Raw genomic sequence first — 72089 nt, 5'->3', positions numbered from 1 at the left:
GGTGGTAGCTTCGTTGGATCCTTCTCCAGCAACGTTGACTACCTCGTCGGCAGTCTCTCCTCCTCACGTACCTGTTACTCAGCCCAAACGTAACAGCAAACCTAATCCTAAATACTCAGCCCAAACATAACCGCAAACCTAATTCTAAATTGTTTGTTAATACAGTTTTTGTATTGTCTTGAGCTTAACACTATGACCCAGGCGTTGAGAGATCATTTGTGGTGTAAGGCGATGGATTAGGAATATGAGGCTTTACTTCAGAATGGTACTTGGGATTTGGTACCACGACAATCCAAACCGGTGGTTGGGTGCAAATGGGTGTTCCGAGTTAAACGTAAGTCCGATGGTTCTATTTACAGGTATAAAGCATGGCTTGTCGCGAAGGGGTATTTACATCAGGCTGGCCGTGATTTTTTTGAAACATATAGCCCAGTAATGAAGCATGTTACTATACATGTAGTTATTTCTATTGCTTTGCGTAATAATTGGCCCATACGGTAGTTAGATATTAATAACGCGTTTTTGAATGGATCTTGACTGAAACTATTTTTATGGAACAACCACCGGGTTACGTTAATGTGGATTGCCCTTCTCATATTTGTCAGCTTAAAAAGGCACTGTATGGCCTTAAATAGGCACCGCGAGCCTGGTACCTTGAACTTAGTCACTTTCTGTTGCATTATGGTTTTGCCAAGTCATAAGTCGATGCGTCTTTGTTTGTTTACTCCGCTAATGGCATTCCTATGTATTTTTTGGTGTATGTTAATGATATCCTACTTACTGGAGTAGTACTGTGTGTAGAGAAGTGTGTGCGAGCGTTGTCTGATGCTTTCGCATTAAAAGATTTGGGTTCTTTACATCATTTTCTAGGTGTGGATGTAATTTCAACTGTGTCTGGTGTGTTTTTGTCTCAATCACAGTACATTTCTGATACTTTGATCGAGTTTCACATGGATGGAGCAAAGCCAGTTTCCACGCCTATGAGTTCTTCAGAAGTTCTGCCACTCCTGAACTCGTCCACGGTTGTTGATCCTACAGGTTTTTGCAAGCTTATTGGTATGCTGTAATATTTAAGCGTTACACGTCCAGATGTGTCATTTGCTGTGAATCGTTTGTATGCACGCACCATCTGCGATGCATTGATCTACTGCGAAGCATGTTCTACGCTACCTTAAGGGGACGTTGTTCCATGGGCTACTTCTCAAAAGGACAACTTCCTTTCGGCTCACTGCTTTTTCGGATTCTAATTGGGGTGGCTCCGATACTTTGGGTCGTTCCACCACTACGTATGTTTGTATCTTGGTGGTAACAATTTTTCTTGGAAGTCTACACGACAAAAGTCAGTTTCTCGTTCTTCTACTAAGGCGGAGTATCGTGCCCTTGCGAATGCTACTGCTGAGGTTCTATGGGTTCAGCATCTTCTACGAGAGCTACAAGTGCCTTTGTCTAGATCTCATGCGTTGCTATGTGATAATATTAGTGCTACATATGTCTGCAAGAATCATGTGTTCCATTCTAGAATGAAGCATTTTGCCCTTGACTATTTCTTTGTTCGTGAGTTAGTGACTTCTGGAGCGTTGGTTGTTCGTCATCTTCCCTCTAAAGAACAGCTCGCTGATATCCTCACGAAGCCGTTGGGTTGTGCATCTTTCCAGCTTTTTTAGTCCAAGATTATAATCTCTGACGAATCCTCCATCTTGCGGGGCATGTTAAACACAAAGCATGAACTAGTCTTTAGATAGTTTTGTTATTTACTTTTATTTAGCCTTTAATTATGTTTCTGTTATAACTTCCTTTGTAAAGCTCTATTTATACATCCAGTTAAAGTCAGTATCAAGCAATCTTATTCTACTCTTCACAAGAAGAGCATAATTATGGTTGGAGCTACGGGAAAAGACGATGTTCAGCATTCTTTGGGAGTTTATCCTAAAGTGTTTTTGTTGGGATGAAGATGAACATTAGTATAGCTACTTTATCCAACATATGGTGAGAGTGGATGCACATATTGTTGGAATTTTTAGCATAAAATGGCTTGTAAGTGGCTATTTTGTGGGATAAATATATGTGTGGTCCATTTCTGATTTGGGCCAGGTCAAAGTAGATTCGGGGTTTTCATAGTAAGACGAAGAAATCGATATATTGTACGTTCAAAATGGATAATGAGTGAACGAGAAATTGATTCTCAAAGTAGACTCATTTGAATTGCAAAATAGAGGTGAAAAGGCTTTGAGAAGGTACTTGTCCAGTTGTCCCACATTGATTTGAAAAGTGAATTTGCATAGCAATATATTTATGTTTATGCTGTTAAAAAAAATACAAAAACTAAAATTGTTAAGTTTTAGCCAAATAGAAAAATATTATTTTATATTTTCTAACTTGTAGCCAACAGTAAAAAAAAAAATTTTAAAATTAAAAATTATTTTTAAGAAATTATTTCTTGTGTTTCCAAACAAACCCTAAATTAAAAAGCCTTAAGTGTAATTTCACACCATGAACTATATCGGATTTTTCATGCCATATCCTGACCTTTCATAAGTATTATTTCGATCCACAAACCGCTTATAACTTTTTGCAGGTATAATATGATATGGCCATATTGATTTTAATTAAAAATGAGATATGGAGTCCATGTAAGTATTTTTAATTTAAAAAAAAAACTAAAAAAAATAAAGAAAGAATTGATCTCCTAAAAAACACCAGGATTCTGTGTCGTCCACGCCCAAAGCTAAGCGTCGCTACCTCTAGAATCGAAGCTCAGGAGTAGAGGCGCAACTGTTTTGTTGGTTTCCTGCTTGACGATGCTGATGGACAACAAGGAGCTGATGGAAATTTATCTTCATTAAAACATATTTATAGATGTGTCGCATAGATCACCTTTATTTTGAGATTTATCTTCTGGGAAAAATCCTAGCCTTGGGCCTTACAGAAAAAGTTCAAATTACTCACTCTTTAATTTAAACTTATGTAGGATGTCATTCTATACTGCGTAATATGAGAAGGAAACCATTGCATGTTAGGAACATACTGTAATAGGTTTTGATGATACCAAATGTAATGTTCAATCCCCTAAGTCTCGATAGATAGGGAATACATGTAAGTTCGACAAGTAAACTAAGAGCGAAAATACAACCGAGTAATTGAGCTCAACTCGGAAAATATTTAAGCTTAAGGTGAACTTGTTTGAACATCTTAGAAGTTTCGTGTTGTAAGCTTATAGATAGATCAGAAGAAGGCACGAGACATCACTGGAGGAATAAGGGTCTGCGAGACATCAACTAAGTCTCGAGACATAAGCAGAGTTCGAGAGATGGAATCTCTCGAAACATCAATCCAGTTCGAGACATGAGATCGAGACATCAAGTAGTCGAGACATCAATTTTTGGTCTCAATAGACTAGCACTTCTCCAATGAACTGAACGATAGTTAACACGCATAGATAAAGTAATCTAAGTTTGGAGAAAAAGAATATCATGGAGATAAAATATTAAGGAGGTGCTGACAGAGTATTATGGAAAAATAGAACAGCCAGAAGTGGATGCCACGTCAGAACTCCACAACCAACGGATAGAAGATGCACCAATCAGAGGTCGGTCTTATTCCCTAAAACGAGGATCAATGGGAATATAAAAAGAGTAACTTTTACCAAAAGAAGTAAGTGGAGTATGGACTCAAGATAGTGAAATATGGGATATTCACTACAAGACAAAAGATTCAAGTTACAAGACTACCACTCCATGAAAACATGCTAAAAATATGCAAGTCCCATGGTCGGCATGGGAGACAGATTTCAAACGGAATAATTTTCCCTCCAACAAAATTATTCCTCAACTCTCATATATAAGGACGTGAAGACACAAGTTCAAGATACAAGAGAAAAGGTTCGAAAAATTCAAGCTATCATAAGAGGTGTCTAGTTCAAACGTTCAAAAGTGCAAGTGCTTAATCTGGAATATCATACTTGATATTCATAACAGCGAGAAAACACATCTTAGTGTTTTGAGAGAGTTACAAAGCTTAAACTACTACACATCTAGAAGGTGACCGAAGCTGCACTACAAGGAAGATTATCCATCGAAAGCTTTTGGTCAGATTGGAGATTGTTACACTCAACCTGTGACAACCGGAACAACCTTGCTTTGGAGAAGGCAAGAAGAGGCGGAGTAACTTGAGAGCTGTCTTGTGAAGATCCTGAGGCTTGAGGCAGGCTTGGTGATCAAAGCTCAAGTGTTCGAGAGGTGGAGTAACAAGAAGCGGGGCGAAAAACCTGAGGCTTGAGGCGGGCTTCGTGATCAAAGCTCAAGCGCTCGATATTGTACTAAAAAGGGAAGTTTTAGTACAATCCTTCTAGGGAGTTTCTAGAAGAAGAGTGGACGTAGGCGGGTTGGCCGAACCACTTAAAAATCTCTCTCGCATTTACTTTCTGTGTTTACCTCTCGCTAACTATCTCTCGAACTGCACTGCATATAACCACACCTCTCGAACTAATTCAAACTCGTGCAAATTAAAAGGGGATAACTTTTCCGCTGCGCATAAAACTTTGTCTTCATCTTGTGAGGTATCGGACCTAAACATCCTAAGTCCAATACACATGAGAGGTCGAAAAAGATTTGCAAAAATCTTATACAAGTCTATTCACCCCCCCTCCCCTCTAGACTTGTACCCCATCCCCTTGGGACCAACACTACATGCATGCATTAATGACAAATTAAAGAAGATAATGCATAAGAGTCCCTATATCTTTGTAAAGGAATTGTTGAATCTGAACTTACCATCGCAGAATGACCCATAGGCAACCCAATGCCATATCTGTCCATTATTGGTGGTGACACTCGATAAATCCCACCTCCGAAGATGATCGATGTCATCATCTCCTAAGTAGGCCGTGCAGAGTCCGTCGTTATACCGTGGACCGTGGTGGTCCACAGTGCATTGTGGACCGTGGTCACAAAACGACGTCGTTTCGGTAAGTGGGAGGCGGAGCTTCGTAAATGATACTACAGTTCATCTCAAAAGATACTGCCTTACATTTGTTTTTATATTAACGAATGAAAGTATAGTTATATCGAAATGTAACTGCAGTGTATATGAACTGATACTGAATAACAGTTTCACTTTTGTGTTTTTATATTATCGAATGAAACTGTAGTTATATCGAAATGTAATTGTAGTTGTGTGGAAATGTAACTGCAGTGCATATGAACTGATACTAAATAACAGTTTCACATTTGTGGTTTTATATTATCGAATGAAACTGTAGTTATATTGAAATGTAACTGTAGTTGTATTGAAATGTAATTGCAGTTGTGTTGAAATGTAACTGTAGTGTATATGAACTGAAAGTGAATGGCGCGAAATCATTAATCTGTTTTCATTAATCAAAACGACGTCGTTTTGAAGCGCGGTCCACAATATAATTTGCGGTGCAAAGTAGGGCAATTTGGATATTTTAGGAAATTAGGGTTTTTGTTTATTACAGAGTCAGTAGTGCTAAAAAAATGAAATGATAAAATGGTTGTCATGTCATATTTTTAATATCTATCTAAACAGGTCACTAACGAAACGCATCCACATCAGCATATTATTATCTATAACTTGAAGGAAACCTGCAAAGAGTTCTAGGCAAAAAATTTTAATAGTTTGTGGATCGAAACAGCAGTTATGAAAAGTCAAGGTGCGGCATGAAGAATCTGTTATAGTTTAGGTGCGGAATGACACTTTAGCCAATTAACAATAATATGTTCAAAATCAATAACCTAACTTTCAAATTGTAACATTTATTAAAATATTAATATAAGAAATGAAACATTATAATTTATTAATTATACAAAAAATTAAATCATATACTATCAACATTAAAAGGACAAAATTAATATATAATTAAAATTATATACCATATAAATAAAATTTATGTGATACCACATAATTAATAAGAAATGTTTTTCTTGATTATACAAAAAATCATATATTAAAAATAATATAATTAAAATTATATATCACATAAAATTGTTCTAATTATTTATGTGTATCACTGTGCTGTGATGTGTCATATGTGTAGGGTGGTGGAGGAAAGTTCTTGTCACTTTTTTGCTAACTGCAGCGAAGTGAGGAAAATTTGGAGGGCAATGGGATTGGGCTTTAGTGGTCATGAGGTAAGTGATATACCTGCATGGTTCTTTAGCTATATAAATGGATTGCATGGCGATAATTTGGATTCCTTCATAATGACGTGCTGGGGGTTATGGATTAGTAGAAATGAATTTGTGTGGAATAACATCCCTTTTGATGCTAATATGGTTATACAGTGGTCGGCCTCTTTCATACATAATTGGAAATTGGCGCAGGACAATTCGGGTACATATGCTACTAGCAGTGAGGCGCAAGAGAATAGATGGATCCGTCCGCAGCGGGGCAGGCTCAAGCTAAACACGGATGTCACAATACATCAGGGTCATAATGTTATGGGTCTTAGGTGGGTCCTTCGGGATGATGATGGTACTTTCCTTGCGGCGAAGAATGTGCATGTGGCGGGCTCGTTTGATGTTAAGCAAGCTGAGGCCCTGAGCATGCGAGAGGCCCTAAGTTGGTTCAAGAACACCGGTACGGGGGGTGTGGATGTGGAAATTGATTCACAACTTTTGTTTAATGCTTTAAAGTGTAATTCTTTTTATTCTGCTTTTGGTTATTTAGTGGATGATATTAAAGAATTGGCATCCCTGACTAATGATGTCGAATTCGGGTTTGTTAGGCGATCTGCGAATTGTGCCGCCCACATTGTTGCTAGGGAGGCCATTTCTGAGTCAGGTTGCGGGGAGTGGTTAGATTCCCCTCCTTTTTTCCTTGTTGACTGTCTCGTTGGAGATTTAATGAATTAAGTATTACTTTTCAAAAAAAAAAAAGAACTTAAATTTTTTATAATTAGGGAAATTGCTTTTCTAACATTTCATTTCTTATATCATATTTTAATAAACATTTCAATTCAAGTTGTATGTTAACTTATTGGATTAGATTTGAAGTTGGAATAAGTTATCAATATTCCAATGCCGTTATAGGCTCAATTCTTATATATATATTAGTAACATTTTAAGTATTTTTATATTAAGATATTATTAATATGTGATTTAGCAGTCATATCTTGGGAATCTTGCTATGCCATCAAGTCACATAAATATATTTAATGGTTTAACTAATGACATTAATAAATTTACTTAATTTTTAAATTTCTAATTAATCAATTTTATAATACAAAGACTAAACTAAATGTTTTATAATAGTATATATAGCGACTAATAGAGTTCTTATACCTAGAAATGAATTTTCTTAATATACAAAAACTAAAAGTATAAGTTATACTTTTAGTTTTTGTATAATTAAGAAAATTCATTTCTAATGTCTCATTTCTTATATTCATATTTTAATGGATATATCAAGTTGTAAAGGTAGTGTCATAGATTCAATTTGAATTTTAAATAAATTATTATTTTGTCAACACCATGAGTTCAATTCATATTGATATAATACTAGATTTCACGCGCATTGCGCGAATGAGATAATGCCCAATGTTTATTATTAAATAAGTATTTCAAAGTATATCAATGCAAGATTATATAGGAGATGTTCATGCATATGTAATTGAATGTTGAATTTGTTTATTTGAATCGGTAATTCAAAATTTAGGAATGCAACATAATATATGAAAGATTGATTATAATTGTCACTAAAATAAATGTTTATAATTTTTTAAAAACGCTAATCTAAATACTAAGTTAAAAAATAATAGCATAAATAAATACTACTTTTTCGTTTGATTTTCTCTAAGCCTTTTTTAATTCTCTTGTAGCTATTTTTCAAGTTTTTTTTTTTAATAAATTTGAAAGATTGATTCCAAAAATGTTGTAGTCTTAGCATTTTTTCAATGCATCAAGTGTGTCACAATGTTCTATTGCCCTACATTGACATTTTTAATAATGAGTTTTAAATCAATTTATTGGGTTATTTGAATGTCGGTTCTTTGTCAACAAATCATCCAAAAGTGGTTAATATGATTGGTTTCAAACTGTTTTTTTTTTTAAATTTTCCATGTTATTAACATAATACTTGGTAAATAAATATATAACATTATTTTTTAGTATAACTTTGATATTTAATTACAAGATTTTGTTAAAAAAAACAATGAAGAATGTATAGTGAATATAATTAATAATAGAGCAAATTGCCATTTTGGTCCACTGACTATAGGGGTCCTCTTAATTGCAGTCCACGACTTTTAAAAGTGTTAATTGCATACCATGACTATCCAATTTTTGTCAATTTTGGTCACTCCGGCCAAATTGCCGGCCAAATCTCACCGGAATTTCCTAAACCCTAAAATAACAAGGGTATTTTGGTCATTTCACATTCTTGCCTTCTTCTCTGGCGACCTCCCACTTTTTCTTGCATTTTTCCGGCGACGCCTTTACGATGAACAGAGTAGCAGATCGATGACATCACTCCTAGGCATAATTATTTGACATTCCGCACGATGCTTTCTTCCCTTTCTCTGTAAAAATGTCACACTCCGTTAAACACTTCATTATTTTCTGTTTAGTTGTTCTCTTCGCCTTTCTATCGCCCACAAACTGGACTACGCCGGAGGCTCATACATTATACATATATATGAACCAGGAACTTGACAACATGGTGTAGCAAAACAGCATGAATTTTCAACAGAACTGATTCTCAACAAGTACTGTAATTTCAGCAATACAAAACTTTCGCAGAACTATAAAATTGCTAACACAACATATAAGTTCGATTCATCTATACAAGTATTGAATAAAAAATGCTTGACTTGCTCTATATATTATAAGGAGATTTGTTGTATCCCAAAATTGTACATATATTTATCAATAGTACTAGATTTGAGTCCTCAATTGCAGCAACAATTTCTGCATGCTCTCTAGTTTCTGAGCCAGTTGTTTAAAATTCTCGAGCTGCTCTGCTGAAGTTTCTAAACTATGTAGCCCCTCCCCAAGCGCTGCACACCTAGCCTGTGTTTCCGATAATGACTCCGGTAAACGTTACCGTCTCCGACAGATCCGAAAACCTCTAGGGATCCGTCAGGTCATCAATCGCAACCCGCAACCCGACTGTGGCGACATCAGGTCTAAATCTCAGTGCCTACAGAGTCTGAAATGCGCCATTGATTACTCCTGCTTCGCCATTGTGAAATTAGTTGCCGTATTAGATTACTTTTCAATGCTCTGGTAAAAATTTTGAGATCTATGTTTTACTGTGCGAGGCTTTGAGATTTCTATTATTTTGATTTTCAAACCCCCCAATAAAATAATGAAGTATGGATTATGGAGAGAACTTATTCCATTAAAAAAATATCATGTTGTTACGTATTGGGCGTCGCCGGAAAAAATGCCGGAAAAAGTGGGAGGTCGCCGGAGAAGAAGACAAGAATGTGAAATGACCAAAATACCCTTGTTATTTTAGGGTTTAGGAAATTCCAGTGAGATTTGGCCGGAAATTTGGCTGGAGTGACCAAAATTGACAAAAATTGAATAGTCAGGGTATGCAATTAACACTTTTGAAAGTCATGGACTGCAATTAAGAGGACCACTATAGTCAGTGGACCAAAATGGCAATTTGCTCTTAATAATATATTTGAAGGTAAGGAATCTTTGAATTGTAGAAAATATAGACAATATAACTAATGAAATTATATCTACTTTTAATTTTTTTATAGTGAATATTGTTTTTGAATGAAGACATTGTAGACATCGAATTATAAATTAAAGAAATGCATATGTATTATTTTTTTGTTGTAACTAATAATATATTTCTATCTACTATACTAATAAGAGCCAAAGAGAGTTACGCCTAAAATGGGTAGAAAAAATGGCGGTCAAATTATTTAATCAAATGGATAGTTCAGATGAATTATTTAATCAAATAGATGGTTAAGATAATTCAGATTAATATTATTAATAGAGATTACCTAATTTAACCTTACTTTTATGATTATCCGTTAAGTTTTCCGTTAAATATTCTCTTTTCCGTTAATATTCCGTTAACTTTTAAGTTACCCATTATTTCTATAAGAAAGGTCTTGGGTTCGAACATCATCTCAATCAAATTTGACATAATTAAGTTTCTCACTCTATTTTAATCTTATTAAATTAAATAAATTAGTAGCTACAACAAAAAATGATACATATGTATTTCTTTAATTTAGAATTATGTGCCTACAATACCTTCATTTGAAAAAATTATTCATTATCAAAAAATTAAATTAAATAAGAGAAATAATTTCATTAGTTATATTGTCTTTAATTTATTTTCTCTCATGCAAAGATTCTTTACATTCAAATTTATCAATTGATATTCATTACATTGTCCATTATCTTATTTTTACAATATCTTGTAATTAAATATCAAAGTTATAGTACAAAATAATGTTATATATTTATTTACCAAGTATTTTATTAATACTATGAAAAAAAATTTTAAATAATTTGAAGCTAATTATATTAACTACTTGGGGATTGGTTGACAAAGAGAGTACTCAAATAATAACTCAACAAATTGAAGTGGAATCACTCTATTTTACTCTTATTGAATTAAATAAATTAGTAGTTATACCAAAAAATGATACATATGTATTTCTTTAATACCATGAAAAAAATAAAAAAGAATAGTTTGAAACCAATCATATTAATTACTTGGGGGATTTGTTGACAATGAAAGTACTCAAATAACCCATTACCCAGCAAATTGAAACGAGAAACTATCTTTTAATATCTTTGGAATACATAATATTTTGAATTTTCAAATTTTTATTAATTTATTTATTCTTTTTTTTTCTTAAACGAGGGATTTCTTTATCCACAATAACTCATTCAACAATAATGGTTGAACCAAATAAACCCCAAGCAGAACAACTAAAGGAAAGTCCATAGCTCCTATATATCATAATCTCATTGCATGACGTTGTCATCTGCTACCAACAATATCTGAATTGCAAATAACACAAAAGGAAGAGAACAATGACAATGTTACTCAAAAGAGTATTAAAAACCACTTAGAAAAATTCAAATTAAGAGTAGTATTTATTTAGACTATCATTTTTAGACCAAATATTTAGACTATCGACTTTACAAGGTTGCAAACATTTATTTTAGTAATAATTATAATGAATTTTCTATATTATCTTGGATTCATATACTTTGAGTTAGTTATTTAAATAAAAAAATTTGGCATTCAATTACCCATGTATAAACTTCTCCTATATAATCTTGCATTGATATATTTTCAAATATTTATTTAAATATAAACATTGGGCATTAACCCATTCGCGCAATGCGCGTATAAAACTAGTAATTAAATAAGAGTAATAGAGTGAGTTACTTACTTTTGAATAATATACTATAACATATTCGTAGTATATGTTCAATAATTATGCCAACTTTGATTGGGATGGAGTTCGAACCTAAGACCTTACTTATAGAAATTAATGGGTAAGTTAAAAGTTAACGGAAAAGATAATACTTAACGGAAAATTTAACGGATAATCATATAATTAATTATAAATTAGGAAATCTCAAGGAAAAATATAAATCTAAACAATCTGAACCATCCATTTGATTTAATAATTTGACCGCCATTTTTTCTACCCATTATAGGTCTAACTTTCTTTGACTCTTATTAGTATATATATAGAGTAGATATTATTAATTAATCAGCATATTTAACATTACAATTACATTACTATATTGATGGCTAAGAATATTGGGAATAAGGAATACCAAAAAATCAATTTGGTTGGTGTAAAGTGGTCGTGTACCTCATCCTGTAAAAGAGGTCGAGAGTTCAAAAACACATCGAAAAAATAAATATGACCAACACTTTGTCCCTTAATTAGGCTAGCTCGATACGAACAATAATTAGTCTAAGTATGGTACGTGCTTAAAGGTGCATTCTATAGTTATGACCTACTAAAAAAATTTGGTAGTTTGACCCAAAAAAAAAAAAAAAGAAGAAGTAATACCATAAAAAATTCTAAAATAACTATATCCCTTGTATAAGGAAAATAGCCTATTTCATGAAACTTAATTTTGTTGAAGTTGGAGAAAATCCATAAAGGGGCGTTTAGTTAAGGTAATCTTAGTTTGGAAATATTAAATTACCTTGTTTGGTTCAAGTTATGAGATTACCTGCTAATGTTATATTACTTAGCTGATGTGGTGGTAATGTGATTATCCTCATTTTCTTAAGTAATCTTAGATTACCTTAAAGTATTCCAACTTTGCCTTTGTTAACTAACATTTATATAATACTAATAATAATAATAATAATAATAATAATAATAATATATGTTTATATAATCAAATATACACGTGTGTATATTTTTATATACATTGTTTTAATATTTAAGCATAGTAATAATAATAATAATATATGTTTATATAATCAAATATACATGTTTGTATATTTTTATATATATTGTTTTAATATTTAAGCATTGATTTACATTCATACATATAAATAAATAAATAAATAAAAATGCATATATATATATATTTGTATATTGAGGATTTATATTCCACAATTAAAACTAAACATATAAAATAATCTTAATTTCTAAAATCTTACATTGTCTTTCTAAAGGTAATCTTATTGCCTAGAATAATTCAAGATTTTGTAAACTAAACTGCCCTAAAAAGAAATGAAGTCATAGATAATTATCAGTAATTGACTGGCAGGTGGTCCAATTCTAATGCCATTTGGTTGGACTATTTTGTAATCAAAAGGAGAATAACTTATTCTTCACATGTAAATTCAAAACGTGTACTCAGTATTAAACTGACACCATTGTTTGGTTGACTATTGTTCCATTAGTTCTTGGGAGCTGAGCCAATGTGGCAAATATTTTATTTTTATTTTTGACATTAGGAACAAGATTGCTTCTACTTTGAGATTTAGTTTATTAATAACACTTTTTTTAGGAATGTTTATTAATAACACTTAAATTCCCTTTTATTTAAAAGAAATGAGCAATCAGATTTTTATCTCTCTACTTTCCTTCATAATGACGTATTAGTTTTTCATTCCTTCCTTTAAACAATTAAACATATACTCAGTATTAGTTCACATGCAATTGACTTCCTATGAACATAATAATTTTGTCAGGTTCAGTCTTAAACTTTCAAATTAATCATATGTAGTTCTTCAACTTCCAAATTTTAACCAATCGTGATTCTTCCAGCTAGTTGTTGTGTAGACCGCCTAAAATAAGGGCAAAGTCATCATTTTAGACTGGTTAGAACTAAATGTGGAGATGCCACTATACTCAGAGAACCCTTGTTGACATTAACTCTTTATATATATATATATATATATATATATATATATATATAGGGACTGGATCAGGTGCGAAGGTAACTTCCCATGCGGAAGTGCGGATAACATAAAATGACGCACCTTAAGTGTAGAATTTGCGCACCTAGCCTTAAGCATTAAAATGACCCACCTTAAGTACACAAACCACGCACTTTAAGCACACAAACAAAGCGCCTTAAGAACACAAACCACACACCTAAAGTTTTAAAATGGCACACCTTAAGTTTAAACAACTTATGTACCTTAAGCACACAAATCACACACCTTAAGAAGTAAAACCACGCACCTAAAGTTTTAGATCGGTGCACCTTAAGTTTCAACAACTGACGCACCTTAAGCATACAAACCACGCACCTTAAGAAGTAAAACAACGCACCTAAAGTTTTAGATCGATGTACCTTAAGTTTCAACAAAAACATACCTTAAGTTCTCTACTGAAGAACTGACGCACCTTAAGAATGAAAATCACGAACCTTATGTTTGACCTAAATGCAAAAAAACCAAAATGCCACCACGTTATTTTTTAATATGTTTCAATCTGGACAGTTGAAGGGTTAAGGAATTGACCAACATATGCAAAATAATTCTCAAACAAACATTGTTTTATGGGGGAAATTGTTGTACCCGATGCTAAACCGGTATTGTAGGCTAAGACGCATTAGGCATTTTTTTTTTCTCTCCCCCCTCCCCTCCCCTCTATAAGACTATAACGCATTTAATGGTCCTTTTATAGAGGAGGGAAAGGCACACGCTAGCGCATCAGCATGATTTACACGTGTCATTCGTACTCTAGGTAGTCATGCCAGTATAATAGTGTTATGTGTTCTTATAAACTTGATTATGATTGGACTATTGGTATAGCTTTTTGTTCAACTAGTATTATGATGTGAGGGCAATCAGAGGGGATCAGAAAATGTCAATCAGTCGCTTTGTTTAGCTAAGTTCTTCATAAAGCCAACTTAGTGAGTTAGGGCTCAATCGATATAGGTCAGAGTGATGAGTGGTTATGACTAGGAATGTACTAGGCTTTTAGGATAGTCCCATCAAGTTAGCTGTACAAGGGATGATTAATTGGCCTCCATTTGACTGGAAGTTTTCATAATGCATATGGTTAACCAAATTCTTTTCTCTTTGATATTCCGTGTTTGTCATCTCCATCATCTCATGTCCAAGTCATACTTTTCTGTACTAAGATATGTATACGCGTGTGCATGTATATATACACAAAGAAAGAGAAGTTTTAGTATGAAGTATCACTAAAACAAGTTCCTATTACAACATACTACTACAACTTATTCTTCCCTAAAAATGCATGTTGAAGTAACTTGAGGTCTAATTCGGGTTGTCCATTAGAGAGAGAGAGAGATAGAGAGAGGGAGGGAGGGAGGGAGAGAGAGAGAGAGAATTCGATTCATATGAGAACCACTCCCCAAGTGAGAACTTGAGGTCTAATTCGGGTTGTCCATTAGGCAATATCTAATGGCTAAGATTTAATGTTTTTAACCCTTTTTTTTAAGTGGCAAGGGTATGGGTGTAGTATGGTGAAAACTATTGCCTATGAGAGAATTAGGAACTAATCAGAGTCGTCCATCTGAAAATATATAAGAAGCAATTTTAGAAAAAAAAAAATTGTTGTGACATTTTTGTAAATAACTACTCAAACTTTAATGTACAAGTAACATGTGCAAGTATGCAAGTAACTAGTGTAAATAAAATCATTACAAAGCCCAACATTTAACACTATAGAGTGCAAGTAATTAACTTTCACATTCAGTGCAATTAAATATAACGTTAGATGCACTTAATAGTGTTGCTTATGTGTACTTTATATTCTTGCACTCTATAATATAGTTAATTTCACTCCATAGTGTTATTACTTGCACGTAGAGTTCCATTTACACAATTTTGTAGTTAGGTCATCCAGGTCTGAAAATGATGTAAGAACAATTTTTCTGATAAAAAATAATAGTACAATATTTGTATAGTAATAATGTAATATACAAATTTACCATTATTATAAAAATACAGACAAAAAATATTAATACCATCATGACCTAAATCATTCTCAATAATGCAAAAAACATAATTGAAATATTGAGTCTTGTTCTAAATAATCAAAAGAAGATTAATTAAACGAAAAACAAATGAAAAGAAAAAACTTAACCTAAATTTGTTTTTTTTTTTTAAATGCAAGAAAATAATTTTAAAGGTTCCTTATTTGTAATCTTTGATGCTCAACTTTAAATATTGTGTATTTAGTCGGACTAATTATTTGACCAAATTTAATGTTGAATTTTATATTGTACATATATTTTTTAATACACTCTAACATATTCGTAGTATATGTTCAACAATTATGACGACTCTGATTGGGATGAAATTCGAACCTAAGACCTTTCTTATAAAAATAAAATAAGTAAGTTAAGAATAATAAAGAGTTAAGGGAATATTCAGTTGCTAAAATTTCTACTAACGAAATGCGGGGGGTATTTAAGGAAAGAAAATAATATAATAGAAGGTAAAGTAGGAAAATAAAAAAATATTAAAATTAAAGTAATTTGAACCATTCATTTCATCAAATAATTTGACATATATTTTTTTAGTTTCTGTTATAGGCTTAATTTTATTGACTCTTATTAGTGTTGTGTGTGTGTGTATATAGTAGATAGAAATTACAAGTTAATTAAAAATTATTTATTTACATCTTGTATTATAATTATTATAAATATTTATTACTAATATAAATTTTAATATATAAGTTTATTTTAATATAAATAATAATTACTATCATCTTTAAGATAATTACTATTTTATAAAAATAACTTTATAACAAATTTATGTTAATTTAAAAAAATGAATCAAATAAAAAGAATACAATTTTTTAACTTTTAATAAAAAAAAAATTATTTTTTGAGTTTTAGCCGAACATCCAAAATTAACATATTTTTCAAAAAATTAATCATTTCCAAATTTTATTTTTTTTGGGTGTTTCCAAAGTCCAAACAACCTTAAGATTCCATAAATCTTTGGACAGCGTATATTAAATGAGAAGACCTACAAACTACAAATCTACAAAACCACAAACTCGATTGAGTAAACCATAAACGTCTAGGGTTTCTATGTAAATACTACAGATTGTAAAAAGCTGTTAAATATCATATGACATTTTAGTCCATTCATATTAGGTGGCTAGGTGCATTGAATTATCTGTGTTATATAATTTTTTATAAGGTACTTAACTTATTATTTAAACTAGTATTTTCGCCTGTGCGTTGCACGGAATGGATTTGTTATAATATTTTACGAATATTTGGATCGATATACAATTATATAAATATATCATCGAATATTATATAGCGCAATTGATGAAATTGGTTGAATCGATTATGTTTTCTGATGTTTTCCTTTGCTTGAATTAGAGTAAATAATTGTCCAATTACCCGTGCGATGTACAGATAAATTTTTTTATTATACATTTAGATAATAAAAATAAAGATGAAATTATAAAAAATTATAATATTTAACATGTACATTTATTTGATTATAAGATTAGCGCAAAAGTATTATTCAATTAATTGAATAATATATGACTTGTTTGTCTACAATTATCTTAAAAAGATCGATATGTAATATGACTTATGTAATTATATTATGTAATTAACTTATTATTTAAGTTTGGTAAATTTCTATTTGTTTAAGTAACAAAATTAAGTCAAAGGCCTTGTGGTCAAGTGGCATAGTTGTGGTCCTCCCAAATGAAAGGTCACAGGTTCGATCCCCGTGAGGGCGTTGGCTTGTTGTAACCTTCAGTAGGTTGAGAAAGGTATTCAATAAAAAAGATATGCTAGAATGAAATAACATTCCTAGAAAATAGATTTATTCTCAAAAGAGTTGTTTTTGCCCAAAAAAACCTCAAACTATTAAATTTTGGACGCTTGTGATCCTTCTAGTACCTTTTCCGATGAAGCTCCATTTTAGGCAATGGTAATTTGGTATAATCACTTTAATTTTTTTTTTCTATTTTTCCTCTCTTTCATCATGTTCAGCTTAAAATACCTACATTATTTTCGTAGGAGAGCAAAAGAGAAAACTTTATTATGGTTTGTTAAGGGGAGAGAGAGAGAGAGAGATTAATCTCCAAATTCCCACGCATTTAAACAAACACCAATCAATTAAGAATTAAACCCATCATAGTTACCGAAGAAAACATCAAAACGACACATGAAATCTAGCAATTTGAAGACCTACCTGGTAATTAAGAGTAGTTGGGGCCCAAAAACCACAAGCAGACTCTAAAAGCTACACTCTTTTGACTCATACTAGACTTGGACCACCTCCTAGTGGTTCGTCATGTCCATGCACGCATACTCGAACGATGGGATGTGGAGATGGCCTTGAGAATAACTGACCTCAGTATTGATAACACTGAGTACCTGTTCAAATGCCAACTCAACACCCTATAGAAACAACTCGCCTTGAATTTGCCCAATTGAGAGTTAGTGCATCATTGTCGAAAACAAACTGACCTTTGCTCTCCTACTCTCATGTGAAAATAATTTAGGGATTTGGGGCTGACCATGGCGAAAGTGTAACACCCAATTTTCACCTCTTGGATTTATTACAAAATCCCTAATAGTACAATACATTGCGGAAGCATCAAACCAGCAGAAAACTGGGTGTTACCGCCACGCTTAGGTATCTCTCCTATACCCAAACGCTAAGGCTAAACTTACAACCTCAAATAACCATATCAACATCCAAAAGTGTACATATGGAACTAATCCTTCCAGGGTGTCTATTCTAGGATAGAGTAGTCTTCAACCTCGACTCCCATCCTATTCAGAGCTCATCGGGCCACAGAGGCCCACGCTAGACTGCATCTAATAAAGGACACAATGAAGTGTAGTTAGCGTGATGGCTAAGTAAGGAAATCCATTGTCACTCAAAAGTAAACAAAGGTTTCGAAAGACATAATTCTCAGAAAACTGTAGCTTTTTCCATAAGTTGAAAACATAATTCTCAGAAAACTGTAGCTTTTTCCATAAGTTGAAAATCTAATTCTCAGAAAACTGTAGCTTTTTCCATAAGTTGAAAATCTAATTCTCAGAAAACTGTAGCTTTTTCCATAAGTTGAAAATCTATCTGTAACCAGATTATCAATAAAAGAAAAGTATAGCAGAGTATACGAGTTAAATCATGTAAAGTTTTCTCAGTTAAATACCATGGCATAACTGCCGCTCAAATCATTTTCATGTCCTTTCGGACAAGTTTGCAAAACTTTCATTTCCGAGAATTTCCACTCAATCCAAAGTGAGAATCACAACACACACATCATTGTTCGGGACACACGACATTTTAATGCTCACTAATTCTCTCAGCGAATAGACTTCGCTCTGCAGTATGAATTAATCATACAAAGACATCTCACCATTCACTCAGCGAATAGACTTCGCTCCACAGTATGAATTAATCATACAAGACACCTCACCATTCACTCAGCGAATAGACTTCGCTCTGCAGTATGAATTAATCATACAAGACACCTCATCATTCACTCAGCGAATAGACTTCGCTCTGCAGTATGAATTAATCATACAAGACACCTCACCATTCACTCAGCGAATAGACTTCGCTCTGCAGTATGAATTAATCATACAAGACACCTCACATTAGCATATTCACATGATGACTCAAAACAATTATACTTATCCAAATATGTTTCCAAAATACACACATTTGTCAATGGCTTTTCACCACAAAATTTCCAAGTGACAAGGGTCACACTTGTTTCTTAAAAACACAATTCTTCTTCCAAATTGATTGTGACATTCCAAAATTTCGTTACTATTTTTATTACAACATATTTTTGTCAAAATTGTTTCTAACCATTCCTTTTCAGAAAATTTCAGCTTGGCGCGGTCAGAAAGATTGAGCCGGTAAAAATAGTTCCCGAACTCTTTTTCACTTGAAATTCTTATGGTAGAACCCCAACTTATAGTACTTGATGTCCATAAAAAGTTGTGGTCATTTTGATCCGCGAATAAACACAGAAAATTCCATTTTTGCCCTTGGCAGTGTGCTGTCCAACATTTTTCTCTCTGGACCAATTTTGGAAAAAAATTTGAAAACCATACTTATACTACTCCGATCATTATGAAATTTTATATGCAGGTTCTACACTTATAGAAATACATGTCTAAAAAAAATAGGATCAAAATACATTACCAATTTTTCCCAATAAATCTCGGAAGTTACTGCCAGAGACTATCTTGATTTTTTTTTCCAATATTTTCACAAGTATAAGCCTATATGGACATAAACACAACATATACATGCATAAATTAACTATGAACATGCATACCAAAAATTACTAAACATTAAAGTGTAGTTCCTTTGAGCCAACTTGTAGATCCATAAACTTAACACATAATTTTCACATAAAATTCCTAGTCACATAATTTACTAGCATTTGATCACCTTCAAGTGACTAAACCAACTTAAGGGATTCCTTACCTCTCAAGAAGATTTTTAAACCGTAGAAAGATGGTGATCTTCTCCTTCAAACTTTTCACCGAAGATCCTAAACAAAATCACCATAATAACCACATTTTCATGAACCTTTAGTTTAGACTTAAGCTCTAGGAAAGATTTAACCGAACAAAACCAAAGTCTTACCTATACTAGAGCACTTGAGTTGAAGAGCATGGCTATGGAGTTCTTGGATCCAAGAGGAAGACTAAGTTTTTCTTTCTTCTTCTTTCTTTCCTTATGACTTTCGAAAATGTGGGAGATGAGAGAGATGATGATGGTGAGTTTTGCTTGATGTTTAAGAAACAAGTGCAACATTCCCATACCTCTTATGACATGCATTAATTACCTCCACCATGTGGTAATTAGGAGTGCCACTTGTCAACTTCCCATGGTAGATCTTAAGGAGTAGAAATTCACTTTGCCAGTTTGGGGTTAAATCAGATAAAAGTTCGGAGGATTATAACTTAATTCGGGAAAATTCTAACACCGAAATTATTCTAAAAATAATCTCGTCATTAACCACTAAAATCGGGAATTTTCCAGTATCTCACGAAATACAGGTACGAAGGATCGTAACAAATTTCACCCTTACAGTCCGTTTAAATTTCCACTTGAACTAAGTAGAAGTCCAGGCTTAATCGTATCATACTTAATAATCTAATCTCTAGGAAAATTCGAACTGTATATAAATCCTTAAAAATTTTACGGTTCGTGACCGGTACGTAGATTGCAGCTTATTAATAACTAGTCTCACTTATAAAAAAAAATCCTTCTCAAGTACCGAGAGATCATCTCATAAATATTATAGCCTAAAAAATATTTTTCGAACCCTAACTTTGTCGGAAAAATCGAGGGGTTACAGAAAGAGAACAACAAAAAAAAAAAGAAAAAGGAAAAGTGTAACACCCCAATTTTCACATCTTGGATTTATTACAAAATCCCTAATAATACAATACATTGCGGAAGCATCTAACCAGCAGAAAACTGGGTGTTACCGCCACGCTTAGGTATCTTTCCTATACCCAAACGCTAAGGCTACACTTATAACCTCAAATAACCATATCAACATCCAAATATGTACATATGGAAATAATTCTTCCAGGGTGTCTATTCTAGGATAGAGTAGTCCTCAACCTCGACTTCCATCCTATTCAGAGCTCATCGGGCTTTAGGAGCCCACACTAGACAACATCTGTAAACACATCGAAGTGTAGTTAGCGCGACGGCTAAGTAAGGAAAATCCATTGTCACTCAAAAGTAAACAAAGGTTTCGAAAGCAACATAATACTCAGAAAACTGTAGTTTTGCCCATAAGTTGAAAATCTACCTACAATCAGATTATCAACAAAAGAAAGTATAGTAGAGTATATGAGTGACATCAACATATAATACTTTCATTTCCGAAAATTTCCATAATTTAATTCCAAAAATAGAGAGTTCACAACACACACACTTTACTGTCCAAGACTCATGGCATCTTATTCTTCGACATAGTTACGGAGTAACTATGTTATCATAGTTAGTAAAATTCACTTAGTTTTCCCCTGGATAAGTGTATGGTAATCTTGGAATATTTTCAAGAACATTGGGCCGCGGCACTCATGCCTCCTGCAAGTCAAACATCTAAATAACTTCGGGGCCACGGCTCACAAGCCTCCCGCGAAGTCAAACATCTCAATAACTTTGGGGCCCCGGCTCACAAGCCTCCCGCAAAGTCAAACATCTCAATAACTTTGGGGCCACGGCTCACAAGCCTCCCACAAAGTCAAACATCTCAATAACTTCCGGGCCACGGCTCCCGCAGGCCTCCCGTAAAGTTAAACATCTCAATAACTTTGGGGCCATGGCTCACAAGCCTCCCACAAAGTCAAACATTTCAATAACTTCCGGGCCACGGCTGTAACACCCCAATTTTCACATCTTGGATTTATTACAAAATCCTTAAAATATAATACATTGCGGAAGCGTCTAACCAGCAGAAAACTGGGTGTTACCGCCACGCTTAGGTATCTTTCCTATACCTAAACGCTAAGGCTAAACTTACAACCTCAAATAACCATATCAATATCCAGATATGTACATATGGAAATAATCCTTCCAGAGTGTCTATTCTAGGATAGAGTAATCTTCAACCTCGACTCCCATCTTATTCAGAGCTCATCGGCTACAGGAGTCCACACTAATCTGCAACTGATAAGAACACATTGAAGTGTAGTTAGCGCGACGGCTAAGTAAGGAAATCCATTTGTCACTTAAAAGTAGACAAAGGTTTGAAAACATTTAGTGAAACAACATCCACTCGTCTCGTAAGACAAAATCATTTCTTTCTCAAAGACGTTACAAAATAACTCTTTTCTCGTCTTTAAAACTTCCTTAGTTTCATATAGTAAGAGTGAGGCCTACAACCTCGGGCCATGGCACTCCAGCCCTCCCGTAGGTTCCTCCCTTATCCCAACCCCGGGCTGTGGCACTCAAGCCTTCCCGTGGGCACCTCTCCTTATTCCAACATGACGACATAACGGCGAATAGACTTCGCTCTAACAATATAACGACCACTGGGCAAGGGCACTTAAAGCCACCCGTGGGTCAATCAAGGTCCTCCTCACTTACTTTAGAAACTACGGTTTTGAAAACGTTATCCTTCCTTCAGTTTTCTTACAACAAATCATTTCTTTTGGACATATTTCACCAATGAGTCCAATATTTGAAATCGGCTACCTCTTTAGCCCCTGAAGGATTTTCAAACATCATTTTCTCAAACAATAAGGTTTTGACAACCTTTATCAAAATAGCATACGTTTTTCAACGTAAGTTTTCATAAACATTTTTGGATACACTTCATATGTCCATCTCACACTTAAAATCAACCAACATCCTTAACTATCGTCCTCAATGTTGCGCCCGCGGAAGTGGGATAGATCAGATTGCAACGATAATTTGAGAAAGAAAAATAAATGAGGCACAGATTTTACGTGGAAAACCCCNGGGGTTTTCCACGTAAAATCTGTGCCTCATTTATTTTTCTTTCTCAAATTATCGTTGCAATCTGATCTATCCCACTTCCGCGGGCGCAACACTCAACAACTTCCACTATGATCAACACCATTAGATCATAACTTGAGGATCTCGTACATCCAAATATATATAAATTCTAATAGGTAAGGTCATTGCCTAACCATAACCCAAAAACATCCAACAACTACTTTCTCAAGATTCACCATATACAACCTTTATCTCAACATTTCCATATGACAATTTCCTCAATACACATCATAATAATATCTTTACCTAACTTTATCACCATTAACTCACTAACTACCTCACAATTATCATTAACACATCCATAATCATACTAAGCATAATTCAGAAAATTCAGCTTGGCGCAGTCCGAAAGATTGAGCCGGTAAAAATAGTTCCCGAACTCTTTTTCACTTGAAATGTTTATGGTAGAATCCCAACTTATAGTACTTGATGTCCATAAAAAGTTTTGGTCATTTTGGTCCGCGAATAAACACAGAAAATTCCATCTTTGCCCTTGGCAGTGTGCTGTCCGGAATTTTTCTCTCTCTGGACCAGTTTTGGAGAAAAATTCGAAAACCATACTTCCACTACTCTGATCTTTATGAAATTTTATATGCGGGTTCTACACTTATAGAACTACATGTCTAAAAAAATAGGATCAAAATACCTTACCAATATTTCCCAATAAATCTCGGAAGTTACTGCCAGAATCTACCCTGATTTCCTTTCACTATTCTCACAAGTATAAGCTCATATGAACATAAATATAACATATACATGCATATCCAAGCTATGAACATGTATAAAAAAAATATTTCCGAAGCTCAAAAACACCATATTTCAACCAAAAATCAATTATCCAAATTCAAGTGACTAATTCCAACTTAAGGGAATTCCTTACCTCGATGGAAGATTTTAAAACCGAAGAAGTGCTAGATCTTTCCTTGGATTCAAAGTCCCCTACAACATCACCACAATAACAATATTTTTCATGCACTAAACATTAACACTTAAGTTCAAGCTTAAGTCTTAGGAGGGGTAGAATCCGAACAAAACCGAAGTTCTTACCTAGAGTAGAGTCCTTGGAGTTGAAGAATTGCCTAGGGTGTTCTTGGATCACAATAGAAGACTAAGATAATTTCCCTTCTTCCTTCCCTAAGTGTGTATTTCGAAAATGGAGTGGAAGAGTGAGAGAGATGATCATGTGATTAGTGTAGATTTAGTTCTTGAAGATCAAGTAACAAGTGCAACTAGGCCATACCTCATAAATGTCACATTTAATGCCCAATCTTAGTCTTAGATTTGCCTTGCCACTTGTCATCACCCCATGGTGTCCTTAGAAGATTTCAAATCTAATTGGCCAGTTTATGCTTAAATCAGATGAATGTTCGGAGGATTATAACTTAATTCGGGAAAATTCTAATACCAAAATTATCCTAAAAATATTCCCGTCGCAAATCACCAAGTTTGGGAATTTTTCGGTATTCCGCTAAATATAGGTACAGAGTCCGTAACAACTTATCCCTTACAGTCCATTTGAAATTTTTCTTGAACTAACTAGAAATTCAGGCTTAATCGTATAATGCTTAAAAACCCAAATTCTAGAAAATTCGAACTGAATCTATATCCTTAAAATTTTCTCGGTTCGTGACTGGTACGTAGGTTCGCAGCTTAATAACAACTATACTCACTTATAAAAATTCTTTTGAAATATCTGAAGATCATAACTAGGAATGTCAACGCCTTAGGATAATGTTAATAAAATACGGGGTATTACAAAGGCTCCCGCATGCCTCCCGTAAAGTTAAACATCTCAATAACTTTGGGGCCACGGCTCACAAGCCTCCCACAAAGTCAAACATCTCAATAACTTCCGGGCTACGGCTCCCATAAAGTTAAACATCTCAATAACTTTGGGGCCACGGCTCACAAGCCTCCCACAAAGTCAAACATTTCAATAACTTCCGGGCCACGGCTCCCGCAGGCCTCCCGTAAAGTTAAACATCTCAATAACATTGTCCAGAAACTAAGGTTTTCAAACCATTCTTTCTTTCCTTGAGTTTAATTAGTATTTTTCATATGATGTCCCAAAACAATTATTCTCATCCAAATATGTTTCCAAAATACACATATTTGTCAAAGACTTTTCACCATGAAATTCTAAGTGACAAGGGTCACACTTGTTCTTAAAACACAAATTTTCCCCAAATTAGTGAACATAAATTACAAAATAATATTTGAGCTTTCAAAAATTGACTCGATTGCCCGTAGGCCTTCTAATCATCATAACATTCGGGAGCAAAAACATCGGGGAAGGTTCGGTCGAAAACGGCTTCGCGTCGCGCGGGCTCGCGGTTGCCTGCAGTAACGGACGCACGGCGGACGCGTGCGTCCGGGCCGCTTCCGCTCGTTCGGCATTAACGCCGAAATTCTGGGCGCCACGGACGCGCAGCGGACGCGCGTCCGTGGTTGCGTCCGGCCTTTTGGCCGTGACGCCGTAGCTTCGGACACCCACGGACGCACGTCCGTGGTTGTGTCCGGCCTTTCGGCCGCGACGCCAAAATTCTGGGCACCGATGGACGCGCGGCGGACGCGCGTCCAAGGCTACGTCCATCCGATTCTGCCAACTTCGGGCAGCAAAAACTGGGTTGTAACGCCCCATTTTTCCACTATTTTCACAAGTATAAGCCTATATGAACGTAAACACAACATATACATGCATGAGTTAACTATAAACATGCATACAAAAATTACCAAAAATCAAGAATCAAGATGCAGTCTTTTGAGCCAACTTGTAGATCCATAAACTTAACACATAATTTTCACATAAAATTCCTAGTCACATAATTTGCTAGCATTTGATCACCTTCAAGTGACTAAACCAACTTAAGGGATTCCTTACCTCCCAAGTAGATTTTTTAGAACCGTAGAAAGGTGATGATCTCCTCCTCCAAACTTTACACCGAAGATCCTAAACAAAATCACCATAATAATAACATTTTCATGAACCCTTAGTTTAAACTTAAGTTCTAGGAAGGATTATAGTCATATTAACCGAACAAAACCAAAGTATTTTCCTATTATGGAGCACTTGTGTTGAAGAGAAAGCTAGGGAGTTCTTGGATCACAATGTAGAAGAATGAGGTTTTCTTCCTCTTCTTTTTCCTTCTAAAATTTCGAAAATGGGAGAGAGAGAGAGGGAGAGAGAGTGTGTGATGGGAAGTTGGCTTGAAGATTAAGAAACAAGTATGATCATCCCATACTTCTTATGACACTCCATTAATGAATTTACCATGTGGTAATTAAGAGTGACACTTGTCAAATCCCCATGGTAGATCTTGAAGAGTATAATTTATTTTGCCAGTTTGGGATCAAATCAGATAAAGGTTCGGAGGATTATAACTTAATTCGGGAAAATTCTAACACCAAAATTATTCTAAAAATAATCCCGTCATTAACCGCTAAAATTGAGAATTTTTCGGTATCTCGCGAATTATAGGTACGAAGATCCGTAACAATTTCACCCTTACAGTCCGTTTAAATTTTCACTTGAACTAAATAGAAAGTTCAGGCTTAACCGTATCATACTTAATAATCCATCTTCTAGGAAAGATTCGAACTGTATATGCATTCTTTAAAATTTTACGGTTCGTGACCGGTACGTAGATCGCAGCTTTTTAATAATTAGTCTCACTTAAAAAAAATCATTCTGAAGTACCGAGAGATCATCTCATAAATGTCATAGCCTAAAAAAAATATTTTTCGAACCATAAACTTATCGGAATAGACGAGGGGTTACAAAAAGATTAAAAAAAATGACGAAACCAATTTACCCTTGCCTAAAATGAAGTTTCGTCAAAAAAGGTACCGAAAGAACCAAAAGTATCCAACATTTAATAGATTGAGTTTTTTTTTTTTTTTTTTTTGGCAAAAATGATAGTCTGGAACTAAACGTGAAATTAGGACAAAAAGACAATGGATTTCTGTTGGAATTAATTCTTCTCAAAAATAGTATTCTCGTGAAAGATCTATTCAATTGCAAAAGAAAAACGTAATCCAAATTAAAATTATAATGCAAATTGTTATATACTTTAGACGGCAGTTTTCACTTGGAACCGCCTTATAATGTATGTATTTAATTTATAAAATTATTATATACGACGGTTCTATCTCGGAATCGATATATATATATATATGTTTTAGACGATGGTACCAAGCAGAAATCGCCGTATAAAGTATATGTAGACAACGGTTTCAAGCGGAAATCGCCGTATAAAGTATATGTATTTCTTAATTAATACTTTATACAGCGTAAACATTTATGATTATACGACGGCTGTTTAACCGCCTTATATAGTTAACATACACGGCGGTTCCCAAAATCGCTGTAGAACGTATTTATTTACAACGTCAGTCATTTACATGGTACTTCAAAAATTGACGTGTATGTGTAAAAAAATGGTTGTAGTAAGCTATGATATGTAGTAGGGCGAATTTCAAAGTTATTTGCATCCTCAAAACATCTGTAATCTAATGCCACCTGAGATTATGAAAATATAGGGATTGAAAAATTTGACCGGTAACAATTGTTTTTAAAATTTTGAAAAAATTGATAAAATTTTAACAAATCCCTCTCTCTATCATAAAAATCCCTAATCATATACCCTGTAAGGGCATTTGATGTCATTTACCAAGAGGGCTAGGTCCGAAATTATGTCAAGAAGTAAGGGTTTTATTGTAATTTGGTAGAGGAGGTGTGATGATATATCTTGAGGCTGCTGTAGCTCTCAAATCCACCACCGTCCACCATTACCAATGTGCAGCAGAAAATAAAGAGAAAGGAAGCGAATTGAACTTCCATGAAAAACACATTGGAAAATACCAAAAACCCTTTAATATAAATATTGAAGAAGAGAGAAGTTAGTCTCTATTTTTTTTTTTGTTGATTTTTCGTTCTTGAATTTGTTCTTTCTTTCTGGCGGTGTAAATTTGGGTTGTCCAATTAATAAGCAAATTGGCTGTGGGAGAAAGAAACTGAAGAAGAAGAAGAAGTAAAAGCAGAAGAGACAAAGGAGCTGATAGCTTAATCTGACAGTAGTAGGGATTGTTTGGTTGAGCAAACATGTCTCAGACCAACTGGGAAGCTGATAAAATGTATGCTTTGTCACTAGAAATTTTTTATTTTTAAAAAAAATCTATATATAGATTATTTCTGTTTCTTTAATCAATTTTTTTAAATGCCAGTTTGTGTAATTTCAGTGGTTCTTGTTAGTCTGGGAGTCTCTGGGTATGTCTAATTGGTTTAGCTATAAGCGTACTGTTATTTTCGCTTCACTTTTAGGGTTTCAAATCAGTCCAGAATTAGTGGTGGATTACTGTGCGGGTGAATACGTATAAAAGTAAAGTTACTGGGTGGCTGAATGGTTTATAGCTTTCTGAATCTAATCTGTTCGTTTGCTTAATTTGTCTGTTCAGTAAAGTTACTGTTGGTTAATTTATCTGTTCAGCTTTTTTTCTTTGTAAAGTAACTATTTTGTTTAAAATTTTGCACTGTAGTTACCTATCCAAGGGAAAACATCATACTGTTGTATTTGGGAAAAAACATCATACTGTTGTATTTGGGACTGGTTTTTGTTGTAAGGTCTTTGGGAGTTGGTGCAGATACCGGATTTATGCTTTGTTTTTGCCAATTTTTGTTTGTTACAGGCTAGATGTTTATATTCATGATTATTTGGTGAAGAGGGATTTAAAGGCCTCTGCTCAGGCTTTTCAAGCTGAAGGGAAAGTTTCATCCGACCCTGTTGGTAAGGTTCTTCTGGAGTTTATGCAAATACATGGAGATCTAGTTTCGTTGGAAGCTTTGTTCATCTTTATTTGTTGCTGTTTCAGCTATTGATGCTCCTGGCGGTTTTCTTTTTGAATGGTGGTCGGTATTTTGGGATATATTCATTGCGCGGACCAATGACAAGCACTCTGATGTTGCTGCATCCTACATTGAGGTTTATTAATTAATAATTGTTTCCTACATTTCCTTTGATGCATGACTTCTGTCCTTCCCGCGTAGTGTAGCCTCTTCTCTCGGTGCTTTTGTAAGGATTGGTTCTATCTTTTAACTACCGGAGATTATTTCTCTTTTTGATTTTATAAAGCACACTGTTGGAAAATTAACTTTAGCTTGTACTCAATAAACTTGGGGTCGCTTGGTTCACGGAATGTCAGATTACATTAGGGAATGTTAGATTGCCAGGAATCTAAGATTCTGGGAATATTAGATTTCTGTGTTTGGTCAAAATTGAGGTATGTATTATAAACCTGTTTGGTTGAGGGGTTATTTTCTAAGTTATAATGGTTATTTTAATTAAACATCATTACCTTATTTTCATGTACTTCAATGAACTTCAAATTTAGGTTACAAACGTTAAAGATAAAACCAAAATGACATGGTTAGAAGATAAACCAATGGTTAAAATGACAAAACGAATGAAAGGGATATGGGAATCTAATATTACCTAAAAGAGGGAAGGTTATCACATTCCCTTCTAAATGGGTAAAACAATATGATGTGGAGGTGAAGTTGTATTCCCTTGGGTAAATGAGATAACTTGAACCAAACATTGAATGTTATATAACCAAGCAAACATAACCTTTGCTATCTTAAATAACTTGAACCAAACACCCTTAAAGCTCTAGTCAAAGTCAAGGGGCCTAATTGCCACAGATAGTGCATATATATGAGTGTGTGTGTGTTAAGAATTCTAGTGTTCCACTATGTTAATTTTGCTTGTTTGATTGATCTATATGATGTTTATATCTGTTTGTAGGTATGCTTGTTTGAAATTATGTGTGGGTCGCAGATGGTAGAAACGTCCAGTATAGGGCTCTAGTAGCTCCACTAGATATTAATTAATGTTGAAGTATTGGTGTAGATTCTGTAAATTTTGTTTTTTTTTTTCAAGTTTTAAGCTATACAGGGCAATTTCTATTGAAAACTGTTTAAGGGGCAATGGTATCTAATTGAATCAAATCTGCAACTGCAAAATCTTTTCATTTGCAGTTTTAACTAAGAAAATTCTGAAAGTGCAGACTCAGTTGATGAAAGTAAGGGAGCAGCAGCAGCAACAACAACAGCAACAACAGCAGTCCCAACAACCGCAGCATCCTCAGCAGCAGCAACAACAACAGCAACAGCAACAGCAGCAGCAACAGCAGCAATTACAGATGCAGCAGCTCCTGTTGCAGAGGCAAGCTCAACAACAACAGCAGCAGCAGCAACAGCACCACCAGCAACAACATACACAACAACGGAGAGATGGCAGCAACCTATTGAATGGCACAGCCAATGGGGTTGTAGGAAATGATTCTCTTATTAGGCAGAATCCTGGTGCAAATGCATTGTCTGCAAAAGCGTACGAGGAAAGATTAAAACTACCTGTTCAAAGAGATTCTTCAGATGATGCTACTATGAAGGTAAGAAGTAAAAATTTGTACAAGGGTATGGAGAGAGTTTTTTTTTCCACAACTAATCATATAGCTTATAGTTACAGCAAAGGTTTGGTGAGAATGCAAGCCAGCTGCTGGATTCAAACCATGCATCCATTCTAAAATCTGCAGCCACAACGGCTGGCCAGCCTTCAGGGTATGGTTCTCTAGTGTTCTGCTCCGTTATACCTGATTTGTGTGCCTACAGAGAATTTCCAGGGGTTGTTGATGTGGTATTCTTTTTGTATTTGTATTTGTTTTATGTTTTTTTAATTTATGATTATTAATATTTTTAGGGCTAAAGGTCATATAAGCCTTTGAACTTTTTTGAAAAATGCAATTGAACCCTTGAACTGAAAAAAAGGTTCAAATAGATACGCCTAAACTTGAGAAAATCAATTAGGCCCATTTTATCCCTTTTTACCAGTAACTTTAGGTTGATGCCTTGTCATATACTACCTCCATCCCATAATGGTTGCCATACTTTCCTTTTTAGTCCATCCCAAAACAATACAACCATTCCAATTTAAACACCACTAACATTTTATTTTTCCAAGTTATGCTTTACTGGCCACTAAGTAAGGTCGCATTAGAGCACTGCTTCAAAGCCGGTGTTTGCATTAGGGCTAGCTTCAAAGCCGGTGTTTGCATTAGGGCTATTATAGCTAGAACACTACTTTAAAAGTCTACCAATGCTCTTAAAACAAACCCAAATGAGAATAGAGAAGTCCATCTCCTAGAAACAAAACAAAAAAGAGAGAAAAGAAAATCCCAAAAACAAAGGAAAAAAGGAATATTAAATCCAAAGGACCGTCTACCAGCCCAAAAATTGCCTCAAAGCCCATCAGATCAAGCCCCATAGCCCAATGATTCAGCAAATCAGCCAAATCTCCCTACGAAATCAGAAACTGCAGCCCAAGCAGCTCCAGAACCCTTTAAACTTTTCACCTGTTGGGACCCATTTGATTGTACTCCTAAGGCCATCCCCATTAGTGATATTGGGTCTGATTTTGGAATAGTAAAAACTAAATGTTGGGTTTTTAACAAATGTGGAGGTGGTTTTTAAAGGTATTTTTCTCCTGCAAATATGGAGATTTTGGAAGGTTGTGTGGGGCCCACTGTGAGCGTGAGGCGCAGTTCTCGTGCCCACCCTGGGCGCGTAAATATATATATATATATATTCAGTTTTTTATTTTGTTTTTTTTTTTTCCTTTCTTTTTTATCCTCCACTCTCATTTTATCTTTCCTAATCACACTTGCAAAATCTCCTCAAAAACTGATCACTATTGAGGAAGCCCTGATGCAACCTCTTTTAGGTAAAATTGGAAAAAAAAAGTAACATCTCACTTATTTCTTTAAAAATCACACCAAGCACAACTAATCCAACTTTTATGGGACGAGTGGATTATATACTTTTTTGAGTTGATATTTATTTTAATGCTGATGTGGATGCCATGTCTGTTAGTATTGTTATGGTTATTATTATTATTGTTATTTATTTATTCTATAGTCTTGTATTTGTGGTTGTAACTTAGTCTACGTTACTAGTCCTGTAGAATAGGAGAGGTTAGTGTCTTTTACTCAAATAGGACTCTCACTTTGTGTAATCTGTTGTTGAATGAACGTGATTCCTACTCTAATCATGTCATATTATTTGTTTAAACTTGATGTTTATTTGTCATTTTTGTTGTTGTTATTATTATTATTATTATTATTTAATTCTTTGTTTTCTTTTTCATAATTTTTTTCTTCCTTCGTCCACGTAACTATAGCAATTATTGAAAATTTCCGGCAACAAATCCAATTTCACCAATCAAACAATGGCAGTCTTAACTTGGAAGAGGATGACTTGAATCTTTAGATTTACCATCTTCCCGATCAAAGATTAGAGTCATCATTTTCCAAACCATCTTCATCCGATATGGACGATGACAAAGATGAAACTCGTCTCTTCTTCTGATCTGGAAGAAGACAGCTCTTGGTTTGTACTAAGCTATGAACTATGATAAAAACTGAAGAAGGGATGGGCAACCAAAGAAGGGATGAAAGAGGAGTGGATTACTGGAATGACCTATTATTGTTATTGTTGTTGTTATTATGTTGTACACTCCAACACTTGGATGCCTGTGTGTATGACACAATAGCAATTACTGGTCACAATCAGTTCTATATAGGTTGTATGGGCAACTTGTTGATTATGGGTCAAAAGGGCTTATTATTATTATTTCAAGTTTGAGTGTCTATTTAAAGCCTTAAAATTTTTTTATTTGACCCTTATCCCATATTTATATATAATTGTTGAAGTTGGATATAAAAGTGGAGAAGTAAAAGCTTGCACCTTCCTTTTTTGTAAACACTGGAGGAAAATATTTTCACATGTAGAATATTTCTGATCATTTCTATGTATTGTAACTTATGCTGTGCTTTATTTTGTTGTACTTTGTATTGTATAATTACACTGGTGTGTCTTCTGAAATTAATCCTTTGTATAGCTTTTTCTTTATGACTATTCAGTTACATTTTACTAATTTGCTTTTAGGCACTGTTTAATGATTTTATCTGAATGATATAATAGATAAAGACTTTTTCTTCTCTCAGACAACTGCTGCAGGGTGCAGCTGGTGGCATGTCCCCCCAAGTTCAGGCTCGAAACCAGCAACTTCCAGGCTCTACACCAGTTAGTATTCTCCATGCATTTGTTTTTTCTTTCTCAGTGAGGATTGCTTATTTTTCATCACATAGGGGATTTTTACTTAATACTATTTCAATTGTGTTTGCATATCCAGGACATAAAGACAGAAATGAATCCTATCCTGAACCCCCGAGCGGCTGCACCTGAAGGATCACTGATTGGAATATCTGGTAGTCTTGGCTGTATCCAGTTCCCTTTTTCCTTTAATTATTTAATAAAAAAGTATTTTACTATTATATTCACCAAGAATTGCTGAATCTATGTTCTGTATAAATGGTTTAAATGGGACATAATGGCCCTACGCCTCTACTTATGAATGTGTTGATCTGTGAGTACTGCTGTAACTTGTCTATGCTTTAGGTTCTAATCAAGGGAGCAACAATTTGACACTGAAGGGATGGCCCTTGACAGTAAGTCTCTAAGATCTAAGATGCATGTATTCTGTCTTCCGAATTTTAAAGTATTTTGGTGTACTTGCAGATCTAATCTGTGGTAGTTCAAATGTACATCATCATCTTTGGGCATGTCTTTAAGTTTTTTGAATCCAGTGATGTTGGCTTCTTTGCTATTTGTAGTTTTCAGCTGTTTGTACTGTAAATCTAACATTTGGGGTATTGCTTTATTTTATTTACATTTTTACTTATTTTTATATTTTAGTTTTTATTTGACCAAGATAGTATTTACTTGAGGATAGTCTTGATAAGGTGGATTATAAGTAGGTATCATCTTGGATATTATGAAAGAGTTGGTGATAAGTGAAATTATTTTGTAATTTTCTTTGAACTATTTGAGTGGATTGGGGCACATTTTTATGTTTTTTTACTTAGTTTTTATTTTGATTTTTCTTGTTTTTGTAAGACATTCATTTGCTAGCAGAATAGAAGGACAAGTTAGGTTTTTGCTAATTCTTTTCCTACAGGCCAACTAGTTGGTGGAGTAATTGTTTTCTCTGCCAGCAATGCCCAATTACTTGTGTATTAAGGTCATTAGCCTGAAAGCCTGCAGAACACAACTGCCCAATTACTTGTGTTTTGGAGATTGGCACATATGAATTTGGTTTTGACAAATTACTCTGTTAATAGTGTTTTTTCCTGCTCACATAGAAAATATGAAATTCTTTCGGTGGGAATGTGGGATTTGCCGATGGAGAACTTTTACCTCTATTTGATGTACCCAATGAGTTCATAGAAAAGATTTCCAATGTTTTTGATTGTTCATTGAGGAGTGAATTCTTTACATAATGAAAAACTAATGGTAAAATTTCTTTCCAAATTTTCATTGATGACAAAAGTTGTATTCATTTATCACCGTATTCATTTATCAAAATATAGAAAATCTGTGAGTTCTGATGGAAATATAGACATCCAACATGGGAAATTTAAAAGTCTGGATGCAATTGTTAATATTAATGAAAAGACCTCTTGTTACCAAGATGTGCAATGTACTTTTAAATGATATTAAGCCTTAGAATTTAGAAAATTTAATGTATAAGCCCCTCATTTTTGTCTTTTTTAGCAATTGCTGTCTGCTAGTTAGTCTCTTATTACTCTGTCTCTCTGTTTGTGTTGTCACTTGTCAGTCTCTGAATTTCATTATAGAGTGAGTTTATTACTCTATTATTGTGCCCCTTTTTGAGACCTTTTGGCTTGTATATCTTTTTTTTTTTTTGTTTGTTTTGTTTTTTGTTTTGTTTTGTTTTTTTGGGCTTGTTTATTCCATTTTATATGTATCATTTCTGCCCTCACTTGCTTCTGATGCTTATTCCTTTTTCTGGTGCTTGGATCAGCTCCGCTCTGGGATTCTCCAGCAACAAAAGTCATTCATGCAGGGCCCTCAGCAATTTCACCATCAATTACAAATGCTATCACCTCAGCAACAACAGCTAATGCTAGGACAACAAAATTTGACTTCACCTCCTGCCAATGATATTGAAGCCAGAAGGCTTAGAATGCTTCTCAATAACCGAAATATGACTTTGGGGAAAGACGGCCTCTCAAATCCAGTTGGTGATGTTGTTCAAACTATGGAATCACCTTTGCGGGCTGGTTGTTCTGTGATGCCCCAAAGTGATACAGACATGATAATGAAGGTACCATTCTCTTCTTTCTCCCTTTTTGTCTTCTTTTGCCCTGTGGAGCTCAGTCCCAGAGACTTCCAATCCGAGTTATGGTAGGAATTATCACATTCCTGATTCCCCTTATAATCTAATCTAGTCCCTTAAACAACTGAAACATTTGCTTGTGGTTAGTTAAAGTTGGCACAATTACAACAACAGCAGCAGCATACCAATCCACAACAGCAACTGCAGCTTCAACAACAAACACTTTCTGGTCAGCAACCTCAAAGTTCAAGTAACAGTCTTCAGCAAGATAAAATTATGGGAACTGACAGTGTCACTGGGGACGCGATGATTTCAAATTCCTTTCGTGGAAATGAGGTATCTCTCTATTTTCATTAATTGTTTTGTTTTGTTCTGTTTTGTTTGTTTGTTTTCCAACGTTATTTTTCATAGTAGCAAGAAATTTACTTTATTATAGTTTATTTGTTTGTGTTATTACTTGTAGCATTTATGATTTGGTTCATCATATTAACTGAATATTTCACTGAAATAAGTGTTGAAGCCGAAGACTTTTTAAACAGATAATTGAATGAATAGGTGTTTGATAAACTTTGTATTAAGAATTTAAATCTTGCTTTAAACCAAAAAAGAAAATAGTAGCCATAAAATTAACATCAGTTGATGGTTCAGGTTCAACTCCTGAACCAAAAATGCCAGGGTCAGATATCATATCATTGAGAATTTGTGATGGTACAATTTACAGCCTGTGAGAAGAGAAAGGGATTCATCATCAGCAAAAATTGGACTTGATTTATTATATGAACCCTGTTTAGATTTCTTTACCTTTCGTGCTTCAGATATTTTATCTCCATTTTATTTGCATCAATGCAAAGCTTACATTTTTTAACATATTTCTAAACTGATCTTTCTCATATTTCAAGGGTCCAAAAAGCCAGAACGGGAGAAAGCGAAAGCAGCCTGTGTCATCTTCAGGACCTGCCAATAGCTCAGGAACTGCAAACACAGCTGGACCGTCCCCTAGTTCAGCTCCCTCAACACCATCTACCCAAACACCTGGAGATGTGATGTCTATACCGGCTTTGCAACAAAGTGGAAATTCTTCAAAACCATTGGTGATGTTTGGAACAGATAATAATGGCACTCTTACCTCCTCGTCAAATCAATTGGTAGGCATAGTCTTCGTTTTGTGTTTATAGATGAAATTCTTACTAGTTGCACTAGTTCTCATTTGAACTTTATTTTGGCAGTGGAATGATAAAGATCTTGTGCAGGCTGATATGGATCGATTTGTGGATGATGGTTCTCTTGATGATAATGTTGAGTCTTTCTTATCTCAAGAAGATGTGGAACCTAGAGATACAGTTGGTCGTGGTATGGATGTTGGTAAAGGTAAGTTAGTGGCTACTTAAGGTCTTACTTTTTAACTTTCTCATCATAGGATTTGATTTTTGTTTAGCTCTATCCTGTTATGTTTATTTAGTAGTAAAAAACAATTTAAACATTGTGTGGTTTACTGTTCGTTACTTGTTTATACCATTACACTTTCATCACCATATCATTCTTATGTTGCATACTTGCATTGTTACTGTTGGAAAGACTTTAACAGGTTGAAGATTAAAAACAAACAAATATTCTGTATTGCTTATTTCAATTTTACCTGCCCTGTTATCTGAACTCTGAAGCGTTTGAACAATATCTTTAGCCACATTTTAAAATAAACTTCATTTTTGAGAATCACTTTGCAACTTCTCATGTAGTTTTCTTTAACCACCAAACCTGAAAACTGAAATAGGACAGCTACTGTGGTCAGGTTTATGATGTTAGAGTCATAGAGCGGTTAAGGCTAATTGCAGTGAGCTTTAGGTTTTGTGACTGAAGAATTGAAATTATCCTGTTTTGAGGGTTTTAGTATAGGTCATGGGCGGGAATCTATTTAAAATACTAAAGGGGAAGATAAAGAGATGGGGTTTTCTATAAGTATTTGGGATGAGATTTCAGAATTGTTAGGTAATGAACAAAATAGAAAGGGATTCTAGGGATCGTTGCCAGTATCCTCTAGACATTACACTTTGGTTGACTTGTGAAGTTATGCTGCAAACCTGTGCCAATGCGGTTACTCAATCATTCTTAAAATCTTTTCTGAGTAAAAAAGGACATAAAAACTAAGTTATTTACTTAAAAAGCTTATTCTCAACTCAGATACTCCAATTGCCAAAACAGGACACTTGAAAGTAAACAGTGAATAGCGAATTCTCACAATATTCTGCCATGTACTGGAATTCTAAATATTAGCAATTTACTCTGGAATAGGAATTTCCAGAAAACCAGAAAACCAAACATAGTTGAATTTGTATAAGATGTCAGACAAGACCTCAGTCTGCATTTAACAATTGAATTTAATTTAGAATTATCCATTGGGATGGGTCTGATTTAAAGAGCTTGTAATTTTAGGGTTTGCATTTACGGAAGTGAGCTCTGCTAGAGCAAGTGCCAGTAAAGTTATCTGCTGCCACTTTTCATCAGATGGGAAACTGCTTGCCAGTGGTGGCCATGACAAAAAGGTGAACACTTTCTTGCTTCTAAGTTGCAACTAGAGTAAATACATTGAATGATGATGTACTATTGCATTAACTACTTTTGACTTGAATATGCAGGCTGTATTGTGGTTCACAGATACTTTAAAGCCAAAAACAACACTTGAAGAGCATTCGTCACTTATAACTGATGTTCGTTTCAGCCCAAGCATGGCCCACCTTGCGACATCGTCTTTTGACAAGACTGTAAGGGTTTGGGATGCTGACAATGTAAGCAAAATCGTTATCTTTTAATTCTAATTTTTAATTTTCTTCCCTTCATGCACTTATTAAGATTTTCCTCAATTGGGACAATTGCAGTGTTTTGTACTTTTGCCAAAGATTTCTTGTTGAATACTAATAATCTGGCATGTGTTGCTTTTCTTTAGCCTGGCTACTCGCTCCGTAATTTTAATGGGCATTCTGCTAGCGTAATGTCGGTAGATTTCCATCCCAATAAAGAAGATCTTATATGCTCCTGTGATGGGGATGGCGAGATCAGATACTGGAGTATAAAAAATGGTAGCTGCACAAGAGTGTTCAAGGTATGATGGTTTGTATATGTCATGCATTCCCATTGCTCCCCATCCCTAGCTCCTTTACTCCCATTCCCCGAACAGGTGGGAGCAATTAAATGAAGTTGGTGGTCTCCCGTCCCTCACATGTTATCCCTCACATTTAATATGATGAATTGATCTTATTCTTGTTTTTGAATAGGGTGGCACGGCCCAGGTGAGATTTCAACCTCGTCTTGGTAGGTACCTTGCTGCCGCTGCAGAGAATGTTGTATCAATATTAGATGTGGATACCCAATCATGTAGGCATTCGTTAAAGGTGTGTAACAACAGTTCTCTAGTTTTGTACCTTTTTCTTCTTCTCCCAAAAGGTTGAATCTCCAACCCCAAGGGCCCCCGCACCCTGACCTGATAGAGCATGTAAATCACGGTAACTGCACACAAGGGATCTGCCCACTTTGGGCGTAATCCCACGAGTTTTCTTTTTCTTGAATAGTGTGCCTGATCCATCTGCATCTTGTGTTTTTTAGGGTCATACGAAACCTATTCACTCCGTCTGTTGGGACCCTTCGGGAGAGCTTCTGGCATCTGTTAGCGAGGACTCTGTCAGGGTCTGGACACTAGGATCTGGAAGTGAAGGGAAATGTGTACATCAACTTAGTTCAAACGGCAACAAATTTCACTCTTGTGTTTTCCATCCTACATACTCGTCATTGCTAGTTATCGGGTGTTATCAGGCAAGTGTTTTCAACTTCTTCTGTGACTATTTTCGTTTGGGTAAAGGGGTAATGATAAGTTGATGCTCAAGATTTTTTTTTCTTCCAAGGGTGTGTTACCACCACCACCACCACCACCACCATAGTCTAAACAAAACAATTAAAATGTTTAATTATATAATTCTGCTCATTTTTCGGAAAATGTACCAAACACACCAATACAGTTTTCTAGAATGCAAACAAATATTGAAAATGAAAATGTTTTCTGGAAAATGAGTCGTTTTCCAGAAGTCATTTTCCTGGTTTTTAAACACACCCTAATATGCTGAAAGCATTTGTTGCAGGCTCTGGAGCTGTGGAACATGACCGAGAACAAGACGATGACCATTCCCGCACATGAGGGATTAATCGCGTCTCTGGCTGTATCTACGGCCGCAGGACTCGTCGCTTCGGCTAGTCACGATAAACTCATCAAGCTTTGGAAGTAAACAACATTTGCTCCAGTGATGCATACCCCTTTTATGTTCAGAAATACATCTTTTTCTAGCCCTTTTGTGGGAGGATGAACTGAGGAGTTAGGACTAACCCAGTCCCCTAGTAGGTGTTGCTGTCGTTTATACTCTTCTGTTAACAGCAAAATGTTCTTATAAATTTAAGGTTCTCTTGGATATTGAAACATTACTTGGCCTTTGTATCATTGTCTTTATCAAAATTTTTTTTTCTATTAAAATTTCTTTAAATTAAGATGATTTTATAACTAAACTGGAGAGTTGGAAGTTATTTATACAGTGGAGTGCATTGAGTTAAAATGATTTATTTATAACTCGAGAACTAAACCGGAGAGTTGGAATACATCTATTAATATTTATGGAAGGGAAAATGATACTATTTTTTTTCGAGCAATGATATTTTTATCCAATTCAAGTATTCACATTATTTTTTAAAAATTATTTTAAAAGTCTTGAATTATGTATTTATTTATTTTTTGTTAAACGGGTGTTTAGACCATTAAAACAAGGGCAAAATAGGTATTTTATTTATTTTTTTTCTAACAAATTATGATTTATATGTGAGAATCAGAATAAATGTGAAAAAAGAGAAAATTGTAATTTATGTCCTCATAATCAATGTTACCTTTGAATTATTAGTGGTGTAAATGTTATCTTTTTATTTTTAAAACATGACATATATTGTCTCTCCTTTGAATTATTAATGGTGTAAATGTAGTTACTGGTTGTTTTCTCCATCTGAATACCACAATTTTTTCCTCCCATTCTTCTTTCTTTGTTTGTTCTCCTTTCGCTCACAATAATGTTTCTCCTTTTTTCTATTAGATAAGGAGCAACATATGTCATGTTTTGAAAATTGAGAGGCAATATTTATACTATTAATAATTCATGAGTGAGTTAATAATTGACAAATTTGTGTGTGGTATAAATTACATTTTTTAAACAAATTATTCATTATTATTATAGAATTAAGACAAATACAAATAATTTATTATTGTTAAATTAATGTTTAAGTCTTAATTTTGTTACTAGCAATAAATAAATAAATAAATATAAATATAAATAAATAAATAAATAAATATATATATATATTTTGGTTCAAATGCGGCCGTGCTCTCTCGTGCGGCCGTGCGGTCACACACCACTCAATGTTACGAAATACAGTACTCAATGTTAAGAAACACACCACAATGAAACACAATGAAACACACCACAATGTTAAGAAACACACCACAGTGCATATTTGTGTGGTGTGTTTCTTAACATTGAGTAGTGTATTTCGTAACATTGAGTGGTGTGAATCGCACAGGAGAGCACGACCACACCTGAACATGACCCTATATATATATATATATATATATATATATATATATATATATATATATATATATTTCTATTCATATGTTGCCTGTTGTTCCGGTGCGGTCGTGCGGCCTTATCTTTGACGTCCAATTCGCCTAATCTAATGATGGCAATTGCAGTTCGCACAGGTTAAGTGGAGGACGTTTTAGTAATTTAAGTATCTATATTATGTCAATTGAAATGGTGCATTTTAATACATTGTGTGGTGCATTTTAATACATGTTGTGGTGCGTTTTATTACATATGTTGGTACATTTAACTGTGTTGTGGAATTTTGTGCTTTAGTCTATCCTCTGGTGCATTTTCATACGTAGAATGGTGTGTAACTGTGTTGTGAAATGGTGTGTTTTAATCCATCCTCTTGTGCATTTTAGTACGTAGAATGGTGAAGTGTAATAATGCATGTTTATAATCTGGGATGAGGATTTTAAATAAGTGGAATTGTGTATTTTAACACACGTTGTGGTATATTTTAATAAGTAGAATGATGCATATTTTAACACGTGTTCTAATATGTTTAAATAGTGCATGTTTATAACCTGACATGAGGCACGCTGTGGTGCATTTTAATACGTAGAATGATGCGTTTTATTATTTATATTGATTAATTTTAAGTGAATATATGAATTTGGTTATAGTGTGGAATGATGTGTTTTATCGGTCCTCTGGTGCATTTTAGTACGTAGAATTGTGTGTTTTGTAACATATATATATATATATATATTGCGCGTTGATTTGATGACTATCTAATCTAATGGTTGAAAAAAGGCCGCATGGCCACACCTAATGACTAGTCGCATATGAACACCCCTATATATAGTTTAGGTGTGAGTATAACTTTCCGTGCGATTGTGCGGTTACACACCTTAAGCATTAAAATAACGCACTTTAAGAACACAAACCACACACCTAAAAGCACACAAATCATACACCTTAAGTACACAAACCACATACCTTAAACATTAAAATGACGCACCTTAAGTACACAACCCACGCACCTAAGGGCGGCGTACCTTAAGTTTCAACAACTCACTCAACTTAAGAAGAAAAATCACGCATCTTAAGCTTCAAATTGACGCACCTTAAGTTTTAACAACTACTTACATTAAGCATACAACCCAATCACCTTAAGCACCAAAACCACGCACCTTAAACACAAAATCCACTCACCTTAAGAAGGAAAACCACTCATCTTAAATTTGACCTAGATGCAAAATTACCAAATTGCCACCATATTTTTTTAAATTTTTTTTGTTAATCCTGAACGTTGATTTAAATAAGATCAATGGCTCAAATTTAACCGTCCGGGAACTGAACTTTATATATATATATATATATATATATATATATATATATATATATATTGCATTTATTCTGATTTATATATGCAAGAAATAATTTATTGAAGAAAGAAAACGACTTAAAATACTTATTTTACCCTTATTTTTAACAATTCAAAAGCTCATTTACTAGATAGGAGTAAAAGTGTTACTTTTAAAATAATTGAGGTGATTAACATGAATAATTTAAAAAGAAAAAGTACTATATCATTTTTCTCTAAGGAATTTTGTCAAATTATTAAAATTTTAGTAGAAAAAAATCTTTTGATTTTTCACTCAAACGGAGAAAGGTTTAATTTATATGATTTAAAAGACTTGGTTATTAATCGACTTGTACAACAGTTTTCAAAGAAATTTTTTGAGTTCCCAATCCTTCTTAAGAAGAGCAGGTGAATGAACAACTCTTTCTTCTTAAGAAGAGCAGGTGAATGAACAACTCTTTTAAATATTACTGTATATTTTTAATTAATAATTAGTATTTTCGCCCGTGCGTTGCACGGAATGGATTTGTTATAATATTTAAAGAATATTTGGATCAATATACAATTATATATATTATAACATTGAATATTATATAGCGCAATTGATGAAATTGATTGGATCGATTATGTTTTCTAATGTTTTCCTTTGAATTAGAACAAATAATTGTCCAATTACCAGGGCGTGGATAAATTTTTTTTATTATATATTGAGATAATAAAAATAAAGATGAAATTATAAAAAATTCTAATATTGAACGTATACATTTATTTGATTATAAGATTAGTACAAAAATATTACTCAATTAATTGAATAATATATGACTTGTTTGTCTAAAATTATCTTAAAAAGATCTATAAGTAATATGACTTATATAATTATATTATGACTTATATAATTATATTATTACTAAAATAAATAAGAGAAACTGAGAAATAAATTAATTGTAATTATTATAAAAATAAATTCAACGACCCATGCTTAACTTAATTATCATAATAATTATTAGGCAATTATTATTAGTCAATTACACTAATATATGTGTAATTATACTTTTATACTTTAAGTATATTCATTTTCCCCATATTGCATTTAGTTTTATCTTCCTCCTCCATATTTGAAAGAATTAATTTTGATTATTATAAAAATCTAACAACCCATGTTCAATTAATTTTTTTAAAGTTTAAATAACTTAGAGTTTTCAAAATGAAAGTATAATTAACTATTAAAGTTTTTAAATAATTTTCAGTCAATTAGTAATATCCTTTTCTTTTCCCGATAAATGATTTTACTTTTATTAATAGTGTTGATACGTGAGTATACATATTATCAATTCAAAGATATTAGTTAATTCCTATTTTACATTTTCTTAACAAATAAGCTTTATTAATTATTTGACCAATAAAATATTTCATTAATTGACTACAAAAGTTTAGGCGGGGAATGAAATAGGAGGATTTTACTTTTATATATAGTATAGAATATAGATTACGATCTTTATATATTTTAAATCAATTAGTAATATCATTTTTCTCGGAATAATGGTCAAATAAACCACTGAACTACACACAAAACTGCAATTAGGCCATCGAACTCAAAAAGAATGCAATTGGATTCCTGAACTATATAAACTCATGCAATTAAGTACAAATTGACATGTTTTTTTTTAAAAAAAGTCCAAATTGACCTGTTTACCTACAATTGTGATGACATGGTGGTTACTAATTTTAAAATAAACTTTTTAAATAATTTTAATTAAAATAATTAAATAATAATAATAATAATAATAATAAAATTTTTTTAAAAAAAAAACAGACGTCTCCGGCAGTTCTTCTATTTTTTTTTAATTTTTTTTTAATTATTAGTGTCGATTGTTATGTGTAAATTAATATCAGGCAACCTTATCTAGGAAAAATGAAAAGAATTACGTAGTAATATTTACCTAATTTTCGTTCCATTTTTAATTGATGATGTAGAATATTATTATTGAAATATTTCCGTTTCATTTTTAATTTCCGTTCCTTTTTTAATTTATCTTTAATATTGTTTATAATATGCCTTTATTATTTATGATGTAGAATGTTTTCCTTTTTTAATTAAATTGCAATGATATGACCATTTCCTTTTTCATTTTAGTTAATTATGGATATTTTTTTTATTTACAGTCAATTATTAATATTCATTTCCTTTTATATATTCAATCAATTAGTAACAGATTCATTTTTAGTCGATTTTTTTTTTGATTTTCAGTTAATTAGTCAATTAGAATAATAGATCCACTGGTATTTTTACCTAATTTCTGTTCTATTTTTAATTAATGATGTAGAATATTATTATTGAAATATTTTCATTCTATTTTTAATTTACCTTTACTATTGTTTAAAATTTAAAATATGCCTTTACTATTCTTATGTTTTTATATATAGTATAGATTAATATTATGCTAATTATGACGTCCATGTATTATGAATAAGTATGGTAATTAAGGAGTATATATTATAATTAAAAAATAATGTATATTTTAATTTCGTTTAATTATGGACGTAATATGTGTATGTTTAATTTTCTTTAATTTTATCCGTAATATATATGTATATGTTTAATTTTCTTTAATTATGTCCGTAATATGTGTACCATTAATTTCTTGAATTGATTAGATAAAATTACGGCAAGTATAAAAAACCGTTTAATAAAAGTATAATGTTTGAACTAATTTCTCAATGACCATAATTATTAAGATTTTATTCCAAAGTAACCATTAGCATAATTTTATATGTGCAATAATCTGTGAATTGAAATAATTTACATAATTATATGGACGTAATAATATGTGAATTAGCATAATAATACGTGAATTGAAATAATTATCATAATTTTGTTAATCTCCTCTAATTATGGATGTAATATGTGTATTATCAATTTCGTTAACTGATTTGATAAAATTTATATTACGAACAACAATATTAATTCATTAGTTGTCATAATTTTTAAGATTTTATTCAAAAGTAATCAAATGAAATGCACGGGTAATTGACATTATCTGAAGTAAAAATATATAAAATTATCGTAAGAATGAAATCTCTATGTTTAATGACCATAATAAATTTAGATGTTAAATATAGTGTAATTACCACGGATTATTTAGATGGTAATAGTATATGGTAATTACCTATATAGATTAGCATATTAAACGGATTAACATATGGAACAATGTTATAAAAAAGGAAGGAAGCCTTTTAGATAAAATATATTAGGAATAATATCAATTAAATAAAATATCATAGGAATTTCTCAATTCTATATTTATAATTACCTTTATAAACAGATTTAATAGGAAAATTTAGTTACAAACTTATATTAAGAGTTATGGATTATTATTATATTATTATTATTATTATTATTAGGAAAATTATATTAAGAATTTTAGATTATTATTACTACGGAGTATTATAATAATAATAATATTATTATTATTATTATTATTATTATATTAACATAATAGATTTTAAATCGAGGCTACAAAATTTAATATTATTATTTCATTTATTCAAGTATAGTAATCAACATTTTTTAACTAATAAGTGTGAATTAGTATTTTGCAATTAATGATAAAGATTAATAATAATTGGAATCAACAATCAATGATACAATGACCCATGTTTAGCTTCCAATGCACCATTTTTTNATGGTGGTTACTAATTTTAAAATAAACTTTTTAAATAATTTTAATTAAAATAATTAAATAATAATAATAATAATAATAATAAAATTTTTTTAAAAAAAAAACAGACGTCTCCGGCAGTTCTTCTATTTTTTTTTAATTTTTTTTTAATTATTAGTGTCGATTGTTATGTGTAAATTAATATCAGGCAACCTTATCTAGGAAAAATGAAAAGAATTACGTAGTAATATTTACCTAATTTTCGTTCCATTTTTAATTGATGATGTAGAATATTATTATTGAAATATTTCCGTTTCATTTTTAATTTCCGTTCCTTTTTTAATTTATCTTTAATATTGTTTATAATATGCCTTTATTATTTATGATGTAGAATGTTTTCCTTTTTTAATTAAATTGCAATGATATGACCATTTCCTTTTTCATTTTAGTTAATTATGGATATTTTTTTTATTTACAGTCAATTATTAATATTCATTTCCTTTTATATATTCAATCAATTAGTAACAGATTCATTTTTAGTCGATTTTTTTTTTGATTTTCAGTTAATTAGTCAATTAGAATAATAGATCCACTGGTATTTTTACCTAATTTCTGTTCTATTTTTAATTAATGATGTAGAATATTATTATTGAAATATTTTCATTCTATTTTTAATTTACCTTTACTATTGTTTAAAATTTAAAATATGCCTTTACTATTCTTATGTTTTTATATATAGTATAGATTAATATTATGCTAATTATGACGTCCATGTATTATGAATAAGTATGGTAATTAAGGAGTATATATTATAATTAAAAAATAATGTATATTTTAATTTCGTTTAATTATGGACGTAATATGTGTATGTTTAATTTTCTTTAATTTTATCCGTAATATATATGTATATGTTTAATTTTCTTTAATTATGTCCGTAATATGTGTACCATTAATTTCTTGAATTGATTAGATAAAATTACGGCAAGTATAAAAAACCGTTTAATAAAAGTATAATGTTTGAACTAATTTCTCAATGACCATAATTATTAAGATTTTATTCCAAAGTAACCATTAGCATAATTTTATATGTGCAATAATCTGTGAATTGAAATAATTTACATAATTATATGGACGTAATAATATGTGAATTAGCATAATAATACGTGAATTGAAATAATTATCATAATTTTGTTAATCTCCTCTAATTATGGATGTAATATGTGTATTATCAATTTCGTTAACTGATTTGATAAAATTTATATTACGAACAACAATATTAATTCATTAGTTGTCATAATTTTTAAGATTTTATTCAAAAGTAATCAAATGAAATGCACGGGTAATTGACATTATCTGAAGTAAAAATATATAAAATTATCGTAAGAATGAAATCTCTATGTTTAATGACCATAATAAATTTAGATGTTAAATATAGTGTAATTACCACGGATTATTTAGATGGTAATAGTATATGGTAATTACCTATATAGATTAGCATATTAAACGGATTAACATATGGAACAATGTTATAAAAAAGGAAGGAAGCCTTTTAGATAAAATATATTAGGAATAATATCAATTAAATAAAATATCATAGGAATTTCTCAATTCTATATTTATAATTACCTTTATAAACAGATTTAATAGGAAAATTTAGTTACAAACTTATATTAAGAGTTATGGATTATTATTATATTATTATTATTATTATTATTAGGAAAATTATATTAAGAATTTTAGATTATTATTACTACGGAGTATTATAATAATAATAATATTATTATTATTATTATTATTATTATATTAACATAATAGATTTTAAATCGAGGCTACAAAATTTAATATTATTATTTCATTTATTCAAGTATAGTAATCAACATTTTTTAACTAATAAGTGTGAATTAGTATTTTGCAATTAATGATAAAGATTAATAATAATTGGAATCAACAATCAATGATACAATGACCCATGTTTAGCTTCCAATGCACCATTTTTTTTTTATAAAATGAAGAATTGGAATGGTAAAACGAACAATTGGAATGAATAATTGAGGATTTATTCAAGTATAGTAACCACCATTTTTACCAAATTACATAAGCATCCGTAATGGGGAAGATCAAGATTGCAAATTCTACAACATATAGATGAGCATCCGTAGATTGCTAGTTATTTTGCACAGTACAACTAAAAAGATGGATAGTTAAATAAGGTATTATCATTCAAAATCTTGTAATACAAAGTTACAATAAAATGTTTTTCCATTAGAAATTACCAATCAAAGTAATGTGATTAAAATATATAATTATAGAAAACATTTGATTGTTCACTAAAATCACTCTGAAAATTGTANTTTAATTATGGACGTAATATGTGTATGTTTAATTTTCTTTAATTTTATCCGTAATATATATGTATATGTTTAATTTTCTTTAATTATGTCCGTAATATGTGTACCATTAATTTCTTGAATTGATTAGATAAAATTACGGCAAGTATAAAAAACCGTTTAATAAAAGTATAATGTTTGAACTAATTTCTCAATGACCATAATTATTAAGATTTTATTCCAAAGTAACCATTAGCATAATTTTATATGTGCAATAATCTGTGAATTGAAATAATTTACATAATTATATGGACGTAATAATATGTGAATTAGCATAATAATACGTGAATTGAAATAATTATCATAATTTTGTTAATCTCCTCTAATTATGGATGTAATATGTGTATTATCAATTTCGTTAACTGATTTGATAAAATTTATATTACGAACAACAATATTAATTCATTAGTTGTCATAATTTTTAAGATTTTATTCAAAAGTAATCAAATGAAATGCACGGGTAATTGACATTATCTGAAGTAAAAATATATAAAATTATCGTAAGAATGAAATCTCTATGTTTAATGACCATAATAAATTTAGATGTTAAATATAGTGTAATTACCACGGATTATTTAGATGGTAATAGTATATGGTAATTACCTATATAGATTAGCATATTAAACGGATTAACATATGGAACAATGTTATAAAAAAGGAAGGAAGCCTTTTAGATAAAATATATTAGGAATAATATCAATTAAATAAAATATCATAGGAATTTCTCAATTCTATATTTATAATTACCTTTATAAACAGATTTAATAGGAAAATTTAGTTACAAACTTATATTAAGAGTTATGGATTATTATTATATTATTATTATTATTATTATTAGGAAAATTATATTAAGAATTTTAGATTATTATTACTACGGAGTATTATAATAATAATAATATTATTATTATTATTATTATTATTATATTAACATAATAGATTTTAAATCGAGGCTACAAAATTTAATATTATTATTTCATTTATTCAAGTATAGTAATCAACATTTTTTAACTAATAAGTGTGAATTAGTATTTTGCAATTAATGATAAAGATTAATAATAATTGGAATCAACAATCAATGATACAATGACCCATGTTTAGCTTCCAATGCACCATTTTTTTTTTATAAAATGAAGAATTGGAATGGTAAAACGAACAATTGGAATGAATAATTGAGGATTTATTCAAGTATAGTAACCACCATTTTTACCAAATTACATAAGCATCCGTAATGGGGAAGATCAAGATTGCAAATTCTACAACATATAGATGAGCATCCGTAGATTGCTAGTTATTTTGCACAGTACAACTAAAAAGATGGATAGTTAAATAAGGTATTATCATTCAAAATCTTGTAATACAAAGTTACAATAAAATGTTTTTCCATTAGAAATTACCAATCAAAGTAATGTGATTAAAATATATAATTATAGAAAACATTTGATTGTTCACTACAATCACTCTGAAAATTGTAATTTTACATANAATGTAGTATTTGTTCATGACTACTTTTTGATTCAAACCCATGACTTTTCATATGAAAAAATCACTTCGTGCCACTAGAACGCAATGCCATTGACCAAGTGATATCAACATTATTTAAAAGTATCAATTAAATTTAATATTCAATTATTTTTTAGTTCAACAATATCCTAATTAAATATTCTTACAATCTTACACCAAAACCATCCAAATCTTATCGAATAAAACATTAAAACCTATTAATACAATCTTAACCAACAAAACAGCACATTCCCTTAATATGCATATATATATATATATATAGAGTAATTTTACATCTACTCCCAATTCACACCCCTATTTTTTAATCCATATGAGTTGACATGTTTTGCTTGCTCAATTTAAGGGGGCATGATGTTTATTCATTTTTTTTTTCTTCTTCTTCCCCAATCAAATTTAAACACAAGTGGGAGTAAAATTTGAAAGTATGATTTCCGGAGTACATCTAGGCTATGTTTGGCAAACCTAGCTGAAAAGGTAGCTGAAAGCTGAAAAGCTATAAGCTAGGAGCTAAAATCTAAAGAGCTATTAAGCTAGCTGTTATGTTTAAAAGTGTTTGGTAAAATTAACTTTTTGATAAGCTGGTAAATATAAAAAGACTAAAAATGACATTTTTATAAAATTTAAATAGTTTTAAATTTAAATAGGTTTGTTTACATATTAAAATATAAAATAATGAAACCAATATATTTTAATAAAATATAAAGTAAAAACATATATTTAAAAATATATAAAGTAAAACAAAATGTTTATAGTTCATACAAAAATTAATGCTCAAAGGCACAAATGTCAATACAACCAAACATATTTAAGAAAAGAAGCTAAAAGGGTTGTAATTGAAAGGGGTAAATGATGTTATTTATTTAAAATAATAAGGATAAAGATGGAAAAAAGTTAGGAAGCTACTAGGTTATTTTTGAAAAGCTACCTAAGGTACCGTTTCAAAATAAGCTATTATTTTAAGCCACTAGCTTATTTTGCGAGCATTATCAAACAGAGCATCTTATTAGTAGCTTAAAATAAGCTCTACCAAACACAGTCCTAGTATTTTTTTATATATCTATGGCAAATTTTATTGTGAACCATGGTCCATGTAGCAGGGTAAATTATTGTGTGGATTGTGGTCTACACAGTTTTATGGACCACAGTTTTAAAAGACATTGTAAATTTTATGAATTAGAATAATGTATTTTATGAGTTAGAATAATGTACTTTATGTGTTAGAATAATGTACATTATGTGTTAGAATAATAATTTTTTGTGGTAAGATAATGTAGTTTATGAGTTAGAATAATGTACATCATGCTTTAGAATAGTATGCATAATGAGTTATTATAATTTAAGTTGTAGCGAGTCGAGTGAAAGAAAAAATACGCAAAACGACGTCATTTTTTTACCGTGGTCCACACAACTATGTAGTACTGTCATAGCGGGTCGGCCCGCCCAACCGCGGGCCTAATTTTTGGTGGGTTGTTGCGGGCCAGCCCGCCAGGCCCGCGGGCCAGTATTCACGCAACCCTAATCCGCCCAGCGCTAGTTGGCGGGCCTCTTTTTATTTATTTATTTTTTATTTTGTGAAATTAACTAATTAACAAATAGCTTAAATTATAATTCAAAACAATTAACAAATAGCTTAAATATAATTCAAGCCATTAACAATAGTTTAATTAACAAATAGCTACTGTCCAGTATAGAACACTGTCTAAGTATCTAGCAATATACTAACCATTAAATCATTAACAAATAACTTAATTAGTTTTCAAAAAAAAAACAACAAATAACTTAAATATAATTCAAGCAATTAACAATAGTTTAACTATAATTCAAGCAATCAATAATAGTTTAATTAACAATAAAAAAATACAGTGTTTAAAAAAAAAAAATACAGTGTAATTAACAATTAAAAAAATACAAAACTGTAATTAAATAACAATGTAATTAACAATTAAGTTATGGCCTGCTGTCTGCTGTGTGGCGCTGTGCTGTGCGAACTGCGAACTTAGGTTTAGGAATTAGGATTTTAGCCTTTACGGGTGGGAGTCTGGGCGAATTGGGGGTAAATAACTAAATAATTTATAATGTTATAATGATTGTTTAATTATATTATATATATATATTTTATTTTTTTAAAAAGTGGCTTGGCCCGCACGGGCTAAGCTCGCGGGTTGCGGGCCTTAGCGGGTTGCCTTTTTCGTAGCCTTAACCTGCCCCACCGCAAGGCGGGTGCGGGCCAACCCACGGGTTTCGACCCCACTTTGACAGTACTAGTGTTTGGTAACGCGTAAAATGACTTTCGGAAAACGTTTTTCGAGTTTTTGGTGTTTGACAACGTCCGGAAAATGTGGTCAACGAAAAATGTTTTCCGTTGACCAAGGAAAATCAGTTCATTTTTCCGGAAAATGACTTACGAGATTTTTTTCAGTAAGTCATTTTTCGGAATCGCCAAAATGGTCGTTTCGCATGTTCTCGGCCAAAATCAAGCCATATCACCCATGAGCGTGGACCAAGGAGGTGGGGAAACCGCCAGAAACCCATAGTTTCCGGCTAAGTTTTATTTTTATTTTTATTTTTATAATTCTATTTTTTAATAAATAACATTATTTTAATATTATTATAATTTTTTATATTTTAAATAAAATAGTTACAATGTTTAATTATACAATTCTACCCATTTTCCAAAAAATGAACCAAACACACAAAGAAAGTTTTCCATAATACATTCAAACACAGGAAATGAAACTGTTTTCCAAAAAATGATTTAGAAAACATTTTTCAGAAGTAATTCGGGATGTTGCGAATGTGGGTGCAGTCATGCAGTTAGCACTTAGCACTTAGCACCCTTTAATGGTTCTGGTAGCCTCATCTACATTTTATGCCCTTTAATTTGCAGTTAATTATTTGCTACCCAAAAACTTTTCTCTGTTACAACTTACAAGTTGACTAATTCATATCCAAGAAGTGGAAACAAAGTGTTAAAGTATCAGACATTCAAAACTATATTGAGTCCCTAACTTTTAAAAATTAATAATTAAAATAATTTTAATTAATCAAGAGAACGACAATTACTCATCTATCTTAGCTTAAGCAAAAATACTCTTCATCATATTCGAGAAATGTTTTTCGAGTAAAATTTTCTAAAGACATTTTCTACTAAAATGGGTCTTTTTTTTTTTTTTTTTTTTGACTAGATCAGAATAAGATTTCTAAAGACATTTTCTACTAAAATGGGTCATTTTTCTTTTGACTAGATCAGAATAAGTATTTTATATTGACTTAACTTTTCATTAATTAAATTAAAAGCCAAACACAGAAAAATCTTGAAAATGCATTATAGTTTGAATCATTTAAAAAAAAAAAGTATGAACTTTTTGCCAAAAAATCTCACCCTTCTCACGTAAAATGACCACACATATTTATTAATAGAGGAGAAAATGGACATTAGTGGAAAAAAAATTATTTATTCATTTTTTTGAAAATAAATTATTTATTCATTAATCACACATATTTATTAATCTCTAATTTAAATAAAATATCGAATGTATTTTAATAATAAATTTAATAACCATAATGATACCAAGTGTTAATTATATTTACTTAATTTTTATTTTTGTATTATATCTTTTGGTACAGTTTCAAGTCTATGAAAATTGTACAAAATTATCAAAATCGCTTATGAAAAATCACTATAAATACAGTATTGTTTCAATTCTATGAAAATTTTACAAAGTTACCAAAATAACTTACGAAAATCACTATAAATACATTATTGTTTCAATTCTATGAAAATTTTACAAAGCTACCAAAATCACTATAAATACAGATACAGTTTCAATTCTATGAAATTTTAAAAAGTTACCAAAATCACTTATGAAAGTCACTATAAATACGGATAAGGTTGTATTTATAGTGATTTTCATAAACCATTTTGGTAATTTTGTAAAATTTTTCTAGAATTGAAACCTTATCCGTATTTATAGTAATTTTCATAAGTGATTTTGGTAATTTTTTAAAATTTTCATAGAATTGAACCGTATCTGTATTTATAGTGATTTTCATAAACGATTTTGGCAACTTTGTAAAATTATCATAGAATTGAAACCGTATCTATATTTATAGTGATTTTCATAAGCGATTTTGGTAAGTTTGTAAAATTTTCATAGAATTGAAACCGTATTAAAAGTGATTTTCATAAGTGATTTTGGTAATTTTGTAAAATTTTCATAGAATTGAAATCGTATCTGTACCGTTTGGCGTAGTGGTTCAGCACCTCGTCCCTTAAGCATGAGGACCCATGTGAATGAAGCAAACCATGTAACCAGTCCCCTATCACTAAGTGTGCTGACCGTTGGGACGGGAGGAGGGTTGAGCCGGGTGTGTCTTTAATTTGTTTTATTTTTATCCGAACCCCTCTCTCTTAGTTGGCACCTTAAAAACCAATAAAACCCAAAAAAAAAAAAAAATGCGCCCAGCCGGGTGTGCAAATTTGTTTTATTTTTATTTCATTTTTTTCTTTTCTCTTTTTATCTGATCCCCTCTCTCCTAGTTGGCACATTAAAAACCAATAAAAAAACACCACATTTGAGAATGCTTGAACTCATGCGGGTTTGGAAAGTCTTTAGAAATTACCCTAGACTGCCCTAGAGACATGCATCACTTAAAATCCATACTAAAGCTCTGATAAACATCAACCCATCTAAAATCTACCCTTCATTTGAGATTAAGCTATAGAAGCCCTTCAACTTTTTTTTGAAGAACATGTGGTTTGAGTCTGAAAGTCCTGCAATAAGAGAGCATTGAAGTGGAGAACCAGACTGTTACGTACAGAGATTTTTTACCCATTTACGTTGATATAGAATCGTAATATGATATTTTGAACTTCAAAATAAAAATTAAATTTCTGCTTTTACAATAGTAAATAAATATTCGATCTCTGCTTTTTGGTAATGTTTTAAAACGGTTTCAATTCTATGGTACCGAAATTACGGATGATAATCACTATAAATATAAACATCAAATTGTGTATCAAAACAATAAAATATATAGAGAGAGAGAGTTGCTAAGAAGGCAAAATGGTTTCAGAAACAGCAAAACTTCAAATTTGTTGCTTGTTTTTGGGTTTCCTCATGCTTCCGTTGCTTTCCCATTGTAGTACAACATTTGTGTACCAGGGGCCTTGTTCCGATCCAAAATATAAAGATTGTAATCAATTTTGTGTGAACCACAGTTTCCCAGATGGTGGCAAATGTACGCAACTTGATCCTGAATCTCCCCTCAACTGCTATTGCACGGCACGCTGATTTGTTTTGTTTCTCTCATCTTCAACAAATGGTGCAAAACTTTGAGCTCAATGGTTTGATATTTTTTGTCATTTTGAAAGTATTTTTAGGTGGTTTTGATGTTCATGCATGTTTTATGAATGTTATATTGGAAATCACCATTATGCAATAATAAAAGTTGTCCTCTTCTGACAAATTATGTCATCTATATTTTTTTTTAGACTACGAGCTGTTTTGAGTAGACCCCCTAATTATAGGAGACACTTTAAAGTCAATATATACCATATTCATATTAATCCATGTTCCTATCCAGCCGGCTCATTTAAGAGGCAAAGTGCTGGATGGTCATATTGATTTTTTGATATGATAGAGGATTTGGATTTTGCAATTTTCTACCTCTCTTACAGGGCGTTTGGTTGGAGGGAATTTCAATTCCGTTCCCACTTAACTCCCACCTAATTCCGAATGTAACTAAATTCCTTCGTTTGGTTGGATTCCCTCATTTTCATGGAATTAGAATCCCATGGCCCCCATGGTATTTTAATGAAAAAAAGGCAATGATGAGACAAAATTACCCCTTCTTTTTTAACATAAAATTGATGCTTGACCTTCCTTTCTAAATTATAGTGTATATTATTATTCGACTTCTCTTTGTGTATGTTCATTTAAATCTTTATATGAAACAACTATTCAAAATTTGCATTCTTTATATGTATTGCTTTGAATTCAGAATCTTTATATGAAACAACTATGTATTCAAAATATACAACTTTCATATATGTTCCTTTGAATTCTTTATATGCAGAACTCTTCAAAATTTGCATTCTTTATATGTAACTACACTAACAATTTGTGAATTAATTTGTCAATTATAAATAATAATAACAATAATAATAATAATAATAATAATAATAATAACAACAACAACAATAACAATAACAACAATGGCATTTTAGACTTTATACTACTTATTCCCTCTCAATTCCCATATATACCAAACATTGGAATTGAAATTCCCAGTAATTTTATTCCTGCAAACCAAACACTAGAATTTAAACTCCCACTTTATTCCCACATTATTCTTTTCCCATGGAATTGCAATTCTTTTCCCACATAATTCCATTCCTCCAACCAAACGCCCCGTTAAGGGAGAGTGTTTACGACCACTCACACCAATAAAGATGGTTATCAAATTGCAAGATCAAGGCCAAAATCTAGATTTCACCATGCACTCAGGTTCATTATATTAATACATTTCATTAAAAATTAAGTTATTAGCAGTAATGGTAGAGATCTATTCAATCGAAAGCTCAACATCGATGACTGTACTGAGTTTCAAAGCGATAGCGTTGAAAATGTTTTTCTCTCCTTCCCCAATTTGTCACACAATGTCTCGTTGAAAATCCTCGAAATTTTAATTATTTCAACTTATTAAATATGAATTGAAAAGAGAGTAAAAAATTCTATATTAGGGTGTGTTTGGAAACTCGGAAAATGATTTCTGGAAATCATTTTTCGGGTTTTTGGTATTTGGGAAGGAGGGGGAAAATAGAGTCAATGGAAATGAACACCTTGGTCAATGGAAAATAACCCCCATTTTTTGGAAAATGACTTCCCCTTTTTTTTGGGGAAGTCATTTTCCGGAAGTTTGTTTGCTTAACAACTTTGCTTCTTCCTCCACCAAAATCAGTACTGTCAAAGCGGGCCGGCCCGCCCCACTGCGGGCCAAATTTTTGGCGGGCTTTTGCGGGCCGGTCCGTTAGGCCCGCGGGCTAGGATTCATGCAACCCTAGCCCGCCCCGCGGGCTTTTTTTTTTTTTTTGTTACATTCGTTTAAATTAAGTAAATTTTTTTTTTTATAAAGATAACATATATATATATATATATATATATATATATACTTGTGTTTTCCTATTTGTTATTTGACATATCTAATTAATATATATATATATATATATATATATATATATATATATATATATATATGAATGAATAACAAATTGGAAAACACGTACAATATATACTTGTGTTTTCCTATTTGTTATTTATTCATTATTATTATATCTATATATTATTCCATTACTAATATATATATATATATATATATATATATATATATTTTATGAGAGAAGTTTATCTGTTTTTATGTATTTTTTAGATATTATTTTTTTGTGATTATTTAATTTTATTTTTGGATTGTATATTTGTTATAAAGGTTGTTATATTTAAACAAATTAATTAAAATATTTAATTATATAATTCTGTTCATTTTCCTACCCATTTTCTGGAAAATGAACCAAACACACAAACACAGTTTTCTGTTTTGCAGCCAAACACAAGAAAGGAAAATGTTTTCCGGAAAATGACTCATTTTCCGGAAATCATTTTTCAGAAATCATTTTCCTGCTTTCCAAACACACCCTTAATATATTTCAAACCGTCAAAATAAAAAGGGAAAAAAACAAAGCATTTAAGAATAAGATATGTGGGTATTCGATATTGTTAACTTTTTTTTTTTTCTTTGTTTGGTGCGCTAGCTAGAGGGGCCTAGGGGCCTCAAGTTAGTAAATTCTTCTCATAGCAAAGGATCTTGTGTCTCTTTCCAAAATGCTTTAAGGCCTTTTGGGGTTCTCCAAGATATATTAGAGTCCCCAGCAACTATCTTGACCCAAATTTGTCTTCCAGGCGTGAAATCATGATGCTTAAGTAGATGGATTTACTTTTAAGAGAACATGGACTCCTCTCTAAAGGGGAGCTTCATGCTTTCGACCACAGTGTTAATCATTCACAACAAATCTTTTTTGGACTTGAAGAGATAGAGATTATATTCATTCTCTTAGGCTAACCTTATCCCTGCAATTTTCTCTCATTTTCAGAAATGGATCCCACCTCCACATCATCCAATTTGCAATCATTTACTATTCACACTACATCCCTAAAAATCCATTCAACTTTTAAAAGTGGGCCCCAATTTCACATCACTATAAAAAATTAATATATTTTTCTCAATAAAGAAAAGGAAAACAAAATACTTAATGAAAAAAAAAACAGTCATGTCAGGCAGCTTTTCTGGCATACTTAATGGCAGAAAAGCTGCCACTTGCAAGCTTGCTGCAGCAGCAAGCTTGCAAGTCTAGGTGGCGACATACACAATAAACAAATATATATTTATTTGGCCACCTCACCCAGCAAGTGAACTGCTGGGATGAGGCCAGCCTTACCCTCTTACTTTATAGGAGCATTGATTCATTCTCTTAAAAGTTGTGCAATCAAACAATCAAAAAATTGTGTAATTGAAACATTTTTCTTATTTTTCCGGGATCGCATGGTTACAAGTAGAGCGAGGGGAATGAATCAAATGTTTTTTTTTTTTGAAAACGGAAAGATTCAAATGTTTAAAACTCAAATCTATATATCTATATATCTATCTATATAATATAATATAATAATATATAAAAACAACATTCTCTTCCCAAATTTTTCCGTTCAAATATATTTGTTACAATTGGTAATAAACAAATAGCTATAATTGTATGGAATTATATTAATTATAATTGAATTCCATATATATTATATTCCAATACCTATTTGTTTACAATTCCATTTATTTATTACCAATTATCAATTATTACCAAAAGATATGCTATTATTACGTTAATGGTGAAAACATATGAATGGACTCCATTATATATTATCTATCTACAATCTACATCTACATCTACAATCTTAATAAGATCTAAATCTACAATCTACATCTACAATCTTAATAAGATCTAAATCTACAATCTTAATACCGGTGGTCTTATATTAGAGTATATTATTGAAAATTAAGTACCCATTTTATTACTCTTATAGTTTTATTAAATTAAATAAATTATGTATTTCTTTAATTTAGATGTTTACAATGTTTTTATTCAAAAAAAAAAACATATTCACTATCAAAAAAATTAAAAAAAATTATAATTTAATTAGTTATAACATAATTAATCCAACCAATTTCATCAATTGCGCTATATAATATTCGATATTATAATTTATATAATTGTATATCGATCCAAATATTCTTAAAATATTATAACAAATTCATTCCGTGCAACGTACGGACGAAAATACTAGTTGTATTAAAAGAAATAAGAAAAATGTCTCAATTACACATATTTTTGTTTGTTCAATGCTTCAATTGCACACTTTTTAAGTTTAGTGCTCAATTGTACAAAAACAATAAAGTCAATATCCTATTTGACACTTTAATTTTTTCCTTAAAAAATTGAATATTCTAGACATTTTAAGTGCCAACTACAGACAAATTCTATCATGAACCATGATCCACCTTGAATCATGTACCATCGCTTATTATTATTATTATTATTATTATAAAATAATGTAGGTTTATTATAAAGCATCATTGATCATGGCTCATTATTACTCCCCTCATCCCATTTTATTATAATAATGTAGGGTGTACACACGTGTTATTTGGTCCTATCATTTTATAAGCTCGGGACATAGCAAAAGAAATAAGCCCTACATAAAGTTAACATATATTTATAACTAAAATTTAAATTACATGAGGAAAAAAATACTAATGCCAAGTTACTTAAAATAAATTTCACATGTTTTTAACAATTTTAGGTACACTAATAATGATGAAAAAAATTCTAGGTGCTCTCTAAATACAAAATAACTAATACCGCATTGATATCTTCATAAATAAATAATTATAGTTTATAAAAACAAACAAACAGTTTAAAATCAATAAGCTTACACATAATCACATTGTTATCATATATAATCAACAATAAATTAATTATTAATAAAAATTTAGAAACAAAATTTACAAAAAAAAAAAAAAAGCGAAGCTAGAAATCTTGATAATTGGGTGCAGAAAATCAAAACACTTAGCTTCAAAATATATGTTATGACAAATTCTCATAACAAAATATTAAACATAATTAATTGGATGAAATAGTTCCAATATAAAACACATTATATTGATGGAACAAAAAATGAAAACACATATAATTAACCTATTTAAATCAATCTCTAATATGTATAAAAGATAATTAATTTAACATCAGAATTATCAACCATGTATGACACGTACGGGGGGTATAATTATATATATATATATATATATATATATATATATATATATATATATATATATATATATATATATTGGAGCACTACTGACTCATCCATGTGGGAGTGTTAACCGGGACACCGGATGTCACTAGACCACAAGGTCTTTGGCGGGTATAATTATATTTAGTAACATATATATATTTTCTGTTTTCTTGTAACTTTGTAATACAATTTCAAATCTATGGCATGTTTAACAAGGATGATATAATTGTGATTTGATTTATTCTACTGTATAATATTATTGTGAAAAATTAAAATGCAATAATCTGATCATTTTCTTTTTCATTTTAGTCAATTATGGATTTTATTTTTAATTTTAGTCAATTATTAATATTCATTTCCTTTTCCAATTGACCTAATTTTCGTTCCCTTTTCATTTTTAATTTTCAGTCAATCATTAATATTAATTTTCTTTTCCAAATTACCTAATTTTCATTCCATTTTTAATTAATGATGTGGAATATTATTGTGAAATATTTTCGTTTCATTTTTAATTTACCTTTATTATTTACTATTGTTTGATTGGAAAATCAAGTAAACAAGGTTTTTTTAATTATAGAATAGATTATTAATATTCATTTCCTTTTTCAATTGACATAATTTTCGTTCCATTTTTCATTTTTAATTTTCAGTCAATTATTAATATTAATTTCCTTTTCCAATTGATCTAATTTTCAGTTCCCTTTTTCATTTTTAATTTTCAATCAATTATTAATATTAATTTCCTTTTCCAAATTACCTAATATCCATTCCATTTTTAATTGATGATGTGGAATATTATTGTGAAATATTTCTGTTTTATTTTTAATTTACCTTTTCATTATTGGAATTGTGAACTTATAAAATATAAATTGTGTTTCTAAGTCAAAATAGTAGAAGGAAATTTATGGACAGATACTACATGGGTTCGAGCCTCAGTGGGGCAATGTTGACTCGTTTGGCTTCAGTAGGTTGAGAAAGCATATGGACAGATACTACATGTAACCGGGTCAATAGTATTAAAAAAAAAACCAGAATAAATAATTTAATACCATATATAATTCTTGGACATTAATGATACGAACGAAATTACGTATTAATTGCATTTATTGACGATTTGAATTCTATGGTAAATTTACCAAATATTACCAAAATTACATATGAGAGTCACTATAAATATATACATCACTTCAAAGCTAAGTGTATGTCAAAACAAGAGCTGAGAGATATATTATAGAGGAGAATTGATACTAAGGAAATATGAATTCAAAGATGGTAAAACTTTACATTTCTTGCTTATTTGCGGGTTTCATCATGCTTGCTTTGCTCTCAAATCCCGGTAAAATCTCTTTTTCAATCTAACTTTTTTATATTCTTCGCTTTTAGATCGAATTCCATACATTCTTAACAAAACTAGAAAATATAACCAGTGTGGGTCGGAATTTCCGTTCAACTTTTTGTCCGTTCGTATTTGTGACGAAAAGTTGTGATTTTTTACAAATTACTAACTAATATTGTTGTTGGACGGAAATAGCAAGATTTTCAGCAGTGAGAATTTGATGCATTTTTAACCTGACTAGAAATATAACTAATAATAATTATTTTGCTTATTGTTATGACAGCCCAGGCTGAACCGAAATTGGTATACCAAGGGCCTTGTTCTGATCCAAAATATAAAAATTGTTTTCAATTTTGCATTGGCGATGGGTTCCCAGCTGGTGGTAGATGCATGCGAGGTGCCCCTGGAGCTCCAATTGTTTGTTATTGCGTTGTACCATGATTTTATTATTGATATTATTAATTTCTTTTGTATTGCTTCAATAATTAATAATACAATATGAACTTCATTTGATCTATTTGTTGTCTTGTTATTTTTAACAATAGAATTTTTAGATTGTTATAATGTTCATACATGCTCCATAAATTTAAAGATTCAATGGACACAAATATTTCGGCAAAATCATAGTACAAAGGATTCCTTTGTGAAAAATGTTGAGATTTGAGTGGTTTGAACGGGAACACTCATATGGCCATATGGAAGTGAAGTCGATTTTTGGCCCGTGCATACTGTCCAATAGCACATGGTCTAAATTTTAGGAGCCCAATATCTATTTTTGACCTACCTATTTAAGAAATACTAAAAACAATTGACAATTAAGTTCAAGTACATTCCTTTGCCGCTTTTTATCTTGTCTAAAATTCATTAATTTTTTTCCAAATCACGCACCATCATTGAAGATGGTAAGATTCTTCCTTCCTCCATTAATTTTATAACTTTCCTCCAATTTTCTTTGATTACCAAAGTTGCAATTCAATTTTCACTTCTCTTTCCAAATTAATTGAGCATAATTCTTTGACATAATTCAATTTTCTTTTCAATCAAATTTTCAATATTTATGTATCAAACAACTAAATTAGGGCCAAGAACAGAGCCACAGAAATTCAAAAACTTTCCTATATGGAAGAGATATCCGTGAAAAAGATTACAAAACAAAAAAGACTGTATAGTAAAAGACATTTAAACAAAATTAAAGTATGTAAGCAACATTTTTATATAAATAAAATTGTTTTACTTGAAATTTTTATTAAATGAATGAAAACTAATTTATTTCATTTGTAATATAAAATTTTAAATTTAATTCATTTTATAAACAATAATTTTAATTTTAACATTTTGCGTTCAAATAAAAGTCGTTAAGAATCGGCGTGGGACTATTGATTTTCAACTCTTTATTATTTTATAAATTTATATTTGCAATTATAAAGTGTAAGTATTATACACTATCTAGTTGATTAGTTATGTCAATATATAGTTATTTTTACATTTAGGGTGTGTTTGGTAACTCGGAAAATGATTTCTGGAAATCACTTTCCGAGCTGTTGGTGTTTGGCAAAAATCCGAAAAATGTGGTCAACGGAAAACATTTTCCGTTACCACGGAAAATGAGCTCATTTTTTCGGAAAATGACTTCCGAACAAAAAATCTGGTGGAAGTCATTTTCTGAAAACGAAAAATGGCTACGTGCGACTTTTTTTTTTTTTTTTTTTTTTGTAAAATAAAATGATTTCTAATAAATATTATTAATTTATATATATTAATTATTTTAAATAAAATAATAAAAATATATAATTATACATTTCTACTCATTTTCCGGAAAATGAACCAAACACACACAGACAGTTTTCCAGAGTACATCCAAACACCGAAAATGAACTCATTTTCCAAAAAATGACTCATTTTCCATAAAACAATTTCCAAAAGTCATTTTCATGCTTTCCAAACGCACCCTTAGTAGTTTAATCTCTTAAACAACATCATCGTTAACATTTTTGTTTTAAATTATTGTAGCGAGTTGATATGAAGCATTATTATTATTTAGTGTCTATAAATTTACCAAATTCCGTTACAAAAAAAATTACTCATCATCATCATTATTATTATTAGGCTAAAGTGTCATTCCGCACTATGAACCCTAAGCGATTGTTCATGCCGCACCCTGTTCTTTCATAATTGATTATTTGATTCCTAAACCATTAAAATTTTTTCACCTAGAACTTTTTGCAGGTTTCCAGGTTACTATGATGACATGGAATAGGTTATTAGCTGATGTGGACTTTTTTTAAAGTCAATCCCAATTTTTTTTAAGTCAACACCCAGAATCAAAGACGGTGTCTTCCTCCTTAGTTTATTCATATCCTCGTACTCATTCGAGATTTCATCTCCCACAACAACGTTGTTATATCGCCCCAGGCACGTCGCCCCGCCATCTTCTCCCTTCCATGAATCTCCAGTCCCGGAGATTGACGCTCAGATGCTGTAGCAGTGCGAGTCATGACCATGCTCATGGTAATTCATTTTTTCTCTTCTTTTTTTTTTTTGAGAATATTTTCTCTCTTTTCTGTTTTCATGAATTTTTTTTTTTTTTTTGGAGTTTGAATTATCTTTAATCCGGAATATTTTCCTACTTTATTATTATTATTTGTTTAAACCAATTTTAATTCGAGTATTAGGAATTTATGATGTTAGAATAAGTTAAATAGATTGGGCGATAAAAGCTGGATTTTGCAGGTGAGAATGAGAGTAAAATCATTCTGGATGCTTTTTCTTCTTGGGGAAGGCTATAGGGGAAGCTCTTAGTGAGCGTGTAGAGTCTACAGTAGGGGAAGTTTTAAGTACTATTGGGAGGTTGCAAGGTGAACAACAGAAGATTGAACTTGGGTGAAATTAATTGCAGGCATGCATAACATTAGTACAAAATGATGGATCCTTTTTTTGAAGATTAAAATGATGGATAGGAACTGGATGATTCAGAACCTGAAGATTCTAGCATTACTTTCTCCGATTCATAAGACATTTGAGCATGGTAATCTGGTGAGAGAAGAGCATGTGATGTAATACTACTTGGCTCATCTTGATGTAACAGTGAGTCCAGAATTGCAGAGTTCTTCTCAGAAGCTGCAGCCTGGTTGATAGAGCCGTCAAAACGGACTTAGCCCGCTGGGTTAATCCGTCCCGCCCCGCGAAAAGGGCGGGCCGGGCTTTAATATTTTGGACCCGTATTTTGGCGGGCTTTTTAGCCCGCCCTCGCTTAACCCGCGGGCTTAGCGGGGCGGGCCGGCGGGGGCCCGCCAAATATATAATAAACAAATTATTTAAATAAAATTCAATATTAATATATATATTTTACGTTTACAGTAATATTGTAAACTAAATTCAATTAATTAGAATTGAATTTGGTTTACTGTAAACCTATAGTTTATATATATTGATAAAATGAAGTTCAAAATAATTTAGTATTTGTTATTTACTTCTGGATTAATACATTATGTATTTGATTATTTATTTGTTATTATTGTGTTTAAAAATTTACAAATGCATTAATATATGTTTAAAATATCCAAATTATTTTAGTATACACTTATTACTTTTTTTATATTAATTTTTATTTAAATTTAAAATTTTAAAATTTGGCGGGCCCCCGCCAAGGCCCGCGGGCTTAAGGCGGGGCGGGGCCCGCCAGCCCGTTTCGACAGCTCTACTGGTTGAGTTGGTTTTTCCCTCACTCTTGATCGCTTTCATTGTTGATGGTTTAGAACAATGGGAAACTCTATATATAACCCTCCCCATGACTTGAGCTTGCAGCCTGGGAGTCTGTGTTATGAGAACTGGCAATGTGTAGTAAACGTTGTTCAAATATTATTATTTTTTCTTGTGTAAGTAAATAAATATATTTATTAGTAATTATAAAAGTATGCAGTGCTAGATGGAACTGGACGAAGCAGTAAGTATTAGGTACATGTAGGAAAAGAAGGAAAAAGATTGTTTACGTACCTGTTGGCTGGCTGGAGGTGTTTGAAGAAAAAAAAAAAGTCAATGTAAGTATAGATTACCGGTAACTTGTAGATAACCTGCAAAAAGTTGCGAAAAAAATTTAACGGTTTAGGGATCGAATAATCACTTATGAAAGAATAGGGTGCGGCATGAAGAATTGCTTATGGTTCATGGTGCGGGGTGATACTTTAGCCTTATTATTATGGTATAACCCCGGGTTTCTAGGCACCTCTACTAAGGGTGAGATAATTGGTTTGGAGATTTAAAGTTACTTTATACCCAAAGCTAATGATTGATTCTTAGTATCAATGTTTTGTTAAGAATGAATGAATTCCTTTCACTCAAATATACCCCTAATTTAAAAATTACTCATTAATATTCACTCTCTTGTGTGCTATTATTTTGTTCATAACCAATTTACTAGTAACCAAGGCACATACTTAATAGTGAAGATATCTTACCAAATGCAAAAACTTGTGTGAGATCGTCTCACGAGTCTTAATTCGTGAGACAGGTCGAATCATTGATTAATGATGCCAAAGATCCGATCCATTAATAAAAAATTTGATCCATATTATTCAAAGATTTTACCCGTTTTACGAATTGAGACCTGTGAGACGATCTCACATAAATGTTACCTCTGACCAAAATAACCAAAATTTGCAATTATTAGCAGCAAAGAAGATTGTAAATGAAGCTTTCTCGAAAAACTTTTCAATGTAGTTGATAGAAACAAAATAATACCACATAAGTAATTCATTACTTATAAGGGAAAATATAATACTTTTAATAGAAAAAGTAATACTTTTAAATGTAAAAGTATTACATTTGTCCTCAAAAGAATTATGTTTTCACTTTATAATTAACAAACACTTTATTCTTAATTAGTATTAAATATGCTAATATAAGTATTACATTTGCATATTTCCGACAAGACCCGTCTCACGGATAAAGATCCGTAAGACAGTCTCACACAAGTGTGACCCTTTAAATTATTATTAACACCACCACTACATATACAACCAGTCAACCACTACCACTTATTATTATTATTTATTATTATTATTATTATTATTATTATTATTATCATTATCATTATTATTATTATTATTATTACTACTACTACTAGTATTTCCAACCGTGCGTTGCACGAAATGAATTTGTTATAATATTTTAAAAATATTTCGATCGATATTCAATTATATAAATTATAACAACGAATATTAGTTTTCAAAAAAAAAAAAAACAACGAATATTATACAGTGAAATTGATGAAATGGATCGAATCGATTATGTTTTCTGATGTTATCCTTCCTTGACTTCGAGCATATATAATTCTTAGGTCAGAATAAATAATTTAATACCATATATAATTCTTAGACATTAATGATACAAAATTACGTATTAATTACATTTATTGATATCTGCTTTTTTAATGTTACGTGTTAATACGATTTGAATTCTATGGTAAATTTACCAAAATTACATATTAGAGTCACTATAAATATATACATCACATCAAAGCGAAGTGTATATCAAAACAAGAGCTGAGAGATATATTATAGAGGAGAATTGATACTAAGGAAATATGAATTCAAAGATGGTGAAACTTTACATTATTTCTTGCTTTGCTCTCAAATACCGGTAAAATCTCTTTTTCATTCTAACTTTTTTATATTCTTCGTTTTTAGATCCAATTTGATACATTTTTAACAAAACTAGAAAATATAACCGGTGTGGGTCGGAATTTCCGTCCAACTTTCTGTCTGTTCGTATTTGTGACGAAAAGTTGTGATTTTTTACAAATTACGGACCAATATTGTTGTTGGACGGAAATAGCAAGATTTTCAGTAGTGAGAATTTGATGCATTTTTAACCAGACTAGAAATATAACTAATAATAATTATTTTGCTTATTGTTATGACAGCCCAGGCTGAACCGAAATTGGTATACCAAGGGCCTTGTTCTGATCCAAAATATAAAAATTGTTTTCAATTTTGCATTGGCGATGGGTTCCCAGCTGGTGGTAGATGCATGCGAGGTGCCCCTGGAGCTCCAATTGTTTGTTATTGCGTTGTACCATGATTTTATTATTGGTATTATTATTTTCTTTTGTATTGCTTCAATAATTAATAATATAATATGAACTTCATTTGATCTATTTGATGTCTTGTTATTTTTAACAATAGAATTTTTAGATTGTTATAATGTTCATACATGCTCCATAAATTTAAAGATTCAATGGACACAAATATTTCCCCACAATTGAAGATGATAAGATTCTTCCTTCCTCCATTAATTTTATAACTTTCCTCCAATTTTCTTCGATTACCAAAGTTGTAATTCAATTTTCACTTCTCTCTCCAAATTAATTGAGCATGATTATGGCAAAATCGTTCAAAATCCTTGACATAATTCAATTTTCTTTTCGATCAAATTTTCAATGTTTATGTATCAAACGGTTAAATTAGGGTCAAGAACGGAGCCACAGAAATTCAAAAACTTTCCTATATGGAAGAGATATCCGTGAAAAAGATTACAAAACAAAAAAGACTGTATAGTAAAAGACATTTAAACAAAATTAAAGTATGTAAGCAACATTGTTATATAAATAAAATTGTTTTACTTGAAATTTGTATCAAATGAATGAAAACTAATTTATTTCATTTGTAATATAAAATTTTAAATTTAATTCATTTTATAAACAATAATTTTAATTTTAACATTTTGCTTTCAAATAAAAGTCGTTAAGAATCGGTGTGGGACTATTGATTTTCAACTCTTTATTATTTTATAAATTTATATTTGCAATTTGGAAGTGTAAGTATTATACACTAGTTGATTAGTTATGTCGATATATAGTTATTTTCACATCTAGTGGTTTAATCTCTTAAACAACATCATTGTTGACATTTTTGTTTTAAATTATTTCAGCGAGTTGATATGAAGCATTAGTCTTTATAAATTTACCAAATTCCTCTACAAAAAAATTACTCATCATCATTATTATTATGGTATAACCCCGGGTTTCAGGCACCTCCACTAAGAATGAGACAATTGGCCTGGAAATTTAAAATTACTCCATACCCAAAGTTAATGATTGATCCTTAGCTTTAATATTTTTTTGTTAATGATGAATGAGTCCCTTCCACTCAAATATACCCCTAATTTAAAAATTACTCATTAATATTCACTCTCTTATGTGCTATTATTTTGTTCATAACCAATTTACTAGTAACCAAGGCACATACTTAATATCGCAGCAAACAAACTGGTCCGAATCACGCATAATACCAATAATGAAGATATCTGATCAAAGGCAAAAATTTGTGTGAGACCGTCTCACGAGTTTCAATTTGTGAGACGGGTTGGATTGTTGATTAATGATGTCAAAGATTTGATCCATTAATCAAAGATTTGACCCATATTATTCAAATATTCTACCCGTCTCATAAATTGAGACCTGTAAGACGGTTTCACACAAATATTACCCCAGACCAAAATAACCAAAATTTGCAATTATTAGCCGCAAAGGCGGATTGTAAATGAAGCTTTCTCGAAAATTTTCAATGCGGAAAGTAGAAACAAAATAATACCACATAAGTAATTTATTACTCATAAGGGAAAATATAATACATTTAATGAAAAAATTAATACTTTTACATCAAAATGTAAAAGAATTACATTTGTCATCAAAAGAGTTACGTTTTCTCTTTATAAGTAACAAACACTTTATCCTTAACTAGTACTCCCTCTGTCCCATTTTACCTGTCTTATTTACTATTCATTGGTCAAACCAACTCTTTCTTCATTACTTATTTTCTTTAGTAATTTTTTATTATTTTAAAATTTAATTTTTTTGTGTTTAATAGTATTTTTAATGTACTTTCTAAATATATAAATTTTATATATTAATGTTGAACTTAATATTATGTAAAATTGGATTAACAATAACTTCAGTCAAGTCTCGTTAAATGAACCAGACAACCAAAATGGGACGGAGGTAGTATTAAATATGCTAATATAAGTATTACATTTGCATATTGATCCGACACGCCCTGTCTCACGGATAAGGATCTGTGAGACAATCTCACACAAGTGTGACCCTTTAAATTATTATTAACACCACCAGTACACATACAACCACTACCACTTATTATTATTATTATTGTTATTGTTATTGTTATTGTTACTGTTATTATTATTACTACTAGTATTTTTAACCGTGCGTTGCACGGAATGAATTTGTTATAATATTTTAACAATATTTGGATCAATATTTAATTATATAAATTATAACAATGAATATTATATAGTGAAATTGATGAAATGGATTGGATCGATTATGTTTTCTGATGTTATCCTTACTTGACTTCGAGCAAATAATTATCCAATTACCCGTGTGATGCAGGGATAATTTTTTGTTATATATTCAGATAATAAAATTAAAGATTAAATTATAAAAAATTCTAGTATTTGAAAGTGTACATTTATTTGATTATAAGATTAATGCAAAAGTATCAATCAATTAATTGAATAATATATGACTCGTTTGTCTGCAATTATCTTTAAATGTCTATATGTAATATGATTTATGTAATTACATTATAATAAAATAAATATGGGAAGAAAATGATATATTATAATAAAATAAATATGGGAAGAAAATGATAGAATAATTTAATTATTACTAAAAATAAATCTAACGACCCATGTTTAGCTTAATTACAATAATAATTATTTTAATATTTGTGCAGTGCCCCACTGAGACTTGAACTCCATGACTTCTCATTTGGGAGAGTCACTTCATGCCACTTGATCACAAGGTCTTTGGCACTCATGTTTAATTGTAATTATACTATTATTATGATAATTATTAGCTTAATTACCATAATAATTATTAATTAATTATACTAATACCTGCACAATTAATTTCTTAATTATCATATATATATATATATATATATATATATATGGGCGCGCTCCCATGCGAACTGCCGCCCAAGAAGGAAATGAGAACGCTTCACAGCCGTCCACGTGTCCAGATCAACGAATCAGATGTAATTTAAAAAAAAAAACGACGCGGTGGTATTTTCGTAAATAACTCAAACTTTGGTGCAAGTAATTGTGTTATAGGTGCATCTAGTTTCACGTACAAGTGCACCTAATTTCGCACCTATTTTCACTTACAAGTGCAAGTAATTTACCTTGTTAATATTCATGCACCTAGGTGCAACCTAGGTGCACCTAACATTAGGTGTACTTAGTATTGATGCTCAGTGTACAATTCACTTGCACCTGTAATACACTTTTACTTGCATCTGCAATACAATTTACTTGCACTTGTACACCTATTTTCACTTACAAGTGCAAGTAATTTACCTTGTTAACATTCATGCACGTAGGTGCAACCTAGGTGCACCTAGTTATAACATTAGGTGTACTTAGTATTGATGCTCAGTGTACAATTTTTTTTGAAAACAAAATACCAACTTTCATTAAATCAAATGACGAATGCACGAAGGAATATCTAAAAACCAACAACAAGGACCAGATTGAGAATGAGTTGCTCTTGCTAATGCGTGAGCTAACTGATTCATTGATCCATGAATAAAATTGAAGGACACTACTTCAAAGTGTCTTTGCAAATATTTGCAATCTCTAACCACGCAGCCGACATAGGAATAATCCACTGAGGAACTATTAATCAAGTTGCACACAGACTGACAATCAGATAGAACCGCAATTCTGCAAAAACCTCTACTGATAACCCATGAAAGAGCTTCTTTAATGGCTAGCGCCTCAGCTAGATGAGCATCATTCAAACATCGCACCGGATCATTCCTTGCTGTAACAAATCCACCAGAACTATCCATTACAACCACACCATAATATGCACGTCCAGTATTTGGAAATACAGCAGCATCAACATAAACTTTAAGAATATCGGCCTGTATTATGGGATGATGAGTTGGGGTGGTATATTGCTCACTGTACAATTTACTTGCACCTGTAATACATTTTACTTGCACTTGTGCACCTATATTCACTTGCACAAGTGCAAGTAATTTACCTTGTTAACATTTATGCATCTTGGTGCACCTAGTTATAACATTACGTGCACCTAGTTATAACGTTAAGTGCAACTACATTCCGGATACATGGCGCACTGCGATTCATCCTCTGTTATCTCCTAGACGGCCCGTACGCACCTGAACGCGATACACACACACACACACACACACATATATATAACTTGTCACATTTATTGAGCTATTATTGACCATAATAATTATTATATGAGTTTATTACCGAAATGGTCCTTCAACTATTGCGAAATTACCAATTTGGTCCTCGACAATTTTTCGTGCTCAATTAAGTCCTTCGACTTTAGAAATTTTAACCAATTTGGTCCTCCGTTTATTTTGCCGTTAAAATCGGGACCAAATTGGTAATTTTACTTTAGTCAAAGGACCAAATTGGTAATTTTGCTATAGTCCAGGAATCAAATTGGTAATTAATTTTTCACTGAAATGGTCCCTTGACTATAGCAAAATTACCAATTTGGTCCCTTGACTATAGCAAAATTACCAAATCATGAACAATTGTAT

At 31.6% G+C, this 72089-nt stretch overlaps 1 protein-coding gene across 4 annotated transcripts; it reads left to right on the top strand.

The window, feature by feature from the left end:
* Positions 1-27735: 27735 nt before the first annotated feature.
* LOC116021352 (transcriptional corepressor LEUNIG-like) lies at positions 27736-39720 on the top strand. Of its 4 annotated transcripts, none has more exons than XM_031261939.1 (18): positions 27736-28089; positions 28642-28739; positions 28825-28934; positions 30019-30402; positions 30480-30571; positions 33013-33091; positions 33201-33276; positions 33467-33516; positions 34893-35195; positions 35355-35543; positions 36107-36352; positions 36458-36575; positions 37638-37747; positions 37841-37990; positions 38149-38304; positions 38477-38593; positions 38805-39011; positions 39335-39720. In XM_031261939.1, exons 1-18 carry the CDS (start codon positions 28058-28060, stop codon positions 39476-39478), a joined length of 2661 nt encoding a protein of 886 aa, XP_031117799.1. In that variant the 5' UTR covers positions 27736-28057; the 3' UTR covers positions 39479-39720. The 4 variants fall into 4 exon arrangements, with proteins under 4 accessions (XP_031117799.1, XP_031117797.1, XP_031117798.1 ...); XM_031261937.1 differs by having other exon boundaries at positions 36434-36575; XM_031261938.1 differs by having other exon boundaries at positions 30474-30571.
* Positions 39721-72089: the final 32369 nt, after the last annotated feature.

This window comes from Ipomoea triloba, chromosome 1 (assembly GCF_003576645.1).
Source record: "Ipomoea triloba cultivar NCNSP0323 chromosome 1, ASM357664v1".
NCBI lineage: Eukaryota > Viridiplantae > Streptophyta > Magnoliopsida > Solanales > Convolvulaceae > Ipomoea > Ipomoea triloba.
The sequence above is the reverse complement of the archived record's forward strand: the minus strand, read 5'-3'. Positions and strand labels throughout refer to the sequence as shown.

Excerpts from the sequence above, each read along its gene's own strand:
- LOC116021352 (XM_031261936.1), top strand. The coding sequence starts at position 28,058 with ATGTCTCAGACCAACTGGGAAGCTGATAAAAT. Across the intron at positions 30,572-33,012 it reads ACGGCTGGCCAGCCTTCAGG|ACAACTGCTGCAGGGTGCAG; the intron begins GTATGGTTCTCT and ends TTCTTCTCTCAG. Across the intron at positions 33,092-33,200 it reads AACTTCCAGGCTCTACACCA|GACATAAAGACAGAAATGAA; the intron begins GTTAGTATTCTC and ends TTGCATATCCAG.